Source organism: Stegostoma tigrinum, chromosome 10 (genome assembly GCF_030684315.1).
Source record: "Stegostoma tigrinum isolate sSteTig4 chromosome 10, sSteTig4.hap1, whole genome shotgun sequence".
In the NCBI taxonomy this organism is placed as follows: domain Eukaryota; kingdom Metazoa; phylum Chordata; class Chondrichthyes; order Orectolobiformes; family Stegostomatidae; genus Stegostoma; species Stegostoma tigrinum.
This window is the reverse complement of record NC_081363.1, coordinates 44,907,728-44,979,816: the sequence shown is the minus strand read 5'-3', so window position 1 is coordinate 44,979,816 and position 72,089 is coordinate 44,907,728. Positions and strand designations below refer to the sequence as shown.

General features: G+C 40.6%; 1 protein-coding gene across 1 annotated transcript; it reads right to left on the bottom strand.

The window, feature by feature from the left end:
• Positions 1–33,308: 33,308 nt before the first annotated feature.
• On the bottom strand, positions 33,309–48,833 carry tmx1 (thioredoxin-related transmembrane protein 1). The gene is made up of 8 exons (XM_048538102.2): positions 48,649–48,833; positions 48,188–48,303; positions 46,983–47,028; positions 44,178–44,306; positions 41,372–41,417; positions 40,439–40,540; positions 37,962–38,031; positions 33,309–36,166 (listed from the first exon to the last, which is right to left on the bottom strand). Exons 1-8 carry the CDS (start codon positions 48,813–48,815, stop codon positions 35,958–35,960), a joined length of 885 nt encoding a protein of 294 aa, XP_048394059.1. The 5' UTR covers positions 48,816–48,833; the 3' UTR covers positions 33,309–35,957.
• Positions 48,834–72,089: the final 23,256 nt, after the last annotated feature.

Sequence of the window (72,089 nt, the reverse complement as noted above, 5' to 3'; positions counted from 1 at the left end):
TCTCCAGGGTTGCAGGTTTTAAGGTACTTTCGAAGGAGCTTGGGTGTGTTGCCATAGTGCATCTTGCAGAAATAACATACTGTAACAATGGGATGACAAAAGTGTGGAAAGTAATTGTTTAACACAGTGGATGCAATGTCAAAACAAGCAGGAATCATTTGTTATGCATGGTGTGAGACTTCATGAACATGTAAGAAGATGCGCTCAGCCAGGAGAGTGGACAGTATTTTATCATCTTCTGACATGTACTGTGTAAATGTTGGAAAGAATTTAGGGAGTGACGAAGTGAACTATCTTCCACAAAATACCAAGCCTGGTTTTGTGATCACTGTATTTACACGGCTGGTTCCATAACATTTCTGGTCAATGGTAACCTCCCACGATCCTGATAGAGGCAGCATCATTGAGTGTCAAGGGGCTTATAGTTCAACTTTCTTTGCTGAAGATGATCATTGCCTGGCAATTGTATGGTGTGAATGTTATTTGCCAGTAATCAGCCCAAATCTGAAAGTTGCTGCATGCTTGTTGGACTGCTTCATTATCTGAGAAACTGTTGGTTGCAACATTAACAGATATCCTTCTCTGCCTATACATTGGATAAGTAGAAGTTCAGAATCTGGCAAACACTTTGAGCACCCACTTGCTCACCTGAATCAACTTCTTCCTCTCTTGACAATACTAGGTACTTGTAGAACTGGGGGCAAACATGCATCTCAATGGAAAACTGGCTGGCTGTGATTCTATTCCCAAGTTTCTGCATCAAAATCATGGAAACTATGGGAAACAATGACTGTGCTTAATGTCTCTCTATCCCAACTAACATCTAACTGACCTGTGCCTAATAGGAGAACAGTTTCCGGCAGGACATAACTTTACCCGGTTTACACTTTCTCCAGTGAGAATATACACCTGGGAATCATGGAAAAACCCAACACCCTCCAGAGAGGAGAAAATGAAGAATTAAAATTCCATTAAAACTACAAGACCCAGAAGTTCAGAGGTTATCACCGCTGCCTTGCCCCACCAGGAACATGGGTTCAATTCCAGCCCTTTGTCACTGTCTGTGAGGAGTTTGTATGTTCTTCCTGTGTCTGTGTGGAGACACCAGATGTCCCACAGTGTAAAGATGTGCACGCTAGGTGGGTTGGCTATGGTAAATTGCCCTGCCACGTCCAGGGATGCATAGGCTAGGTGGGTTAGCCATGGTAAATCCAGGGTTAGGGGGATAGGATGGTGGCATTGAGTCTGGGAGGGATGCTGTGTGGAGGGTTGATGCAGAGTTGATGGACCAAATGGCGTCTATCGGCACTATATGGATACTATAATTCTATACAAGGAAGGCAAGGTACTGTGAATGTTAGAAATCAGACATAAAAACAGAAAATTCAGGAAAATGTCAAGTGGCACCTGTGGAATGAAGCAGAATCTCTTTTTCTTTATTCATTCATGGAATGATGGCGTAGCGGGGCAGGCAGCATTTATTGCCTATCTGTAATTGCCCAGAGGGTAGTTCATAGTCAACCACATCGCTGTGGGTCTGGTGTCACATGTAGTCCAGACCAGGTAAGGATGGCAGTTTCCTTCCCTAAAGGACATTAATGAACCAGATGGGTTTTTCCAACAATCAAAAATGGATTCACGGTCATCATTAGATTCATATTTCCAGATATTTATTGAATTCAAATTCCACCGTCTGCTTTGGCGGGATTTGACCCCAGATCTCCAGAACGTTATCTGGGTCCCTAGATTAACAGTCCGGGTCTCTGGATTAAGATTCCAGCAATAATATCACCAGGCCATGGCCTCCCCATGGGGTGGAAAATCTTCACTGACACTGAATGACAGGGGCATTGACACTAAAATTAGGATGATTCTCAATGTCAGGAGCAAAAATTCCCATTAAACTACCAAGTTATATTTGAACTTGAACAGTAAAAAATATTGCTTGCTAGTGAGCAGTGAGAGGCCTATTTGCATATATTTTCATGCATGAATTTGCAGCATTAACATTTAATTATTACCTAATCTACCTCAGTGATATGCAGTTTCACATTCTCACACACACCATATGAAAATAGACAGCGATAATTCCTGACATGCTAGTCAGAGTGGTTATTTGGTGCCTCCGGCTTACTATTTGCTCCTCAGCCCTCCATTCCTGACACCAGTCATCAATGTCTCACACAATGTTCCATCGACAGTGACCACCCTCAACCCCATCGACAAACATTGTGTTGGACATGCACCAGCCTCACTACATCCTCATGACTTATCTCCAATACATGTACAGTATGGGTCTGTAGTTCAATGCTACACATTGGATCATACCTTTCATTGTAACGCTGCTGCAAGGACACATTGTGCTCAGGGATATGCACCCAACTCATGGATTTGACCATGGTATCCTTCATGGCTCCTTGGTTGGCCTCTTTGCACTCACTGACTTTGCACTTACTTGGATGCTCACTATATGTCTGTATTGCACTACTTTGCTTGCTCTGCCATACCATGCCTTGATTTGCATTTTTACACTTTGTCCCCTAATCTCAAGTTTAAAGTGTCACAGTAGTTTTGTTTTGACTTGCCTTTTAGTGCATACACTAAGCCAGGTGCTTTCTCATACTTGTCAGCAGTGATGAGTCAAGAAAGCGGAACATGTTGCTGCCTGTCATCATGTTATATCAATCTCACATTTGAAACATATACCAGCAGCGTACATGGCAACCTCATTGCATGTGCTTCACCAAATGGGCATCTCTCAATTCTGAGAGGATCATCCTTGGTCAAATCTAGGGAGAAAGCCTTCAGGCATTTCCTCTCCACATAGAGGCTGACGAGCCAAATGTTAGACACCTAACAAATCCATCTTGGCTCTTTCTGCACTAATGGGAGCCATTTTCTCCTGGAATAAGAGAAAAAGTGGGGTCAAATGAGATGAAAGTTGTTGGCACATCCATTAAAGCTGTTACAGTGAGAGGAAGTGGGTTGAGAGATCCCGAAAGAGTGAATAGGCAGTACAAGAGGTCATGCACTATTATGTTGGGTGTGGTTGAGGGGGTTGAGACTAAGGGAGGGAAGATATTGAATGCAGTAGTGAAAGTAATAGATCATGATTTTTGGTGGGAGCTGAGAAAAGATAGAGTGAGTGTGGGACAGCAGAGAAGATCATTGAACTTTCAGATTTATGACCTTTCATCATTACTTTTCCATGAGTTCTAGAGTTGTTTTTTCATATTTTGGTTATACGAGGAAAAAAATCAACTGAATTAGTAAATGAGGCAAAACCAGCTCTGAGAAGAGATACCTACTAAGAACGTCTGGGGACATACGACACTGAATAAAGTATGAATAAAACAATTGAAAAATATTTGCTAAACCAACAAGGTAGTAGATACACCATACATGGAACTGGAGAAAGACCAGCGGGGATGGGTTTCCTTAACATAAAGACAACATAACCCTTGTTTTCCCAACTCCTGACAAAAGGCCCAGGATAGTTTAATAGATATCCTAACTTGCCTGTACCTTTGCTAATGTCATAGAAATTACAGTACAAATCTAATGCCTCATCCTCTTTCCATATGAGTATTACTCTCCTTGCCCAGTCCATGCAGTCCACACCTCCCATCAAAGGTAAGTTGCAGATAGTCCTCAATATAGAGTTAAGTTTGAAATATGAAACTCATCTGTAATCTAACCCAAAGTATGCAAAGATATGTGCTACACTGTCATGTTCAACTTCAAAAAACTTTAAATACTGAAGCTAAATGACAACTGACATTATAAAAGCAACATGTAAATTGACAAGTACCTTTCTAACAACAGCAGAGTTTTGGGGCAGTTAATTGTTTCAGTTGAAAGGTTGAGTTCAACAAGTAGCAAGATGCTTCTGAATAATATAAACATAAAGGAGCAGGAATTTGACTGAATGAAGGATACTTGCCACACAGCTAGTCACACACAATCCCAGCTCTACCTCACCATACCACTCTCAGACCTAAGTAGACAGCCTACTTACACTCCTATTTCCTGGAACCCAAAACCCATCCCACCCACCATCACCCTTCAGACCCACCCCTTCACCTTCTCCATTGCACCCAACCCAAATCCCCCATTCCTCACACTGGCCCCAATCCTCCTATCCTTGCTAGACCCAATCCAATCACTTTTCCCAAATCCCCTAGACTTGAATCCCTCAGACCTGACACTCACACTTGCAAACAGATATGATTTGTCCCACCCACCTTGACTTACCCTACTAAATACTGCAACACTGACAACTTACATGCTGCTATCCTACCCATTTGGCACCTACACCTTTCCCACTTGGCATCCTATCCAGCTAGAGGCCTATCCCTTACTCATTTGGCATCCTACTTACTTGGTACCCTGGCACCCCACTCAGTTGGCACACTCCTAAGGTGTATCCTATTCCCCTCACATTTATCATCCTATCCTATGTGTCCTACTCTTACCCAGATGGCACCCTCTGTATCTGGCACTCTCACACCCAACCTAGTTGGCACCCTGTAGGAATGTGCACTGAAAATGCTGAAGATCACAGGGTCAGGTGGCATCCATGGGGACAAAGCAACAAGCAAGAACACAACATCATTCAGGTCAAAGCTACAAACAAGCCAAATCAGACAGGTACACAAAAAAATATGGCCCCACTTTCCTGGGGATAAATGGTTACAATTACTTGCTGGTCACAGGTATTTCTGCTATAATGCCCATTTCGTTAATACAACTTGGCTATAATACAAATGATGAATAGCGGGTGCTGTTTGGATAACGTGAACTTTCTGCTCTACAGGTATAGTGATTTCTCAGTCACATGATTTTCTATGGCGATTTTCTACAGCACGAGGTCACACAAGTACACAACTATTACATTATAGGACAGCTACCTGTATCTCCTTAAATGATGAGATGAAGGAGGTGACACTGAGGGTGGAGATAGCACACTCACTGAAAAGTGACTTCTGATTTGAAGCCAGGAAGATCCGATCAAAATATTCCCAACCTGTTACGATGAGACTGTCAGATGCTTTGAAGATTTTGGCTCTTTGATAAGATCAATGATTTACCCTCATGTAAAATAGCCATAGAATTAAAAGAAAAGCTTGAAAAAAACTCCAGGAGTTGGAAGAAAAGGACACAGAATCTATGCTTAGGGTAAATTCCATTGAGAAGCGAAACAAACTGCTGAGAAATTGATTGAATCCTGGAGATCTTCCTTTTCTTCTCTCCCTGAAGGTATGCCTAACCCACACTGCCACAACTTCCACTGTGGGTAGGCTGGCATGTTCCAAATGTATTCCAGCTGGAATAAGGATCAAATCCCATGATATTAACTCTAAGCTGATCTTCATTGACTATGTGGCCATCATATGCCAACCAAAGAGTCTGAATTACTATGACAACATGTCATATGACAATATGATAGTCTAGAGCTATGATTCTGATGGTAAAGAGTCCCCAGTTTTCTTTCCACCACATAGCTGACTGGGAATTGCTCTCTTTTTTACTGCCTGTACATTGATTTTTTAAAAAATTCATTCATGGGATAAGTGCGTTGCTGGCTAGGTTAGCTTTTATTGCCCATCCCAAAGACATTTTGAGAGTCAACCACATTGCTGTGGGTCTGGAGCCACATGTAGGTCAGACCAGGTAAGGATGACAGTTTCCTTCTCTCAAGGACATTCGTGAACCAGATGAGTTTTTCCCAACAATCAACAATGGATTCATGGTCATCATTAGACTCTTAATGTCGTTAGATTATTAGATACTTGGGTATCTGGATTAATAGTTTAGTGATAACACCACTAGGCCATCACCTCCCCATCATGTGTGTTGGAATCATTCACAAGTTACTACCTGACCTGCTTAGTTATGTTCTGAAAGCACCTCCCTTGGCCATGAATTTCTGGACTAGGACTTGAAACCAACTTCTAGCTCAGAGACAGGGATCAACCTTATGACAAGCTCACTTTAAAGATCTTGATCAAACGATAAAGTGGAATCACTATTCTGTTCTAATAATGTAACAGATCATACCTAAACCTGCAGGAGCAAATGTTTTTAGTGCCCTTGTTGCCAGAAGTGGCTACTACAACATGATGCACGGCAAGCAATCTTCACTTTGACTGTACTCAAGACTCCCTCTGGCTGCCACAAACTCCTGTGGATGCCTTTTAGCCTTAATCGTAATGTGTTCAGCAGAAGGCAGACAAGGTATACAAAGAATATTGCAAAAGAGCAATTAGGAAAGGTGATGATATCCACACCTGTGGTGTCGATGAAAAGGACCCTGACCACTCTTACAACAAACTGTGGAGAGCTCAAGTGACTTTCTTCTTCCCTCTCTCTTTGTTTGACCATAACAAATAGAATAACATAAACATAGTGAGTAATTAACTACATATGTGTTCTGATCATATAGTAACCAGATAGGTTTTCTTCACACTTACAAAACACAGTTAACTTTGAAACATGTAAATTGGTTAATGTAAACAAATAAAATACATTCTAACTTCCACATGGGCATGCACCAACTCATACACATGAATATCAATTACAGAGTGGGAAAGTACCAATTGGCCAACTTAAAGTCCAGAGAAGTAAGGACAGTATACAATTTGTAGCCTAGTGACTCAGCTTGCTTTGGCTAAATCTGCAGCATTTCTCTGGTGTTTCCGAGGCTTCTGCTTTTTAAATATGCGGACAGATGATTTGGATGTTCTTTTGGAGACAGTCGGGCTGAGTTAAATTCAGAAGTCTCTGCCTGCAACAGGTGTGTTTCTGGATTGTCACAGGCAGCAAGCAGGGCTTGCAACTTATCAGGTTGGGTGGGGAAAGAGAGAGAGAGAGAAAGAGTGGGGAAACAGGAATGACCCCCATCCCTGTGCCCTCTCTCAGTTCCTCAGGTCTTTGTCCTCAGTAATACAAAGAAAACAGATGCCTAAGTTCTTATGCAACATTCTCGTTCCAAATATTCAGTAGATATGAACCATTTCATTGTGTGTTTGTTCCAAGGTTAACATGATTAGACCATGTCTTGGAATTTGTCTGAACCAAGGTCCCATTGTCCAAGTGATTAGCCTTTACAGATCTTCTCTGTCAGTTGAATCACTTTAGGTAGTTGCCTCAAAGCCTTGTTAATGGGACAGGAGACATGGGTCTTTCACATTCCCAGGGAAGACATTTTCTCTGGGGGTTTTGCAGACATAGTCTCACCAGTCCCGTGGACCGGAATAGGGAACGTAGAGTGATCCAAATTAGGGGAGTCATCTCAGACTTCAGCCTCTATTAAAAAAAATTTAAGAGTTCCATTTACGTTTCCAGCTGGAGAATTAAATACCATTATCTCACATAAGGGTGGCACAGTGGCTCAGTGATTGGCACCGCTGCCTCACAGCTCCAGGAACCTGGGTTTGATTCCAGTCGCAGGAGGCTGTCTGTGTGGAGTTTGCACATTCTCCCCGTGTCTGTGTGGGTTTCCTCTGGGTGCTCTGGTTTCCTTCCACAGTCCAAAGATGCACAGGTTAGGTGGATTGGCCATGCTAAACTGCCCAGAGTATTCAGGGATGTGTAGATTAGGGGCATGGTTCTGGGTGGGATACTCTGAGGTTCAGTGCAGCCTTGTTGGGCCGTAGAGCCTGTTTTCACACTGTAGGGGTTCTACCTTCTATCTTCAATCTTCTTCCAGCCTCGGGTGACTGACTGTGTGGAGTTTACGCATTCTCTCCTTGTCTGTGTGGGTTTCCTCTGGGTGCTCCGGTTTCCTCCCACAGTCCAAGAATGCGCAGGCTAGGTGGATTGACCATGCTAAACTGCCCAGAGTGTTCAGGGATGTGTAGGACAGGGGAATGGGTCTGGGTGGGATGCTCTGAGTGTCGGTGTGGACTTGTTGGGCCAAAGGCCTGTTTCTACACTGTAGGGCTTCTATATACATAAAAAAAATGTTTTCATGGCCTCTACATGAAAGCATGAAGATATTTAGGGAAGCTGGGATCACGGTAAACACATATAAATGCATTGTGAGGTTGCCAGAATTCCAGTTCTTAGGGATGGTGTACATATCTAACAGCGTCAGGCTGAGTCCAGAAAACATCACAGCCATCCTGAGTCAGAGGATCAAGAGTTGAGATTTTTCCTTGACATGATCCGGTACATAGACTCTTTAAAATTTCACATGTATCAATACGTAGAGAGACGATGAGATCTTATTAAAGCAGATGTTGTACACCAGTGGTCACAAGCTTACAAAAAGTGTTTTGCTTATAAAACTCAAGGAAGTAAAATGCTGGGAGGTAAGTCTGTCATACTACAACCAAAAAGAATCTGTCATTGTCCAAAAGAATGCTTCTACAAAAGGACTGGAAATACCTTCGTACAAGAGGGAATATCAATATCATTCACACCCAAAGCTCTAAAATCAGCTGAGACCAGATATGACAGCAAAGAAGGGGAGTTTTTGACGGTCTTATATAGTTCTGAGAAATTCCATACATATTTTTATAGGAGAAAGTTCATAGTGAAGAGTGATCATAGCCACTGGAGCAAATCTACAAGGAGAATCTGAATGGAGACACCAGCTGGAGTACACAAATTACTCTTGAGACTTCAGATTATGATTTCATTCTGAAGCACAAGTCAAGAACATAAAATAGTGTTAGCACATGCCCTATCTTAGTTTCAACACCTAGTGAATGTAATTCCACCATATCTGTGTCAAACTAAAGACGAAATCAACAAAAAAATGTTACAGGTGCTTATTCAGCAAACAATCCCCAAATGATCTGGCAGGATACAACAGACACAGCCAGTAATAGAACAGTACTGGTTTTTAGAAGTGAAATCTCACTGAAAGATGGAGCTCTGGTGCCTGCAGAACAGTCAGGCCCAAAAATATGCAGTAAAGATTTCTCCGGAAGAATAATAAAAGCCACATGGGAATGAAATATGTGAACTCAGACACACATCAACTGTGTAGAACATAATTATCGACAAAGATACCAACAGAATGGTGCTACAGTTGTTACACCTCACTGGGTGCTCTCTAAAAGTTAAAGACTTCATAAAGCATACAGAGTTCCCCAATTTACTGAGGCCCAGACACAGATTGATAAAAAGCATGGGCCAGATTTCTGAGCTGAACAATTATTACTGTTTATTACAAGTAATTAGACTTTAACTACAGGTAAACAGTTATAAACTATTAGAATAAAATATTATTAATTAAAATTCTAATTCTCTTATAAACTCTCCCCTACACATACAGACAAACAGGCTGCGTAAATGGGAAAAATCTGGAAAGACAGCTCAGTAATCTTTGTTCCCAGGCTGTGTTGTTAAAATAATCCTAAAGACTCTTCTGCTGATCAGCACATTGCTTCAGTCATCATTCTCCACATGCTTCCACTGATTGGTGAGAGACACAGGGTAGCTTGTTTGCTTCTAAAAATGTTCTGATTTATCAGTCGAAATTTACAATGTACAATAATTGCTGCAAGAAACATAAATTGTTTTTCTTCAGGTTTACTGTGAAGTTTGACTGCAGAGGCTAAAGAGACCACCCCTGATCTGGGTGAAAACGAGTACACTTCTCTCTCTTTGTCTCTCTTGAAACTGCTCCTAGCTTCAAATCATTCAGTTGCCTAAGAGCCAATCACGCAGTTGTTGTCGGGCAGAAAGGTCTCTGTTATCAATAACTGGTCTAGGCCTTGCACCAAACAATTTCTTTTTGCCAGCAAAACTGCATCTGAACTCTTACACAGCTCCAAATCATCACCAACAACTTTAATTGCTGCTTGTTGAGTTAGTTCATTCACCCACAATCGAGAATGGTATTTCATTGTTGTAGGCTACTACTCAAAATTCCCTTTTATCCCAAAGTGAAAGATTTGACAGCTATAACAATCATCTCAGCAGTAGTAGTTTTTTTTCCTGAGCAAGGAATTCCTGAAACAGTAATATGTAGGAATGTTAGACCAATTTATTTTGAAAGAATTCAGAGATTTGCCAAGCAATATAGAGTTCAACATTATCATTCTATCACCACATGTCCAGACAGTGAAAGCAACACATGCAGAGAGTCACAGGAAGGTACAAACTGTGCCCTATTGTCATTACAATATACACCTCTCCAGGCTGACACAAAATAGCCTGCAAAGTTGTTGAATTGAAGAAGGTATGGGACAATGCTGCCAAGCAAGATACCTCCAAGTGACCAGATGGAAGTAAGATTCACTGAAGCACACCAATGTTCCAACAAGTATGTTAAATCCCTGGTTAAGCTGTTAATACTATACATGTGTAGGATCCAATCATGAATCCTTGAAACCCAGCAAACCCAGATTGTTGTTGAAGTTGAGACCCCAAGATCTTACACCATTGAGACCAAACCCAGTACACAAATGAGGAGGAGCAGAGTTCTTATTCTACCATCATTCTGAGGTGGAGACGTGTCAAAGATCTTCAAACTACGTCACTGTAACAAGCAAGTCATTATCAACAGAATCATCACCATGAAGTGCAACATTCACAATGTTCACCAGCAAGTGACTCAATATCAGCAACATCAAGTATGACTCCTACCGCACATACACATCACTCTTGCTGTGTTCAAACAGCAATGAATGTCAAATCTACAAGACTGAGGCCCACATCCCAGCACTTAAGCAATACCACGAATAATACTTCGAGAAAAGAAAACATGCTGTAAATGACTTTTAAAATGACCGATAATATTTACAAGCTGAAAATTAATGATTGGAACAGTAATATTGGTAAAGAAATATTTTTAAAGGAAAAAAGAGAAATTTATGTTGTCATGTTATTTGTGATCAGCTAGGTTTTGTTAAGTGAATATACATGGTGGGTCCCATATTCACTGTTGCAATGTGGTCATGTGGTGAGTAATAATGCATCAGTCCATCAGTCACACAGAAAACAGCAAGATATATACTCGATAACAGTCCAGAAAACATGACATATTCCCTACCAATCTCGTTCATTGTTGTTACCATATCAGTGGGCAACTAAAACACAACGAAATGAACAAATTGAGAAAGGAAGTCTGTGACAGTAACAGCAAAATGAATCTGTTAGAAGTAAAATGGATTGAGGCAAGGTCTCTCATTTATCGCACATGTACTGGAGGATGTCTGCTGAGAGAAATCAAGTTCTGAGTAGGTGTCCAGTCACAGCTGTCCTAATTGCTGAGAAAGTTATAGAGTCATAGAATCATACAGTACAGAAACAGACTCTTTGGTCCAACCAGCCCATGCTGAACATAATCCCAAACTAAACTAATCACACCTGCGTGCTCCTGGCCCGTATCCCTCCAAACCTTTCCTGTTCATATATCCATCCAAATGTCTTTTAAACGTTGTAATTGTACCTACATCCACCACCTCTTGGCATGGACTCAATCAAAGCTGATTTGTAACAGATAAATGTTCAGTACCTGTTTCATGTCATCCTGGAAAGATGCTTCAACATGATCTGACTTTTATCAGAGTTGTTGAAATGCCTGTTCTTGATGTTTGACCTTTTGATACAATGTGCTTGTACAAAGGCATTGATGTAACAGCTATAATGCCATAACATCATAAATCACAAGAATAAAGCAAAAAAAAAGTTTATCAAGTTAGTTGGGCTGCAGCATCTGTTGAATCACTATCATTTTTAGTTATGTAGTTTTGTTTCATTTACACTTATAGACATTCTAGATTTTCTGTGATGTTAGGTATTTCACCTCTTTTTAATCCTTGTGTGTGATTAAAATTATTAATCCACAAAAGTATAATCAGGTATGAGTTATGCAAATTACTGATGTTTATAAGTCTTTGTGCATTAACATGACTGACGTTAATGGCTAATATACAATTTGATATAAAATTGTACTATTTGTATAGATTTTGTTTTTATTCTTTCATAGGGTGTGGATGTCTAGGCTGACATTTATTAACCATCAATAATTGTCCAGAGGGTACTTAAGAGTCAACAGTTGCTGTCAGTCTGGAATCACACGTAGGCCAGACCAAGTAAGCAAAATAGATTTCCTTTCCAAAAGAACATTAGTGAGCTAGGTGGATTTTTTTTATAACAATTGACGGGGTCCACTTTTGTTTGTCATTGATATAAAAAATTTGGATGAGAATTTAGGAGTGGTTGTTAGCAAATTTATAGATGACACCAAAATTGGTGGTATAGTTGATAGTGAAGAAGGTTATGTAAGATTACAAAGGGATCTTGATCAATTGGGCCAAAAGGCTAAGGACTGGCAAATAGAGTTTAATGCTGGGTATTGCATCTTGGTAAAATAAACATAGACAGAACTTATACAGTTCATGGTAGAGCCTTGAGTAGTGTTGTCGAACAGAAAAACCTAAGGCTTTAAGTACAAATTCTTTGAAAGTTGCACCACAGGTAATCAGCGTGGTTAAGAAGTCATTTAGTATGCTTGCCATCATTGCTTAGATCATTGAGTATAAGAGTTGCGACATCATGTTAAGATTGTACAGGATATCGATGAGGCCACTTTTGGTGTATGTTGTACAGTTCTGGTCACCCTGCTGTAGGAAGGTTACGATTAAATTACATCAAGTTCAGAATGATTTACCAGGGTGTTGCTGGAGCTGGAGGTTTGAGTTAAAAGGGAAAACTGGATCGGCTGGGTCCTTTTTCAGTGGAGCGTAGGAGGTTAAGGGCTGACCTTTATAGAGGTTAATAAAATCATGAGGGGTATAGATAAGGTGAATAGCAAAAGGATTTTCCTTAGGATGGGGGAGTTCAAAACTAGGAGGCATATTTTTAAGATGAGAGGAAGAAAATTTGAAAGGGACTTGAGGAGCACCTATTTCAACAGAGGGTGGTTCATTGGGATGAACTGCCTGAGGAAATTGTAGATACAGATACAATTACAACATTGAAAAGACATTTGGATAGGTACATGAATAGGAAAGATTTGGAGGGATATAAGTAAATGCAGGCAGGTGGGTTTTTTTTGGGAAACTTGGTCAAACAGATGTGTTGGACCGAAGGGTTTGTTTCCATGCTGTATGATTATATGACTCTCTGATTGTAATATACAACCAATTTATTATTGAATTTAAATTTTGCCTTCTGCCAAGGAGGGATACTAACCCTTGAACCAGAATATTACGCTGAGGTTCTGAATTACAAGTCCAGTGATAATACCACTACATCACTTGCCCCCAAATTTTTTTTTATAAAAGCTAAGGACACAAATAGACAATGGACTACTCCACAATGTACACGGTTTTGTAATACCAAAATGTTACATTGGTAAGATAACTAGAATTTATGTTTTGTAGTGAGATCTTCCTACCTTCAACCTCCTACTTTGAACAACACAGCTCACTTAGCGGATACATTTACTTACAAATGGTGCAGTGTAATGTGCCCCAGTAACCATTTTCTTACAGCAACATGGCCAAAAACAGCAACTTAACAATTTGAGGAAGTACGATATGCAGTCTTTCCTGCTGTAATATGATAACTTTGCATTTTTTTCCTATTTAAGATTGGTTTCTCTGTTTATTTATTAGACCATGTGCTCATCACACACATACCCACTCACACAAGGACGTTTATATACATATCCACACATACACATGCACCCACACGTACACATATATACACATCCATGCATGCATACATGCACACACGCACACACATCTCTCTATCTCTCATACACACACACACACACATTTTCCCTCCTCCACCTCATGCAGCTGCAGAAAACTAGATCCAGATGTTGTTTCCAATTTCAGACTGATGCAAAAGTTAAGTCCCAAGCCCATGGCGAGTGTCATCCAGGAAGTGCATTAGAGATCAAATTCCCAAAATCATTTAAGAAAAGGTTAAATCCTGATGGAGGAGATGAGGGGCATCATGCACAATGGTTATGTGCTCTCATCCACCTTATCTAACTGATCCTAGTTGCTTGTTTGTTTTCTTGAGGTTTCTGAAATCATTTGAAATTACGCAGGTCATTTGGGCTCTGGTTTTTATCTGCTTTATCATTTCCCAATTATTCAGGTTTAAAGTAAAAATTCAAACATGTCTGAGATTTTAAACTGACAAAAGTTCTTGCGATGTATGTCACATTACACAATACTCAGATTAACAGGAAACATCAAACGCTGTGATTCACCATGACCAATGTCACAGAAGTGACACCTACTTTGCTTTTGAACTGTCACATTGCTCTGTCACTCTGTGCAACTTATGTAAACACCCGTGTCACACTGCTGGAAATGTTGCATGTGTAAAGCAGTGACAGAACTTCACTACGACAAGTATAGAATGCAGCTGTCACCACAAAGGAAGCCAGAATAAAATTTACAACTATAAATCATTACTACTCACGACAAGAAACAGATGCTGAATCATTAAAACTGGTTCAAATCCTTCATAAAAATCTTTTGTTGCAAATCTTGATTTCTCAGACAAATAATGCACAAACTATGATAAACATGCATTGAAAAAGGAAAATGTAAAATTCTTAACTTACCTGTAGAATTGATTTTTGTTATAACTGATTCCTAACTAAAGTTTGCGTTTGCCTGTAGCTGACCTGGTACAGCACCGACCAGAACCATGCAAGATTCTTTAGTTGTCTTTAAGAGAAAGCTGCCCTGTTGCCCAGGAGGCACATTCCACATGCCAAACAAATAGAGAAAAATAAAATGTCACTAGCTGACCAGCTCTGCAGGCTTTTCCAACCACCAGTGTGCCACCTGACAGCTATCAACAGTCCACTCGAGCCAGTTGTCTTAGATTCCTGCCAGCTGCTTGGGTTGAGTTTGTTGCTGCTTCTTGCCATGATAAGTTCACTTGTGAACCTTAAATCTAAGTGTTTCACTGACTGCCTGTTCCGATTGTTTCTTGCTGTTTTTCATGCATGTGACAATAATAAACCAAATCAAATGCTTCCCTGTTTGAACTGCTGCATCAGCCTGTGACCTGTTACCCACGTTGTTCCTTCCTAATTGTTTATCCATTATTCCCCAATATTTAGGGGAAACAGAGCTCACATGTAAAGCTGCAAAAGTGAAGCGTGAACAATAATGGAAGGAAAAAGGGAAGAAAATGTATTGAGTATAGGAGCTGGGAGGTCATGTTGCAGCTGTACAAGATATTGGTTAATAAAATGTGAGGCTGGATGAACACAGCAGGCCAAGCAGCATCTCAGGAGCACAAAAGCTGACGTTTCGGGCCTAGACCCTTCATCAGAGGCTCATCCAGCCTCACATTTTATTATCTTGGATTCTCCAGCATCTGCAGTTCCTATTATCCAAGATATTGGTTAGGCCACTTTTAGAATACTGTGTTCAATTCTGGTGTCCCTGCTATAGGAAAGTTGTTGTGAAATTTAAGAGTTCAGAAAAAATTTACAAGCATGTTGCCAGGTTTGGAGGGTTTAAGCTATAAGGAGGGGCTGAATAGGCTGGAACTATTTTGTCTGGTGCTTGGAGGTTGAGGTTTATAAAATCATGAAGGACATAGCTAGGGTGATTAGTCAAGGTCTTTTCCCTAGGGTAGGGGAGTCCAAAATTTGAGGGCATGGGTTTAAAGTGAGAGGGAAAAGATTTAAAAGGGATCTAAGTGGCATGCACCCTTTTCATGCAGAGGGTGGTCTTTGTATGGAATGAGCTGCTAGAGAAGATGGCGAAGGCTTGTACAGTTACAACATTTAAAAGGCATCTGGATGGGTACAAGACTAGGAAGGATTTAGAGGGGTATGGGCCAAATGTTGGCAAATGGGCCTAAATTAATGTACAATATCTGGTTGGCATGGATGAGTTGGATCAAAGAGTCTGGTTCCTTGCTGTACAACTCTATGGGTGCAATTCTTTTAAGGATAACTGAAAAAAAAATGTAAGATATAAAGAAGCAGCTAAAAGCAGGAAACAAAACAATCAAAATAATGAACGAAAAGCAGAGAAGTGAAGATAATATAGTGGAAAATTTACTACTCTCTTCAGAAAAATGAATGAAAATGAGGCAGAAGGAAAAATCCCAGAATGCATTCTGAGCATCCATTCTAGAAACACTATTGATTTTGGTTTCACCCTTTTCCCATCTCAAGCTCCAAGTATTCCCAGTCCCTATTGCCAAATAATTTAAAATGTGCCTCACTCTATTCTTGGTTACCTTCAGGCCTTTCAGCATGGATATGGGTATTGACATTGCCGTCAATCCAATGTTTTGGATGAAAAAGTTAACATCCTTATAATCATAAGATAAAGATAAAGAAAAATGGAGCAGGTTAGAAACAGACATGAAGATCCATATTCGGGAACCAGGAGTCAATCATAAACACAAAATTCAATGAGTACCAAAAATCCTTTGGGAAGTTGCCAGCCAGTTCTTTCATTCACTGTTGTCCTTCGTCTCAGCAACAACATAACTTGTCCTGGGCTTTCGGATGGCCCGAAAAACTTTAAAAATGACCAAAGATAATCAACCCTATTGCTGTCAATGAAGTTCAGCCCAAACTGAGCTCTTGGTCCTCCTTCTTTGGCACAGTGCATACCGTAGCTTATCACATTGCACTTCTGCTGGAATCTCTCATATTTGATGCATGTAGAACTCCATCTTGTTTTTTATTCTGAGCTTTACAAATGCTGAGTAATTTCAAACTAAATTCTAGGTGAACAATATTTTAACACACTAACTCATTTACATTCTCATAAAATAATGGACAAAATTGAGCTCAATGTCAAAAATCCTAATTAGTAAAAATTGAATTTGACAGTGACCTTGATCAGAGTGCCCAGCTGTTGTCCTGTTCTTCATCTAAGGTCTAAGGGCAGGGAGACCGAGAGACTACGATACATTACCAGATGTCCCTTCCACACAGAGTGCCAGGGCAAAGCCATGAGGCATTCAATCACAGGTAGAACCATACATAGCCCCCTCAAAAGAAAGGAGGGAGTAAAACATTAGGATGGCCCGGTAATGGGGACCTCACTGCTCTGTGACTGTGTGAAATTATATTTCCCTTTAAAAGACCTAACACTGGGGGTCCTGGGTTCTCCCTCCTTCACTTCACATTTTTGATTTCCAGTATGATGGAAAGTAACGATGAGTGATCCTCGACTAGTATCTTGCAGCTTCTGCCTGTACATGGCAGTGAGTCCACAAACGTCCAAATCCCTTCCTGGTAGCCCTTCCTGTGAACTATACACCTCTCCAGGTCCCCTCCCAAACTGTACATCAGACTGTCCCTGTCCACCTTTTCCCCTGGCATACGGAACCACTGTACCATGTGTAGTCACTCACTGCACAACCCCTCCCCAAGACCTCTTTGAAGCCAGGATGCACCTAACCATGAATGAACGCTCTGCCCCGCCCTCACTGCCTGAACCCCTTCTCAGATATGCTTTACCTACCAAACCCACTTGCAGCTATTATTGCCCACCTTTCACAATTGTCTTACCCACTTCCCCCAATACCTGAGACCCCAGTCCTGTGGAATAACTTTCCAAGTCTCATTCTCATTGCAGTGGTCACCCTTGTCCTAACCCTCTTTTCCCTCGCTTTCGCCAGTCAGAGCCAACATCCCGGGATCTCCCACTCCCCTCATTGACACTTCTATACAGCCCTGGACAAAATATACACAGGACCCTAACTGGTGGCTGCACAATTTCCTCACTACAGGAGGCACTAAATGTTATGGAGTTACAGGACCGACTGTGATCCACTTCCTCAATGACAGAGGTACAGACCCCCTGAACAGGAACATCCTGATCATTATTTGATTCTGACCAATTCTACAGAGTTGTATGAGAGCCTGCCTTTGATTTCCTGCACCGGGACCACCTGACTGATGGGTGCCTCCGTCGACCTCTATGAGGGCTACTCTCCTAAATCATTGATACATGCCTACTTACTGTACATGCTGTGTGTTTGTTACGTAAGCTCCTGCCATACAGAGCACATGTGAGATTGACAGAGCTCACTGTCATACTGCAAGATGCCCACCCTCTTCCCTGGGGTTAGGTGCATCCTGGCTTCAAAGAGGTCTTGTGCAGTGAGTCACTACACATGGTACAGTGGTTTCAGATGCCAGGGGAAAAGCCAGGCTGCCTGGTTGTGTGACTGTGCAGATTGGCACAGCAGGGCAAGATGGCAATGCTCTGACAATTTCAGTAAGCAGGAAATAAGCAAGAAAGCTAATGAGAAACGCTGAGCCCCGTCCAATCCTTAAGATGACACTGTGCTCCTGAGTTCCCTGTGTCCCTGTTCATGATGGGCACATGTAACTGGTGCCAGTGGATTATGCTCACTTTGGTTGTGTATAACATGGAGTTTGTTTGAAGCAAGAACGAGGTGACTCTGTCAGGTGCACCTTTCCACATCACACGTTCTCAATGTCTAGCTTGTTTAGTGAGTTTGATAAGATAGAAGGTTGAATATTAATGGGGTGAGATGGTCCAGATAAACCATTTAGTAAGTAATAGTCTCCTTTAAATGGCAACTCACTGCTGCCTCCCCAGAATCTCACCGCACCACCAGTCAAAAAGCGTAACAGATAGGACAAGATATTCCTGATGTGGAAGTGAACCTCCAAATGTCTCTTAAATGTTGGAACTGTACCTACATCCACCACCTTCTTTGGCAGTTTATTCTACTCACAAACCTCTCTCTGTGTAAAAAAAAAGTTGCCCCTCATGTCCTTCTGATTTTGCTATAGCCCGCATTGATTAGATCTCCATAAAATTTCACGCATTGTCTTTTTAATGCCTGTGCAGTGATCACTCTATTGATGCTATCACAGAAAAACCTATCTGCAAACAGAAAGTTAATAAGGAAGAGGTCAATATAATTCTTTGAAATTTTGCGTCACAGGTAGACAGGGTGGTTCAGAGGGCAGTTAGCATGCTTGCCTTCATTAGGCCTTTGAGTATAGGAGTTGGGGTATCCTGTTGAAATCGTACAGGGCTTTGGTGAGGCCTGTTCCGGGGTACTGTGTGTGGTTCTGGTTGTCCTGTTGCAGAAAGGTCACGGTTAAACTACAGAAATTTCAGAAAATGTTCACTAGGACGTTGCTGGGAATGGAGGATTTGAATATAAGAATAGACTGAAAAGGCTGGGACCTTTTTCGTTGGAGCATAGGAGGTTGAGGGGTGGCCTTATTGAGGTTTAAAAAATCATAAGGGGAATAGACAAGGTGAATAAATGGGGTTTTTTCCCCTTGGGTGGGGAGATCTCAAAACTAGATGGCATATTTTTAAGGTGAGGGGTGAAAGATTTATAAAGCACATTAGGCACAACATTTTTCACACAGACTGTGGCTCGTATGTAGAATAAGCTGCCAAAGAAAGTGGTGGATTGAGATACAGGTGCAATTACAACATTTAAAAGACTTTTGGATAAGTTTATGAATAGGAAAGGTTTGTAAGGATATGGGCTAAACGTAGACGGGTGGGACTAATTTAGTTTGGGGAAATGGTCAGCATGGACAGGTTGGACCGAAGGGTCTGTTTCCATGCTGCATGATTCTAACCTAAATACCACATCACGTTGTTTGAGCCATCCCACCTTGATGTGGGATTGGTGTCACACATTGTCCAGACATGGAAAGGGCAACACTTCCAATTCACAAAATGACTGTCATGAGCCAGCACAAAAACAAAGTTGCTGGAAAAGCTCAGCAGGTCTGGCAGCATCTGTGATGGAAAATATAGAGTTAACATTTCGGGTTTGGTGACCCTTCCTCAGAACTATAGTACTGTGAAAAGGGTCTGAGGAAGGGTCACCGGACCCGAAACGTTAACTCTGTTTTAAGCTTCATAGATGCTGCCAGACCTGCTGAGCTTTTCCAGCAACTTCTGCTTTTGTTCCTGATTTACAGCATCCACAGTTCTTTCCATTTTTAAAATGTCATGAACCAGCAGTTTGTTTATGCTCGTGTGACAGACTCTGGCCACATTTACTGACGTAGTTTTTTTAATAATTCATGATTTTTTTGGTTAAGCGACTCAAATTTCAAAATTCCCCTGCTGGTTTAGATCTCACATTGTCCAGACTATTAGTTCAGTAATTTAACCATGACACAATCTTTAATTTCCGAATTCCTTTCTTCTTTTAGCCACTATCTTATGATGGTTTGTGTGATGTTGTAAGCCCTTCAAATGAAGCTAAGACACCATTAAATTCACTAATGAGAAAGTCAGTTTTATTAAGTATGAGCTGAGACCATTCAGCTTCTCATCTACCACCATTTGCTTGTCTGATCCTAACTTCTTAATGTCTGGAGAAAGTGATGCTTCTATTTTCTGTAGTCCCTGACAAAGTACATGCTTGAGCTTAACCATGCAACTCAGATAACCTCAACAGCTGATAACAGTGATTTAAATCAACCATAAAGAAAATCACTCAGGGGGACCATGTCATTGGTGTGTTCAAATATCATTTAGCATCTATCAACGAATCATTTCACTTGCATTGACACAAAGTGTCTTTTTAAACTGTTGCGAGGTTATGCTACCCACCATTTGTGTTTACTACAAATCTGTTACATCATTTATATTTCTAAATTATTGTGCTGCGTAACATTTTCTTTTTCAAGAACATCAGGATCAATTTTTCAGTCCAAGTCATTTGAATGTTCACAAGGTAATTAGGAAGTTGTGGTCTACTGAGTGAATTGCAATTTATAAATAGCTCATCGTAATAGTTTGAAAATTTGCTGTGCTGATTAGTGCATATAAAGGAAACAAGGCTGTAGGTATGTGGAAGTGATAATGGGAGCTGCAGATGCTGGAGAATCCAAGATAATAAAATGTGAGGCTGGATGAACACAGCAGGCCCAGCAGCATCTCAGGAGCACAAAAGCTGATGTTTCAGGCCTAGATCCTTCATCAGAGAGGGGGATGGGGTGAGGGTTCTGGAATAAATAGGGAGAGAGGGGGAGGCGGACCGAAGATGGAGAGTAAAGAAGATAGGTGGAGAGAGTGTAGGTGGGGAGGTAGGGAGGGGATAGGTCAGTCCAGGGAAGACAGACAGGTCAAGGAGGTGGGATGAGGTTAGTAGGTAGCTGGGGGTGCGGCTTGGGGTGGGAGGAAGGGATGGGTGAGAGGAAGAACCGGTTAGGGAGGCAGAGACAGGTTGGACTGGTTTTGGGATGCAGTGGGGGGAGGGGACGAGCTGGGCTGGTTTTGTGATGCAGTGGGGGGAGGGGAAGAACTGGGCTGGTTTTGGGATGCGGTGGGGGAAGGGGAGATTTTGAAGCTGGTGAAGTCCACATTGATACCATATGGCTGCAGGGTTCCCAGGCGGAATATGAGTTGCTGTTCCTGCAACCTTCGGGTGGCATCATTGTGGCACTGCAGGAGGCCCATGATGGACATGTCGTCTGAGGAATGGGAGGGGGAGTTCAAATGGTGCACGACTGGGAGGTGCAGTTGTTTATTGCGAACCGAGCGGAGGTGTTCTGCAAAGCGGTCCCCAAGCCTCCGCTTGGTTTCCCCAATGTAGAGGAAGCCACACCGGGTACAATGGGTACAGTATACCACGTTGGCAGATGTGCAGGTGAACCTCTGCTTAATATGGAAGGTCATCTTGGGGCCTGGGATGGGGGTGAGGGAGGAGGTGTGGGGACAAGTGTAGCATTTCCTGCGGTTGCAGGGGAAGGTGCCGGGTGTGGTGGGATTGGAGGGGAGTGTGGAGCGGACAAGGGAGTCAAGGAAAGAGTGGTCTCTCCGGAAGGCAGACAAGGGTGGGGATGGAAAAATGTCTTGGGTGGTGGGGTCGGATTGTAATGACAAATATATGACGTATGTTGAATGATATTTGAATGTATCAGTGGGCGATCTGAAACCCTTGAATGAGTCATCTTGGTTCTGACAGAAATTACTGTCCCAGCACTGTTCCTCCTCTCACCTATCCCTTCCTCCCACCTCAAGCCGCACCTCCATTTCCTACCTACTAACCTCATCTCGCCTCCTTGACCTGTCCGTCTTCCCTGGACTGACATATCCCCTTCCCACCTTCCCACCTATACTCTCCTCTCCACCTATCTTCTTTTCTCTCCATCTTCGGTCCGCCTCCCCTTCTCTCCCTATTTATTCCAGAATCCTCACCCCATCCCCCTCTCTGATGAAGGGTCTAGGCCCGAAACGTCAGCTTTTGTGCTCCTGAGATGCTGCTTCGCCTGCTGTGTTCATCCAGCTCCACACTTTGTTATCTTATGTAGGTATGTGGAAGTTGCTTTTCATTTTCACACAATTTAAACAATGGAAAAGTCTCACCCTGTAATAAATGCTCTTTACTGCAACAAAGAAAGCACTGGAAGGAGGAAAGGTAATTTCTGATATTAGACCTACCTCAATACAGGTTGCCTGGACTGGCTTTCTGCAACTCTTCCAATATTTAGTTATTTTTATTGTATCCTAAGTCTAAACTGTGCTGGGACAGTAATTTATGTCAGAACCAAGATGACTCATTCTGGGGTTTCAGATCTCCCGCTGTTACATTCAAATATCATTCAACATACATCATATATTTGTCATGACATAAAAATATTATTACTAATGTACTGCTATATTTTACTTCAGATTTATTTAATAAAGAAACAAAAGGCTTTGTATCAGCAATGTAAGTAAAAAGGGTCTCCTTTAGAAAATACAATTGACCTGAGGACCTTGGCTGCCACATATTCCTTATAATTTCATGAGCAGTGAATATTGACTAGAAAAGACATTGCTACATTGCAAAGAGTCAAGCTTGACATCATGACATTTTGATTCAATGTCAAAATGCTTTAAAGGGAACACTTGTCACTTCAAATTAAATGCAATATGACTCTATTGAGATCAACTCTGTGGGTGTCAAAAAAATACTCAAGATTAAATGTTTGCCAAGTACAACAATAAGCTATATTTTGTGGAGTACCTTTAGGGTAGTGAAATGGCCTAAGGCTCTCTACAGAAGCATTTTATAAAACAAAATATGACTCTGAGTCACATGATTAGTTCAAATGGCTGGAAGGTTTTTCAAAGAGGTAGGTCTGAGGAAATGTCTTAAAAGAAGAAAGTGAATGAAACAGGCAGAAAAGTGTGGACAGGGAATTCCAGAGCATGGGAGAGGGCCAGCTACCAAGGGTAGAGTGATTTAAAACAGAGATGCTCAAAGGGGTTAGAATTAAATGAGCACATATTTTTGGAGTATGGTGGGATGAAAGATTACAGAAGTAAAGAGGACCAAAGCTGCAGTGAAGTTTTTAAAAAGGATGGAATTCTCAAATCAAGATGTTTCTTGGCTGAAAGTCAACACAGGTCACTGACCCACAGATGTGATAGGTGAATGAGACTTAGTGCAAGTTAACATACAGCAACAGAGTTTTACACAAGGTGGAATTTGGAAGATCCCCAGGAGTGTATTGGAATAAATCTAGAGATAACAAAGGAATGGAAGATGGTTTTGTTAACAGATGAGCTGAGTTAGGAGCAAAGGTGGGTGACATTACGGCAACTAAGATGCAAGATTCGAGTCATAATGTGAATATATTGTTGGAAGTACTTCTCAGGGTCAAATATGACACTAAATTTGTGAGATAACAAAGTGTGGAGCTGGATGAACACAGCAGGCCAAGCAGCATCTTAGGAGCAGAAAGGCTGACATTTTGGGCCTAGACCCTTCATCAGAAAAGGGAGACAGGGAGAGGGTTCTGAAATAAATAAGGAGAGACAGGGAGGCGGATTGAAGATGGATAGAGGAGAAGATAGGCCGATGTTTTTGCATATAAACCAACATTTTCCCATCTACCATCGGTTCTGAGGAAGGGTCACTGGACCCAAACATTAACTCTGATATTTTCTTCACAGATGCTGCCAGACCTACTGAGCTTTTCCAGCAACTTCAGCTTTTGTAGGTATTGCCTTCAATAACTTCATAATTTGGTTAAATGTTTCCATTTCATGAATGTCTCCCAGGTGGGATCTGACAGTCATGTAATGAATTTTCTGGTTTTAAATTGTAATTGAAAGTAAGATTATTCCAGTTAAGATAGAATGCAATGACGTACTAAAGATAGTGAGTTATTGATTTCCATTTGACTACGGAGGTGTATGGAGGATTACTGTTGTGTAGCTACTTGTGTAGCTATTAAATTTAGGTGAACTGTGTGTTCATGTTCAAGAAAGAAGCAGTAGCACCAGAATGTTGTCTCAACCACCATCCTTAGATTGTGAGAGGTTTTTCAGTATTGGTCAAGTAGTTCTGGAATAAGAGGGAGGAAACATTACTACCTCTCTCCAAATAGCATGGAAAAGTATTCCTATAGTTTTCACAAGAAGGGCACATGGCTACCTTTCTCCCTTTGTGGCTTCTCTGTCAAAACCTTCTCTATTCTTTCATGTGATATGAGCACTACTGATTCAACCAGCATTGCCAACTGAGCACTTAAGAGTCAACCACACTGTTTTGGGTCTGGAGTCACGTGTGGCTAGACCAGATAAGGGTGGCAAATCTCCTTCCCTGAAGGACATTAGTGCACCAGGTAGGTTTCATACAAAAATGGTTGCAAGGTTATTACTGGAAAAGCTTTTTCAAATCCAAAACTTATTTTTATTGAATTTTAAAAATCCATCAGATGCCACAAACCCATGTCCCTAGAATATTAGCCTGGAGTTCTGAATTACCTGTCCAGCCCGTTACCATTAAGCCACTGCTTTTCCTCGACCAATTTTCCACCCCCTACCTTGGGAGCCTTAGTCTGTTCCTCTGTTCGAAGGCATTCTTTACAAAAATACCACAAAAGCTTATAATCCACGAATTGTAGTTACTGGTATTCAACCAAATATGCCTCAGCTGTTGTTTTGCCAAATCTAATCTTCAACCATTCTTGATCTTCTAAATGTTTGCAATCGTAATTTCCACACCCGCTTCTCCAACAAACTATTTCAACGTTACACAGGAGTTCTGTTCTAAAATGCCAATAAATAAATGAATATACAGATAGACTAATCTACAACAAAATCAGCACTTAAACAGCAGCGATTGGAAATAGCCCCAGCTCAGCAGTACAATAACAGAGCAAATGGCCCTGTGTTAGGGTTAGAACTCATTTGATCTGAATAAATATAATTACTTTACTTACTTTCAAAGCTATATGTCTTGTGGTATAAGGCAAAATACATCCTTCATAACTGATCACTGGTCAAAGAAATAGAAGCTTTATGGCTGTTGTTGCTGTTATGGTCTGCTAAATATGTAAAGGGCAGCAACAGGTTTTTAAGCAATCTGCAATAGTAGTGTTTCATCTTATTGTTCTTCATATCATTTGTAGCTGAGTAATGCACTTACAACAATTGAGTAACTCTCTCAATTTACTCGACAATTAAGTAGTTAGATGTACATAGATCTTGAAAGCAAGCTAGCTTAATAATTGAAGGTACATTGGCCTATAGGAAACATTTTTTTAGCTCAGATTGCTAAACTCCATGAGTATAAAATGAAGCGTATTGCGCTCAGCTAGAAAATAATTTATTACTTCATCTGTTGAACAAACTGCCTAAAACATGGTGAAAATGGGCATTGACAACTGCCAACTCCTCAAACACGTGAGGTTAGAAAAGAATTTCTTTGCTTCTCTTTGAAGTTATCACAGATGCCTTTGTTTTGATTACCTCTGTGGAAGACAGAATAGTTAGCAGCAGTTGAAGATAAGAAGGTTCACCATTAATTTAATGGCATTGTAGAGTTCCTTTATCATTTGAAATATATCCACATATTTTATTAAGGACCATAGCACTGCCATTTACTTAAATAAGAAACATTTTATAATACATTTGTTTCACAATAATGTTAAGTGGCTCAGAGAATAATTAAACATTAAAAATGATTGAACTGAAACAATAATCATACCATTTCGTGCCAATAATTTCATTTGTAGAATTCAAACAGAATGGAAAACAAATTCCCATGGATCAATCTCCAGCTGTGGATTTTCCAATTTTACCCAGAACTCTTATCAATTCCCTTGAACTGTATTAAACCAACCAATGGGAACTTTTTTTTGCCAGTCTTTTGTATGATTGCTGACATAGTTCATTCCAGGCATGAGTGATTTAGGGATACATAACCAATGTGTCACCAAGTAACAACCAAGCTGTTATGAGAATTTGATGATCCCAGCTCTCCAACTGCAGAAGTAGGCAGTGTGTGTCTTCAGCATTACATAAAAACTAAATGGATCTGGAATTCAAAGTAACCAAATAATTTATACCAGTGCAAATGGCATCAACAGTTGCACTCTCACAACAAAATAGGATCTTGAAGAGAACAAAAAACAGGAAGCTGTAGTTTATAAAATAACTTGGTTTGAAAGAAACCAACATCAGCAGTATTACAACTCAAATCCATACAATGCCTTTGCCATGGTAAAATGTTCCACGGACTTTCACAGAAGTACAAACAAATATTAACACTGAGCCACAAAATAAACAGCGGAAAATGTGACTGATAAATAGGTACCCCTTTGCACAAGGTAAAAAGTTTTATTGGAGAAGAGATAGAAATATTCAGTGAAGGAATTTCAACGGAAAAGGGATAGACTGCTGAAGGTATGACTGCCAACTGTGTAGTGAAGACCATTTGCAAGAGTTGGAGGATTGCAGAGTTCTTAGTAGGTTCTTGGGTTGACCAGGTCACACTACTAGGGAATGTAAGGCGATGGAGATTTAAAAGGACAGGATGCAAATTTTAAAAATTAAGGCCTTGATGGAACCAATCAAGATCAACGAGCACAGCATAATGAGTGAATAGGACTTGGAAAGAGTTGGGATACAGGAACAGAGTTTTGCATGAGCTCAAATTTATGGAGGGTGGAAACAAGAGGCTGGTGAAGGAGTACTGGACTTGAGAGTGAAGGTAACAAAAGCATGGTTGAGGTTTTCAGCAGGAGATGGACTGAGGCGGAGGTGAATTGAGCTACGTTAATTATGAAAATGTGGAATCTTCATTATGGCTAGAATGTGGAGTTTTAAATTCAGAAACAGTACAACCAGTTCGCAAACAGGCAAGTTCAACCTGAGACAATGGCTGGGGAAGTGATAGCATTGGTAGTAAGGGAGGGGAGTTTCTGTCAAGGGCTGAAGACAAGTGGAATAAATACTGAGAATTGCTTCATCTAGTTTTCGGTCTTTCTTTCCTGAAGGCAAATGACTTTGACACAGAGCATTCCCAAAAGTTGACAGAAAATGCTGTTGGGCTGTTCGTTCCCAGTTGAAGTAAATCCTGTCTGGATCCAGTGGCCATGTAATAAGCATTTCCAACAAAGGTCACTGAATGGCAGTGAAGAGCAGTAATGTCAGCTTACTGGAGGTAGATAGGCCAGTTGTAGCATTCCTCGACCACTTTGCTACAGACTTCCTAATTCAGTTAAGCCCAGGAGTCGAATCAGAAATCATCCAGATCTGCACAGTCCAGCTGTTTATTGGGTAAACTCACCACATCCTCAGAAGAACCTGTAAACAGGTTTTAAAATATGAAAAGCTTTAACAATGATAAATTATGACCATCATAATTATCTGGATAACAGTCTCAAACAACATCTTAATAGTTTTCAGAACAGAAGATGCTCAGCAATATTTATACAATTCACTACAATAATTAGTATTGGATAGTATATTAAAAATGTTCAGTTCTGCATCCACTCTACAAATCTAGCTGACAATGAAAACAGCAGAAATCAAAGTGAGTCATAACAGACATGTACACACCATGATGTTAATAGCATTTATTACAGATCATGTATTTTTATTTAGTAATGCTGTGAGATATTACTTAGACCCTGTACCCAGTTATTACCAGGTTTTACCAGATATACTGAGAATTCCTTAAATTGTAACTTTAGATGAGAAAAAAATCTTTGTACAGTGCAACACACCAGTGCCCTCTACAGGATCATTACTCATATTGCTTCAACACATGACACAGCAGTGTTTCCAAAGAAAACTGCTTGGCCGGCTGTGTTCATCCAGCGCCACACTTTGTTATCTTGGATTCTCCAGCATCTGCAGTTCCCATTATCACGAAAACTGGAAAGGAACGGGTTGACATTAAAAGAGATGTTTTCTTAATGATGTTATTAAATGCAATCACAAACAAGTCAGCAAAGAGTGAGACAGTGATTTTATTTGTCCTTTCTCTAATTATGTACATTGCGCTTGAAATTAATGGCTAAGTCTAGCACTTCAAGACCAAGAGCCGCTCTTCTACACCACCTTTCTGTCTGTATTTCAGAAAATAAACCTTTTCAAATCTAAATTCTCTGTGCTCAGCCTCCTGCATCGCTGCATTCAAGCTTAATCAAATAGGACAAACACATCTTATCTTTCTATTAGGAACTTTGCGGTCCTCTGACCTTACTACTGACACTAAAAAAGGGATAGACGATCTTAAATCGTTAAAGTGTTGTAATACTGAGCAAGTCAGATTCCAAAGTAAAACCAGGCATGTTAGACCCTAAGTTTTATTTTTATAACTCTGTAACTGTGGTGGTCAGTCACTGATCATATTCATAGTGGCTACCAATGTACTTATAACAAAAGGACGTAAGGTTATTACACAAATGAACAGGAAACAAAACAAAGCTATATATAATGTGGAAAGATCTCATCATAAATGGTAAAAAGAAACCTTTATGTCCTTTACAAACACCCAACCCCAGTGAAACATTACTCCTAGCTTCACTCTAAAATTTCGAAATCACTTAAGTAATTTGCAAGCTTTTTCTTTTGGTTACTTTGTGCACCTTCACTAAATGTGATTCCCTGTTATTTTCTCTGAGAAATCTGAGATGTTCCGCAGTGGAATGCCTCATCCTGGGAGCAGAAGTGGAATGCCTCATCCTGGGAGCAGAATAAAACATTCCACTCCTGTACATCTCAGATGTCCTCGGTTTTCAAGGACCACAGCTTCCCCCACTCAGTGGTCGAGAGCGCCCTTGACCATGCCTCCCGCAGTTCCCGCAACTCATCCCTCACACCCCCTTCCCCAATAATAACTAAAACAGAATCCCCCTTTTTGTCATGTACCACCCCATCAACCTTGGGATCCGACGCATCATCATCTGACACTTCCACCATCTGCAATCCAACACCACTAACAAAGACATCTTTCCCTCCCCACCCTTACCTGTTCTCTGGAGCGACCACTCGCTCCAGGACTCCCTTGTCTGCTCCACAATCCCCTCCAGCCCCACCACACCCGACACTTTTCCTTGCAAATGCAAGAAGTGCTACACCTGCCCCTGCACCTCACCCCCATCCCAGGCCCCAAGAAGACATTCCATATCAAGCAGATGTTCACCTGCACATCTGCTAACGTGATATACTGTATCTGCTGTTCCCGTAGTGGCCTCCTCTACGTCAGGGAAACCAAGCGGAGGCTTGGGGACCGCTTTGCGGAACACCTACTCATGGTTCGCACTAAACACCTCCCAGTCACGAACCATTTCAACTCCCCCTCCCATTCCTTAGACAACATGTCCATCCTGGGCCTCCTGCAGTGCCACAACAATGCCACCTGAAGGTGGCAGGAACAGCACCTCATATTCTGCTTGGAAACCCTGTAGTGCAATGGTATCAATGTGGATTTCACAAGCTTGAAAATCTCCCATCCCACTACCACATCCCAAAACCATCCCAGCTTGTCCCCATCTTCCTAATCTGTCCTTCCTCCCACCTATCCTTTCCTCCCAACTCAAGCCCACCCCAATCTCCTTCATACTAGCTTCATCCCACCCCCTTGACATGTCCATCCTCCCTGGATTCATTTAACTCCCCACCTACACTCCCCTTTACTGACTCCATCCCTGTCTCTTTGACCTGTCTGTCTCCTCTCTACCTATCTTCTCCTATATCCATCTTCGATTCACCTCCCCCTCTCTCCCTATTTATTTCAAAACCCACTTCCCTTCCCCCATTTCTGAAGGGTCTAGGCCCAAAACATCAGTTTTCCTGCTCCTCTGATGCTGCTTGGCCTGCTGTGTTCATCCAATCTACACCTTGTTAGCACAGTAGCTCAATGGCTAGCATTGCTGCCTTACAGTGCCAGGGACCTGGGTTCAATTCCAGCCCCAGGCAACTTTGTGGAGCTTGCATATCGTCCCCTTTTCTGTATAGGTTTCCTCCAGGTGACCTTGTTCCTCCCACAGTCCAAAAGATGTGCAGATTAGGTAAATTACCCATAGTTTCTAGGGTAGGAAATGCAGGAACAGGGTAGGGAGTGGGTCTTTGTGGGATGCTTCTCTGAAAGTCGGTGTGGACTCGATGGGCTAAATAGCCTGTGTCCACACTATAGGGATTCTATATGGAACTTGGGCATCAGTTTCTGCTTGGCAATTCTGCATTGTTGTGTATTTTGAAAGCAGCCTTGGAAAACGCTGCGATTCTGCATTGCTCTATATCTTGAAAGCTGTCTTGGAGAACAAGTACCTGAAGATTGGATGTTAAATGTCCTTGACTGCTGAAGTGTTCCCTGACTGGGAAGCAATATTCCTGTCTGGCGATTGTTACGTGCTGCCCATTCATCTGTTGGCATAGCATCTGCATGGTCTCACCAATATACCATGCCTTGGGGCATCCTTGCACGCAGAGTAGAACATAGGCAACATTAGCTAAGTCACATCAGTAACTGCCATGTATGTGGTGGGTGATGTTTCCATGAGTGATGCTGGTATCCATGTTGACGATCTGACATGTCTTGCAGAGGTTGCTGTAGTGGGGTTGTGTGCTGTTGTGGTTAATGTTCTCCTGTAGGCAGGGTAGTTTGCTGCAAACAAAAGTCTGTTTAAGGTTTGGTGGTTATGTGAAGATGAGGTGGCGGTGCAGGGATGATCTTCGTGAGATGCTTGTCATCATTGATGACACATTGAAGGCTGCAAAGAATATGGCATAATCACTCTGCTCAGTGAAAGTACTGGACAATGAAGGATACTCTTTTAGTCGAATCCTGTGTCTGCCTTCTGAGGAGGTCATTATGGTTTCGCCATTATGTGGCATGTCTGGCAAAAATTCAGATCTTCATGTAATCCTGGCTAATAAAACTGACAACTAAAACCAACCTTGTTTGTTAAGTATCTCAGTAGGTTGCATGACACAACTCTCTAAATTCAGAGATAATGGGAACTGCAGATGCTGGAGAATTCCAAGATAATAAAATGTGAGGCTGGATGAACACAGCAGGCCAAGCAGCATCTCAGGAGCACAAAAGCTGACGTTTCGGGCCTAGACCCTTCATCATTCTGATGAAGGGTCTAGGCCCGAAACGTCAGCTTTTGTGCTCCTGAGATGCTGCTTGGCCTGCTGTGTTCATCCAGCCTCACATTTTATTATCTCTAAATTCAGGATCTACCTGCAGTATTTCTTCCACAGTGGTTTGTTGTATTTCTTTGACTAGAACTTGTCCATTTATTAAATCACTCTATAATCCAAGTCTATATAATGGGATTGATTTATAGTCTCTGTGCTTGCCTCCAGTTAATATTTTTCTCCATCATTAACCCCTCTGGAAAACAAATTGTAAAACATTAATCAGCATCAATGACTAACTTACTCCAGTGTCTTGCACTATCTCTTTGATTATCTCCTTGAATTGCAGAAAAAAAATAAGTAATTAACTCTAGCATACCCAGTTTTATTACAACAGTAGCATATCATTTTCTTCAAATCACTTTTAGCTGCTGGTAACTGCCTTATTATTTTGACATCCTTCTGCTTGCTCCCTAAAACTAGTACTTTTTCCATGTCTGGCTTTTCTATTCCTACAATGTTGGTTCAAACATCACTATTTCCCCACCAGTAATTGTCTGTGTGAGATATCATAGCTAGCTGCCAGAACTGCTGCTTCTTAGATTTTTGATACCTTACCATTAATCGAAATATGTCTATAAGAGCTGCCAGGATACAATTCTGGTGTTGTTCTGGAGTCATACTTGCCCTCACGTTCTCAAAATTGGTCTTTAGATTCGGTGATTGAAACCACTGATCCCACAGGATTTCTTTTTTCTCCTGCAAATTCAACAAATTGCTTATTATCACTTATTCAGCTTTACTTCTGTCCAAGCCTACAATCCATAATCTGCTTGTTTACTTACCCCTTTCATACTTCTCTGTCAGCTCCACCTCCACCTATCTACTCACCTCTCCGTTTCCCCACCTCCGCTTCAGCATGCATTTTTCCCCAGCTACTCATGGGTGTAATGAAGAATCACTGAACTCAAAACGTTAACACTGCTTTTCTCCCCCCACAGCCATTGCCAGACCTGCTGAGTTTCTCCAGCAATTCTGGTTTTTGTTTTGACAAATTTGCAACTGTATTTCTTTCCGAGATTCTAAATTTTAAATGTTAACATTTAAGGCCAAGCTAGATCTCCCAGTGGGTTACTCTACATTAAATCTGATTATAATCCTGGTGGCCTACCGTTGCCCTTTTCTCAAGGCAGTGCCATGAACAGAATCAACCTAGCTGATTTAAAATATTTTCGAACTAGCCTGTTCAGAGATGTTATTACACATGTCTAGAGCAGATGGTGCTTGAACACAGGAATCCTGGCTCAGGATTAGACACCACCACTGCATGTCAAGGGCCCTACTCTGAATTAAAATACAAATAAAACCTAGCAGTTAACTGATAACCAGAATTAATGTGTGGATTCTTCATAGCAATGGCTCTACCAATCAGATCCCACTTGCCAACCCAATAGTAGTCTCATTTCATGCAACATAAGTCTTCATTTTTCCTCTGATTGGTGATCTTGCAAATTGTCCTGAAGAGTACAAAACGAAAGCTCCAACAAAATGTGTCTTTATCAGCAAAAGTGTAGAAAAGCAGTCTCAGCTCTGCAGAGACTGCAAGTTTTGCGGTGCCTGTGGAGTAAATGGTAACTCATGGTTTTCAGACTTTTGTTTTGAAAACGTCTGGATAATGCATCAAAAGATTGGAATAGAGCCAGAAATTGGAAGTGAACAGTGTACAGTCTCCAGTATTCACAACTGCAGCTGGACTAATCTACTCAACCACTGAAGGCTACATAGGAAGGAATATCAACAAAGTCACTGACCAGATAGAACACCCCTGTGCAAGGTTAGCTGGAGACTTAGTGATTTACAAACCAAGTGGATATATACCAAGAAGTGGTGTACAATTTTGGGGAGCTGTCAAGTACAATTTGCGGTTACTTATGCCATAATAAAATTGTCTTTTTTTCATTCTTTTATTTATATATAGACACACACAAACTGCTTTCTTCTCATTTATTTTAAATGTTTATAATTTTCAATAACTATTTAATGAAATTGTTGTTTCAACATATTTTTGGTATTGAGTCACTCATTCCTTCTAGATCCAAAATACAATCCAAAGCATATTCAGAAGACAGTCCAAACCGAAGTGAAACTTCACAAGGGACTCTTCCAGTACACACATCACTAATATTTTGCAAATACAATTAGACTGCAAACGATCCAATTTGAGTTGGTAGAAGTTTTCATCTCAATATTATCTGCAATCTGCTTGCAGTTACTAAATGTAAAATCATTTAATGCTTTTTGATTTTGTTTTACAAACTTGTGAGAATTTAAAGGAAGAAGGAAAAACAAACAAAACTCATTGGAAAAAATAGCTTTATAAGAATTAAAGACAAAAAAACCTTATAATCTCAGCATAGACAGCTTAAGGAAAAGATACATCAACCTAACATAACCAAATGATTGCCAGGCACTTCCTATAGATGTACCACAATATTGTTAGAAAAAAAACTATTTACAAAATGTTTTTCTTTAATTTTAAACTCAGTCCCTTTTAAACGTAAGCTCACCAGCAAAAATAAATCTGCTTGAGAACATGGAACCTGTATCTAGATATACTCTCAAAGTTGTAAATAATAAATGGACTTTGCAATTAGTCTGTTATCCCACTATGTCCAATAATTAATTCACAAGTATAATACATAACTCTGACAGCTAAATACATCTGACGTAGTTAAAGAAAGTCATATCACAGCAAACAAAAGTTACAGTAAATCCAGTGTATTTATTCCATTCATACAGATGTTTATTGTCTGCACAGAGTTTATTTTAGGTAACAAGATTTTACTTTCTGGCATTCAAAACAGCAGTTCTGACTAATGCACCAGAATTTAATGGCACTGTTAGAAGAGTTTTAACTCGAAACCAAAAATATAAAAAGTCATTTTTCACCTATTCTACAGGGAAGTAACATTTTAAGAGCAAATTTTATGCCCACTGAAAATATTTATGTAACAAATAAAACACTGTAAACTAGTTGCTAATTAGTTAACTAGTTAGCTAATAAACTTCAAGTCCTTAGTTGAAATCATGAGCCCTCCTCAACAATGATTTGCCAAATGAGAAGCTAAACATATTTGAGGTACTATTCAGATACACTCAATGGGAGTGCAAATATCTGAAATATCTTTTGGTCGTTATGCATCCCATCTCTTTTATTAAATAGTAGATTACAATGCAGCACCTTTTACCTGATCCAAAGGTTCTCTAATTATGATTCCCAGTGACAAGCTCAATATATTTCTACTGGGCCCAGAATTCTACTAAAATTTTACTTTTGGCCATTAATCACATCTGAGTCTGAACCCTGAGTGGCAACGGGGTACGTGATTGTGTAGGCCATTAGAGTAAAAGACCACACCGTACTAGATGTATTGGAATCACTGGTAGCAATCATGAGAGAAAGCTGGGCTAATTTTTCCCCTCCCTAACTAAGGAACACTGAAGCTTAAGACAGTGCTCAATCAAATCAAAACTTCAAATCCCACACAGGTCACTCACCAAAGACCAAGGTCCTTCTTGATTTATACAGCTCAAAGCAGTGCAATATAGGCTATTTGCTAATTGAGCCATGGGGTTACTATTCGTATTAAATAAAAATTTTAAAACTCCTGTCCATTATAACCAGCACTTGAAGAATTCATTGAAATTTAGGCCACCAATGATTATTTTCACATATTTTCTAAAAAGTCACATTTGCAATCAGGTAGTATGAAGAACCAGCTAATCTTTTCATGTCCAATGTGCTTCTAGATTTGAATGTTCATAAACAAATAGGCTGGTTTGTTTACCAATTGTTTATATTATGGCAATGACTTGAATAAAATACTCAATAGAAAAAAAATTAATACAGTTGAGGGCTAATGAACAGGAACTTTGAATCTAGGATACCAAATTTAAATAAATGTGAGGCAGTGACAGATTAAGGGTTTAGACCCAACTGAAATACAAGATTATAGGATTCTTGAATCTAATTATTGGCTCATAAGCTGAAATTCCGAAAAGCTGTCAATAACTACTTTTGAGTTTTTCAAAATCATCTTAGTTTACCATTTGAAATAAAAGGAAGCAAAACTGGCAGAGTAAAGACACAGCATTATTCTAGAACATGTTGCATAGCTGCTTTTTGTAATTCTGCAGAAATTAGTTGTTACATGAGCAAGTATAATTAGCGATCAGGCCACATTTTTAAACTGCCATTTTGGAAAACAAAAACCTTCAGCAAGCAGCTTGAGAGATATACGTTTTTAGATTTAGATCAAGGGCACTGCCATAATAGTAATTTTATAATCGCTCCACTTCAAACCTTCCCACACAACATACAAAGGACTCAATACCGTATTGGTTGTATTATCAAGAAAGTGTGGAAGACTCAAAAGAGCATGCACAACTCGTTTTCACAATTCAAGCTTCTCAATTTTGTGGTAAAGCCTGCAGCAATAAAAGCAAGCTTAGCACAATATTGCGACCCATCACAGCTGATCTGAAGTTTTTAAATATAGTTACCTTGGCCCATAAATCCACAGCTTAAACAAAAGTGGTGAATGCCTTACAAAAGCATTGCAGCTTCAGTCAGTCACCTTACATTTTAGTTTGGTGTTAAAATGAGGAGTCATCAGCTCTTTCAGTGTGCTCTTTAGTACGTTTTCTGACACAATCCTTTAGGTAATCGCCACAATCATTCACCACAGCCTTCTCAAATGTTTTACTACTGCTTTCTTTTGCTTGTGAGCACAGATCTTCTTCAGTTTCGTTATCCTCTTCCTGAAACTGCCAATCCTTTGGCTTCAATAGCTTGGTTGGTGGCACTTTTTTAAAAAAAACCACAGTTGTAAAATTTCCACTCAAAAAAATTGAAGACATAAAATCACGGTATTGAGGAATAACAAAAGTTGTATTGTATTATAATACAATACAACCACAGGTTTCATGCAATGTGTTGTTCCAAACTCTGAAATTTCTTATACCCAAATATCACTGCTTTCGTGCAATAGTCCCACATGATTCCATTGTCTTTGACCTATCCTTAGTTTCATGTGGAGGTTTCCTTCTCCTTTTCTTCACTTAGCCTCCACACTGAGCAACTCCTCATCTGCTGTGATCGTCATCTCAACTCACCATGGCTTTTATTTCTGTCTGATTTCACTGCCACTTCCTCATCCTTCCATATTTAATTTTCTTGTTTTTCACAGCCATCCCTCTCTCTGCGCTCACATATCCTTATCTGTGATTTTCACCTATTATTACTGCATATTTGTCAACGATGCTTTTGATCTACTCACTCATAAGTACCTTTGATGTCTTATCCAGTACAGAATATTTATTCTCCACCACCCTGTAACATCCATCAGGTTGACTCCTTCAAGTAGAAGGGGTGCAGACATGAACATATCTAGCGCATACTCCATTATTCTGGCTACATGAAGTGCCATGCACGCCTATTTCCCTCTCTCAAACTGCTCATCACTCTGGGATCACCCTCGAGAGCAAAAACAAATCAAGCTTCTTTCCTTCACCGTCATCTCATTATTTAACCCCTTCTCTTCTGCATTCTCCATAAATGCAAAGAGTGTGACTTAAGATTAAGATTGAGGCTACCCAATAAAATCAAAACACTGCAGATGCCGGAAAATTGAAACAAACACAGAAAATGCTGAAGAAACTCTGGTCTCATAGAATCTGAGGATAAAGAAATACAATTAATGATTTGAGTCCAATATGACTCTTCATCAATACTGAGTTCTAAAGAAGAGTCATACTGAACTTGAAACATTAACTCTATTTCACTCTCCACAGACGCTGCCAGACATGCTGAGGTCACCCAAAAATTGACTTCATAGCGTATCATACAGTCATAGTAGAATGTAACATAGATGCTACGTTCTCACTTTCCTCTGCCCACCAAACTACATCTACCCCAAGGTTCACTGCAATTATGTCCCTGATTCTGCATTTCCTACAACTATCTTTGCGAAGTCTATTCTTTAAGCTGCAAGTGGTTTTAAGACCAGAACAGGTGGTTGTTAAAAAAGATTCTGTTATGGCTGCTGCTGGAGATGAAAATGTCACATTCAGTTAATCTAACCAATTGGCAAGTTGGAAAGTGCAAGAAGGATGAGGAGGCAGATATCAACCTATTGAACCATGTCACAAGTACACCTGCTACAGTCAAGATATCAAGAGGTGAAACCAGACCCTGAGGGTTCTGGTTTAGAGGCCAGAATGCTACCAAAGATCCACAATGCCTGCACTGGTGTAAGGACTGGGAACAAAGTGCTTGAGGGGGAATTCAAATGAAGGGTGCAATGAGTGAGTAACAACTAGTGGAGTTGATGGTAATAAAACAATTGCAACAGATTCAAATCTAAAGTGGTAAAATTCAATAATCTTGGCTCCCTAAACCTAAATGGTACAATGAGGTGACACTGAATGATATTCATAATGGAGCCATAAGATAACTAGATCTGAAAGATAATCAATCTTCAAAACCAATTTCGAGTGAACTTACACAAACATTATGAACTTGTGACTATAGCGTACAGTCAGCTACTTCAAAGTCACAAACATTACTGCAATTATTTTAAACAGAAAGGATTAACTCACTTTGGGAACAATGTGGTTGCTGTCTATATCGTCGAGATGGCAACACACAGTCTGCCACAAAGACCAGAATCTAAAATAAAGCAGATTTTTATAAAACTCAATCTAACAAGCCATTATCGTCAAATGTTTACATTGGTGAACCATGAGAAAAGTTAGTCACTTTTTAACTACGTAGTTCACTTTCTCCTCGCCAAGATAGCACTCCGGCTTAGAGTCTATACAAATTTGTTTGACCATTTCCAGACAGGATAATTGGTACGTCACAATTTAACTGCATTCAATGATATTCAAAACTTCATTTGCATTGCTGAGGTGTTGCAATCCAAGACTGGCCTGCTTCTGCCATGTAGCCTGATTTGTTGACTAATATCCGCTGTCCATATTGCAAATTGGAACGATAACATATGACTGACTATGTACGAATGCAAAGGGATACCTGTTTCTTACAGTCAGGCTGGGATCTGCACCATTTTTAGGAAATACACAGACAGCCTATTTTGAGCCTGGCTGAGGCCCACAATTTCAGTCATTTATAGCAAGACTGTGCTGAAGTTTGCAAAATAAACTTTTTTTTCCAGTGAGATGAGCGATTCACATGACAAAGGAAATGCTAAAAACATATTCTCCTCTCAATTCCAGTCACAACCAAAAATCAAACAAATGTAAGTCTGACATCAGTTCATTTGTGACAATTAAATTCTTCAATGTGAAAATGCTTATTTCTGATATGAATGGTAACATCATAATGATATAAGTTGAAAACATGTGAAACCCCAGGAACGAAGCAGAAACACAGTATGTTTATCATCAATACAACACAGCGTGAGACTGAAAGAGCTCAGCAGACCAGGCAGCATCAGAGGAGCAGGAAAATTCACGTTTCGGGTCAGGACCCTTCTTCAGAAATGGGTGAGGGGGAAGGGAGCTGGGAAATAAATAGAGGGAGGAGGGGTGGGGCTGGGGAAAGGTAGGTAGGATGGTGACAGGTGAGTGCAGGTAAGGAGTGGTGGGGACTGGTCAGTGAGCCAGAAGAAAAGATGGGCAGGTTGTGTCAGGAAAAGGAGGCGGGGATGAGAGGGAGGATTGGTTATGGGATCAGGCAGGGGTTAGGGAGATTTTGAAACTGGCGGATGTGCAGGTGAACCTCTGTCTGATGTGAAAGGTTTGATTGGTGCCTTGAATGGAGGTAAGGGGGTGGGGGGGACGTATAGTGGCAGGTGTAGCACTTCCTGCAGTTGCAGGGAAAGATGCCAGGGACGGTGGGGCAAGTGGGGAGTCTAGAGTAGACAAGGGGCTAGAAAGCTGTCTCTACGAAAGGCAGATAGGAGTGCAGATGGAAATATATCTTTGGTTGTGGGTTCGGACTGTAGGTGGTGGAAGTGGCAGAGAATGAGATGTTGGATATGGAGGTTAGTCGGTTGATACGTGAGGACAAGGGGGATTCTGTCTTTGTTTTTGTTGGGGGGAGGGGATATGAGGGCAGAAATGCGGTCGAGAGCATTTTCAATCACTGAAGCTAGGGGATGTTGCGGTCTTTGAAGTGAGAGGACATCTGGGAACGCCCCATCTTGGGAGCGGACGCAGCGGAGTTGGAGGAATTGGGAGATCACATTCTTGCAGAAAGGTGGTGAGAGAAGCTCGAACAGTTCATCAACTTTACTAACACCTTTCACCCTAACCTCAAGTTCACCTGGGCCTTCTCTAATACCTCTCTCTCCTTCCTGGATCTCTCTGTCTCCATATCTAGTGATTACTTCGAAATCGACATTTCAAGCCCACAAACTTTCACAGCTACCTAGACTATTCTCCTCTCACCCATTTCAACTACCACTCCCATTTCTTGGTTGACATGTTCATCCTGGGCCTCCTCCACTGTCACAATGACGCCACCTGCAAACTGGAGGAGCAGCACTTCATTATTCCACCTTGGCAGCCTACAGCACAATGGCCTAAATGTGGACTTTACCAGTTTCAAAATCTCTCCACCCACACCTCATCCTATGACCAACCCTCCCTCACATCCCCGCCTCCTTGGACTGACACAACCTGTCCGTATTCTCTCCCACTTATCTGTTCCTCCCACGTGACCGACTAATCCCCACCACTTCCACCTGCGCTCACTTATCACCAACCCACCTACCTCCCCCAGTCCCACTCCTTCTCTCTATTTATGTCAGAGCCCTCTCCCCGCTCCCCTATTTCTGAAGAAGGATCCTGACCTGAAACATGGACTTTCCAGCTCCTCTGATGCTGCCTAGACTGTTGTGCTCCTCCAGCTCCACACTGTGTTATCTCTGACTCCAGCATTGGCAGTTCTTACTATCTCTGAGAGACAGTTACCATCAACTCTTTCATTTATAACTTAGTTCTGTAGACAATTTATTGACATCAATTTCAGCAATAATTTGAAAACGTTTTGCAAATCTGAATGATGACTTAAAAGAATGATCTGTGAAAAGCAAATTAGTAAATCTTACCAATCCAAGTGTAAGACCAGAAACAAGCGTGATCAAAGCAAAAATGCTATATGATCCCCAAACTGGTATGCCAATAATTTCCGTGAAGTAATTGTGACAATGCTGAAAAATAAACAAACATGCCAATGCAATTCAAAGTTGCAACTATAATCCATCAAAGAACATAGCTAAATCAGTTAGTGGTAATGACAGGTAAGCTGTCAGAATATGATGTAGAAAATAAGGTCCCCAGCACCATGGCACAACACAACTACATCAATATGGGAAACAACAGCAGTAGGATGCCTGGTTCCCAAAACCACGGAGTTATTTTTCAAATCATTTGTATTGCTAAACAGCAGCATATCATAAAAAGGAGACATGCATTTTACACAGAAAATACAGTCATTTCAGTTATAGTCTTGATCATTCCTGTTAACGAGTTAACAACAAAATAGGGAGGCCAATTGTTTTTAAATATCAACTACAGTTCACCAAAATATTTCTTGCAATTCACATAATTACCATTTTGTAGCCTTCAACTGAAATATTTTATACTAATAATGATATAAATTGGCAGATGGTCGGGAGAAGAATGGTGAGGCTCAATAAAGGGGAATATTCTCTGATTGATGGGATGTGACAGGAGCTGTTCCTCAAATCTGCACTCAGGCCTCAGCATTACCCTATGTTTTATAACAATGGGCAACATAATATGAGCAGATTGTGCTATTAGTGTGGAAGCATGAAATTATTGACTTCACATCCTTTAATGACAAATCAGGTATATTTTAAATGTCAAGATACTAGGAGGAGAAGAGATCTGAGGTGTCCATGCACACAAATCATTAAAATATAGTGCACAGGGACAAAAAAATCCAGATTGTAATAACTACGATTCGGCATTAAATAGCACAACTCCTAACTGTGCAATCGAAATTTTTAAGAACTTACACGAATCCACATTGACAGCTGAAATAATGCTGACATGCTAGTCATCCTGCAATGAAAATTAAAACAAGGATATGAGTAATTGTCATTCTGGATTAAAACATTTCAGAAAGAAAATGTTTATAGTTAGTTATCCAACTTGAACATACTTAGAAAAAACACAAAAGTTTGAAAGGATAACTTCAAGTTCCAATGGCATTAATGGCTTTTGGACTTGAGATTGTTAAAAGGAATGTAGGCCAATTACCAAACACATCTTTTCTGAAAAAGGTTGAGATTGATAAATTAGTTGGTCAAACTAAATATTCTTTTTTAAAAAAGTGAAAGAACTGCGGATTCTAGAAATCAGGAACAAAAACAGAAATTGCTGGAAAAATCCAGGTCTGGTAACATCTGAGGAGAAAAATCAGAGGCAATGTTTTGGGTCCAGTGACTCTTCTTCACAACTAAATATTCTTAGTCCTTCTACATTGTCATATAATAACAGAAATTCTATTTGGGATAATATTCATTTGAATTCCACTAGTGAAAAGCTATCAATTAGCGAATGCTGAGAATAACAAAGCATTCAATATTATGCATAAGCTCCTAAATTCCATCCAAAAACACCAACTTTTACAAGGAACAGCTTCTGGTGGAAAATATATCTCCTATCAAATTTCATTAAACAATGAATGCTCTTACGTAATTACGGATCAGACACACGGATGTAATGATGGTATACCATTAGAAAACTTTAAAGGAACATTGTATTCACTTCTTTCCAGATGAATTCAAAGGTATATGCCCTTGGAAGCTGACTCACCATTGCACTCAAACATTTATTGCCCTCTATTGTAAGAAAGAATCAAGCACTATGAATTAAGAGTTGCAACAAACAGAATAAGCAAACCCACAGCCATTGGTTCTGCAGTCCTGTCACACTCAGTTGTGAATGATGACGAACAATTAAACTAATAAGCAGTTAAGGGTCATAAATATCCCATTTCTTGACAATGGGAGGATCCAGCACATCAGTGGAAAAGGCCAGACTGAAATATTTTCATCCACCTTCACTCACAATGGGCAACTGGATGATCTAACCTGGTTCCTCCAGAGTTTCTAGTAATACAGATTCTAGTCTTCAACCAATTCAATTCATTTCACATGATCACAAGAAACAGTTGAAGGCACCAGATATTACAAAGACAATGGGCCCTGACAATATTCCAGCAATAGAACTAACAGTGATAATGGGAACTGCAGATGCTGGAGAATCCAAGATAATAAAGTGTGAAGCTGGATGAACACAGCAGGCCAAGCAGCATCTAAGGAGCACAAAAGCTGACGTTTCAGGCCCAGACCCTTCATCAGAGACCCTTCTATAGAACTAACACTTGTGCTTCAGAACTAGCCACAACCGAGAAATGTTTCCAGTAAAGGTGCAAAACTAGTGTCTACCCAACAATGTAGAAAATTGTCCAGGTATGCACACAAAGCAGGAGAAATCTAACCAGCCAATCACCATCTTATCAGTCTACTCTTCTTCATCAATATAGTGATGAAAGGGACCATTGACAGTGCTAAGTTCCGCAAGGACCACTCAATCGCTGACCTCATTACAGCCTTGGTCCAAACATGAAAAGAAGAGGTACACTCCACAGAGCCCTGCCAAAACTGGAGGAATCGGGAGAAAGCCACTTGAGTGGGCGGAATCTTACTCAGCACAAAGGAAGATGACTGTATTTGTTGAAGTCGATCATTAAAGCCCTAATCATCACTGCAGGAGCTTTTCGAGATAGCATGCTAGGCCCAATGATCTTCGGTTCCTTCAACGAACTTCATTCCATCATAAGGGTCAGAACTGGAGACGTTCATTAATGATTGCATAAAACTACAGCATCATTACAAATATCTCAGGTACTAAAGAAGTCCGTGTTCATATGCAGTAATATCAGGACAACATCCAGACATGGGCTAGCAAATGGTAAGTAACATTTGCACGTGTCATTACTGAAAATCCCACTATCAACATCCTGGGGGAGGGTACAAGTTAAAAGAAAATGAATTGGACCAATCAAATAATGTTGGTATTAGATCAAGTCAGAGTCTAGAAACTCAGCATCACTTAATCCATCTGCTGCTTTCTGATACCTGTCCACCATCTACAAGGTGCAAGTTAACAGTATGATACAAAGCTTTCCACTTGCCTTTTTGGATGCACCAGCAATCACAGAGAAGAAACTTGGCAATATCCAAAACAAGCTGGCCTGCTTAACTTTACCTCAGCCACCACTTTGGACATTAATTTCTTCAACAGCCAACAGACAGTAGCAATAGTGTGCATCATCTACAAGATGCAGTAGATTACCGAGGTTTCTCCACCAACACTTAAGGATTAAAAGAGCATGTGTCTGGGAACACTGCCACCTGTCAATTTCCCTTCAAGCCATCCACACCACATTGAAGTAGCATTCTTTCAGTCACTGATTCAAAATTCTCAAACTCACTTGCTAATATTCCAACGACTACACTGGTTCAAGAAGTTAGCTCACCATCTCTTTCTCAACCACAATTAGGGAATGATAATGAATGCTATCAATCACAATGGAACCAGTGATTCTGATCATGTCCAAATATTAAGTGGAACCTGGGAAATAATAGAATAGATCTCAGTAGTTTTAATTAGCAAACAAACGTTTTAATTAGTATTTTGCAAAAGTAACTTACAATACTAAGATATGATAAATAACACTAAAACTAAGAAATATAACTTACTCAGAATTAGAACACTAATAATATACTGGAATCTGCATTATTTAAAACTTACAAAAAGGAAGAAGGCTGTAACCAAGAATACATTGGTTCTATGGATTCCCATTTCTTTCCATCTATAAAGTCAATAAAGTCATTCTTCATTCTAGGGCCTTGATATTTTCTAAATTCTCCATCCTTACAGCTGAAAAAGAAAACAAAAAACAACTATAAAACACAGAAGTAAACAGATTTTTTCACTATTCTATACTTGAACAAAACTAATTCAACAGTTTAAGTAATCTTGTCACGGAGGCAATGGTCTCGTGGTATTATTGCTGGACTGTTAATCCAGAGACCAAGGTAACGTTCTGGGTTTGAATTCTACCACGGCAGCTGGTAGAATTTGGATTCAATAAATATCTGGAATTAAAAATCTAGTGATAACCATGAATCCGTTGCCAACTGTCAGAAAAACCTCTGGTTCACTAATGTCCTTTAGAGAAGGAAACTGCTATCCTTACCTGGTCTGGCCTATATGTGACTCAAGACCCACAGCAATGTGGTTGACTCTCAACTGCCCTCTGGGCAATTAGGGATGGGCAATAAATGCTGCCTAAAAGTGATACCCTCATCCCGTGAATAAAAAAGGAAAAAGTCTAAATTTAGTGCCATTTAAAACAGCTACAACCTAAGCATTTGAAAATTATTTTTAACTCTGTTCTTTGTCCTTAATATAAAACAAGGTTGTATTTTACTTGTCAACATACACATTGGTTTATAATTCCAATTATGTAATGTAAATAATAATGAAAGTGAAATCATTGTAATTAGCCACACCATATTTGTAACATTAAAGACTATTTTCGGTATTATGGTAGCAAAAGCAATTTTCTTTTGCTTTTTATTATAATGTCATGTTGAAGTGTTTGAGAGAGTTAATACCCTTGATCCCGTGATAAGCAACATGCTTTTGTCAGCAAGTTCGTGGGTAGTGGAAACTACTGCTACACAACTCATATTCGACTCCAAATGACTGGTTGTGCATACTTGCAACAATACCGCAGCATCTCAACTCAGCAGTCATGAAAAACAAAGTGAGCAGTCCATCGTTTTTAGCTGTTATGATGTCAGGATGCCATCCCACCACAGTGAATGAAGACTAGGAATGGCAGGCAACACAGATGTTCCTAAAAAGTCAGTTGATCAATGGATCAGAAGACACTGATGAGTGATGTTTGTAACACATTTAGGGCGCAGTTATTATGCTTAGTAAGGCAATGTGGAAAGTCACCTGTGAGGAGGCTGGGACCGCACACAGTATAAACCCCATACTTAGTCATGGCAAAGCAGATTTCCTGGTAGGAATAGCTACAAGCTGAACAGGAAATGAATAAAACATTTAACATTATCAGGCAATGAACATGATCACAGTTCTGTTTAGATACTCAAGCAAACCTTTAGAAGATACTTTGACAGATAGTTTTGTCAAAGCAAATGACATCTATGCATTTCTAACTATCCATTTAGGAGATCTGTTTTATTTTCATTTTGCTTACTGCAGACTAAACATCTGGACAGCAATTAATCCACAGTCCTATTCAGTGGTTGGCATGAGGTAACAAAGACTTTTTGGATTTTCTTACTAGGTGACTATAAACAATAATCTCAACTACTCTGACTATTAAATCTCCACAAGCAGACAGTTGTTTTTCACCAGAAAGATGGCTTCAAATGCCAACGCTATTCTACATGGCAAGGCTATCAGAAGCAGCTACTCAACAGACCGCCAACACATTTGTATCTTTCAAATATTGATCATCATTTCCAAAATGTTTCCTTGATAAGTTGTTAGAGATCTGGGTTTGATTACACCATTGGGTGACTATATGGAGTTGGCACATTCTCCCCGTGTCTGCGTGGATTTCCTCCGGATGCTCCAGTTTCCTGCCACAGTCCAATGCTGTGCAGGTTAGGTGGATTGGCCAAGGTAAATTGCTCCTTGTGTCCAGAATGTAGGCTAGGTGGATTAGTCATGTGACATGCGTGGTTATGGGGAAAGGGTGGATGCTCTTTGAGAGTCAGTGCAGAGTCGCAGGGCCAAACGGCCTCTTTCTACAGAGTAGGGTTTCTACAAGTCTTCTATCTTGTAGATCTGTTGACTCAGAAAGATCTCAAAAAGTCATCTCTGGATATGGGGGTATGCGTCAAAGCACATTCCGGGTTGTGAGACGTAGTTGCATCTTTGGAAAGTTATACACAGTTCACTGAATAAAGAAGGATATTCAAAGCCTTCATGATAGAAAGATTGTGGATTAAACACACTGGTCCAAATCCTGCATTACTGAGAGTTACCAAGATGCTGACAACCTTTTGTGTTGTATTGATTTCTGTCAAATGTTTAACTTTTACTTATAAAAAAAATCTGTTGTTTAGATCAAAGATGTGTATCCGACATCCTTAGACACGGAAAGGATTGTAATTATAGTTTCAGACAACGTTACATTATCACACAGTGTGTACAATAAATCACATTTTTATTTATAAGGAACACAAACTCAATTATGGATGTAATTTTAAATGGTTAAAAAAATGGCAAAAGTCCCAGTTCTGATGATGGGTTCTGTCCCAAAACGTTGATTTTCCTGCTTGACCTGCTGACTTCCACCAGCTCCGCAAGGTGTTGACTCTGACTCCTACATCTGCAGTTCTTGCTATCTCCAGAAGTCTCAAAGACTTCATCTACATGATCAACACAGTGCTTAAAGATTTATGTATTTACGGATACAAACATGATATAAAAAGAACTTAGATGTAAGGAAATATACTGTACATTGTAATTTTCTTCTGTGCTATTAATAGTTAAGCACTACATACTCACTGGTATATCGTAGGAAGAGCAGTAATAATGAAACGGCCACTCAAACCTAGTTTAAAACACAAAATATATTCTTAGTTAAAGCAAAAATAATTAAGAATCCTTTATGTCAATTATAAACAAAACAACTGTTTTATTAAAAAAAACTAAATATCACCTGGGCAGCACAGTGGCTCAGTGGTTAGCCCTGCTGCCTCACAGCGCCAGATACCCCGGGATCATTTCCACCCTCTGGTGACTGTCTGTGTGGAGTTTGTACATTCTCCCCATGTCTGCGTGGGTTTCGTCTGGGTGATCTGGTTTCCTCCCACAGTCCAAAGATGTGCAGGTTGGGTGAACTGGCCATGCTGAATTGTCCCATAGTGTCCAGGGATATATAGGTTAGGTGGATTGGACATGGGAATTGCAGGGCTACAAGGACAGAGTAGAGAGTAGAGTCTGGGTGGGATGCTCTTCAGAGAGTCAGTCTTGCTGGACTAAATGGCATGTTGCCTTGCTGTATGAATTCTATTCTATGGACTCACCTATGAAAGGGGTCTCCTACCGTTGGCAGTCAGCTTCCCCAGGGAACCAACGCTTATAAAATGTCTGTATTTTTCAGCAAATAAACTGAAAGTTGTATTCCAACAGTCTCATATTTATGACTCCATGTTGGATCCAGCAGATGAGTAATATTAAAACTGATATTTCTCAAGTGACAAAAATGTGTAATATTTCAAAGACCACTTGCTGATTTATAATTCAGGCTTCTGACAAAAAAAATTGTTAATGAAACCTAAAGGCACTTCTCCCAGTAAAAATGGAATAAAGACTATACCTCTGTTATTTTATGTTGTAACTACCTCTGTAAAGCAGAAATATTCCTCCTATAGACTGTTACAACTACATCAGTAACAAAACATATGACATGAAATCAGAAGGGTGCAGTTATACAGATTGAAATATTTGTGTGGAAGATCAGCAATAACAAAATGCTCCATGCAGCTGAAATAACAAAACACAAGGCTTTTGCAACCATTGGTTTAACAGTAGCTGAGGAAAAACCTCCCTCAAGTGTGAAAATCTATCACTAAGAATGGAAATAATCAGTCCTTTCAGTTCATTCACACTTCTGAAGGTTCATCCTTTACAGAAGATTTCAGTCAGACTTTGTTCCCCACAACAAAATGCAGTCTGAGTGCAATGACTCCAGCAGTGCTGAAAAGTACCTGGCTGTTCAGTTACATCCACTTTGGCTACATTAACACCCAGATCATCACTCCACTCTGCAAACTCATTCCATTCAGATTGAAGCTGCTGGCAGGCAGGGCACCAGGGGGCATAGCTGGAGATTAAAGTGGACATACAAATTAACACATGCACACAGTTATCAGAAACACTGTACACTAACCACCTTTTTTGTTTTAAATTACTTTTACTTTAAGAAATCTGCGGGTAGCAAAACAGTTGTAAACTATTTTAGGCATCGTAATTCATTAAAGTTTAAAGGCGACAGGGATGTGACTGTTACAAGTCAATGTCCTCCCAGGGTGATGGATGGGCCATTGGCCCTGATGTGGTTCCATCTCGGTGACTTCCTCTCAGAGGCACAAGTTGCTGCAAACGGCCCAGTCCCTGACCCTCAATTCCCGCTCTCCAACCTCCCCACCCCCGTTCCCCGGTTACTCACAACTCCACCATCCACTCCCCCTCCAGGATCTCCCTCCAGTTGTGGTCGGTGATGACTTTGACCAAGCTCCTCTGGGCCTGTACGGCCGGTATTGGCGCCCACACGGCCAGAAGTAACAGCACTGTCACACCGAGCTTTCGCCGCCCCGGAGACCCGACGTCCACCATCTTCCCCAACACCTCCGATGTGCACTGCGCATGTTAGCGGGGCAGCGCGAAGGACATGCGCAGTCGCAACGTGAGGGTCAGGCCGAGCAGCTGATTGCAACACAACCATGCAAATAGGCATACGAAGAGGGTGCAGACATGACAATGGACTGGGCAGAATTAGATCCGACAGATTTGGAAGGTACTGGGAAGGATGCAGGATGATGGACAGAATGTCTGCGTGCTGTAGTCCATAAGGCAGAGGCAGAGACATTCAGAATTATGCAAGATTCAAAGGCCATTACTCCATCTGAATGGATACAATGCATATTTATTATCGTCGTGCGATACAGGTGTTGCTAGCTCCATCAGCATTTATTGCCCGTCGCTGCTTGCCCAGAAGACAGTTCTGGGTCAACCACATTGTTGTGGGCCTGAAATCACAAAAAGACCAGACTAAGTAAGGATGGCAAATTTCCATCCCTAAACAACATTATTAGATCAAACTATTTTTGCACATGCACCAGCCCTTCCACACAATATCCCAGCGTCTTCAGGTATTCTGACTTGACGGTGACAGAGCAAAGCATTAAACAGCCTAGTTTCATTCATCTCGATCTACCTTGGCTCCTATGGGCAGTTCAAACTCTCAGATTCTTAAGAGTGCATCCAACACATCTGAACAGAAGCCAGCATTGCTCTTCCATGTACAGTGAGGCATTTCATGCATGTCTCTGCTAGCTAGGATAGTCACCTCTCTTAACCCCTGATCCTTCCAGATGGACTTGGCAAAAGTATGCAATACACAAATAGGCCGGGGAGAGGGATTTGATTGAGACATTCTTTGATTCTCAACCACTTGTGCGGAGCAGTTGGATCCAATTGTCAATTCCCTCCCCAATCATCCTTTTGGAAAGCACATACATCTGAAATGATTGTTGCAGTTAAGGGAGTGCTACCAACAGGCATACCAATAGGGTATGTTGTCTTTTGGATGAGGTGTTAAATGAAATATTTGCTTGTTTAGGTGAAAGTAGAAGATATGTGGACATTTGCCTTCATTTGTCAGTGCATTGAGTATAAGAGTTGAGACGTCATGTTGCAGCTGTATAGGTCATTTGTGAGACCATTTTTAGAACACTGCATTCAGTTCTGGTCTCCCTGCTATAGGAAGAAAGTTATTAAACTTGAAAGGGTTTGAAAGATTTACAAGGATGTTGCAGAGACTGAGAGTTTACAATATAAGGGGATGTTGACTAGATTGGAGCAATTTTCCCTGGAGTGTCAGAATCTAAGGGATGACCTGACATGATTTTATAAAATCATGAGAGACATGAATAGGGTGAATAGCCAAGGCCTTTTTTCCCAGGGTAGGGAGTCCAATACAAGAAGTCGTAGGTTTAAGGTGAGAGGGGAAAGATTTAAAAGGGACCTAAGGGGCAACTTTTTCACACAGAAGATGGTGCATGTATGGAATGAGCTGCCAGAAGAGCTGATGGAGGCAGGTACAATCACACCGTGTAAAAGTCATCTGTATGGTACATGAAGGTTTTAGATGGATATGTGTCAAATGCTGGCAAATGGGACTACATCAGTTTCAGATATTTGGTTGGCACGAATAAATTGGTCTGAGGGGTCTGTTTCCATGCTGTATAACTGTATGATTCTGTTTCAAGACTTCCTTAGAGATGATCAAAGAACGATCTAAGGTAATATTTGACACTCTGTGATTTAAACAGCTTACGCAAATTGATTATTTATCTCATTGTTATTTTTAACATGTTGCTGTTTGAAAAATGGCTCTTAAATAGCCTACCTTTCAATCATTAAGAAGTGTTTATTGGCTGTGAAAAACTTTTGAGACATCTATGAATCTAAAAAGCAATAAATAAATTAAATTATTTCTTTTCACTAGCACATTGAAAATGACCTTTGTGAAGGCGATGATTATTCTTGTCAGAGTTTGGTGCAATGTTTGAAGTGTTGTGTCCAATTTTGGGCCCCACACCTCAGGAAGGACATACTAGCCCTGGAACGTGTCCAGCGGAGATTCACACGGATGATCCCTGGAATGGTAGATTTAACGTATGATGAACGGCTAAGGATCCTGGGATTGTACTCATTAAGGTTGAGGGGAGATCTCATAGAAACTTACAAGATAATGTATGGTTTAGAAGGGGTGGATGCTGGGAAGTTGTTTCCGTTAGGTGGGGAGACTAGGACCTGTGGGCACAGCCTTAAAATTAGAGGGGGTAAATTTAAAACTGAAATGAGACGACATTTCTTCAGCCAGAGAGTGGTGGGCTTGTGGAATTCATTGCCACGGAGTGCAGTGGAGGCCGGGACGTTGGATGTCTTCAAGGCAGAGATTGACAAATTCTTGATCTCACAAGGAATCAAGGGCTACGGGGAGAGTGCAGGGAAGTGGAGTTGAAATGCCCATCAGCCATGATTTAAATGGTGGAGTGGACTCGATGGGCCGAATGGCCTTACTTCCACTCCTATGTCTTATGGTTGTGGATACATTGCAAGTTATAAAGCAAATCAGTCTTTTCTTCATCATCTGTGTGTAAGCAGGTTATGCTTTTCAACAATGGGCATGTGTTTCATCTGTTACCTGTTTGTGGGCTCTGACTTTGTAAGGATCACAACAACACTGAAACAGTGTCGAACACTTGTAGATACAATGAGGGATATATTTCACAACACAGGCACATTTGCAAATGTGTAAGAGGAGACTAAATCAAAAGGAATTAGCAGATTATTCAATTAGCAACAACTTGAGTACAAATTAACCAACTACTTATCAACACTCTTGCTTGGTGGCCAAAATTCCTTTGTGACAGTGATCAGTTGGTGGTCCGACAGTTTCTTCTATTTAAAATTCCTTGGAACATCTTCGGCCCATCTTCTGAGGAATATTTCTGCAACATAATTGCTTTGCTGTTTTGACCAAAGAAGTTTAATTACTTGCAGAGAGCTCAAATAAAGATCATCGGCTTGCTTTCGACATGCTGCAGACCTTACTTTTTTAGCTCAAAGTAAGTGATTTTGATACTGTCAGTTGATGGACCAGCACTGACCTTTTAACTGACTGCTATTTTGAATGTTTATGGTTAAAAGGCAGTCGGGTTCAGCACTGCGGGAGCCAATTGTCCAAGCATTCTGGTGAACAGTTAACATGGAAACAGAGCTTGCATTGAGGATGGCCCATCTTAGAGGTTAAGTGAAAAGTCATTAACACACCATAAAGAATTTGACTAGCTGCTAATTTTATGGCATAGGAATCTATCTGGGAGACAATTTGTATCTATGACGGCTTATAACGCTATAGTTAGCAGTTCCTTCAGAAAGTACAAGAGGCATCGTTTGTCCAGTTTACTTTATGGCATCTGGGAAGTTACTGCTAAGTCTAGTCACATCATTATAGTGGCCAGTTTCATTAGGCTGTTTAACATGTTTTTAAACAGTCACTGAATATTTCTAGATTGCATTAAAATTGTTTTGTTTTAATCCATGAATGCCTATATGCAATGCACAATGACTTTTTTCCTTTTATTGCTGAGCAGATTTGATAAACAATGGCAGCTACAAACCAGAAGATCTGATTGAAGCTCTCTCAGACATGTGATGAGCAGAATGTGTTATAAGGAATGCATATTATGTGTGAAACTTCATATATGGACAGATGTAATCACGAGGCAGCTAAAATATGAATCCCATGCTTAGTAAATTTGCCGTTTCCCTTTGCCAACTATGTGAAAAATCTTTATTGAATTTTCATCCAGATAGTATTACATCGGCCAGCAACATCAAAACTCTTCATGTTTTATCTAAGATTGTGCATTCTGAGAGCCCAGAAACTAGTGCAGTGTCGGAAGCAGACACATTACACTGATGAGTGATTTGAGGTCAACATTTAATCACATGGCTGAGAAACGATTAAAATCAGATTTGCTGAACCTGAATGTCCTTGGAGTGACTGATGGTGACACTGGGTGTAAATACAGACAAGCATTATCCTTATTCATCTCTTTTAGATCAACTGATGAGGGATAAAAATTGATAATAAAACATGACAATAGGAGGATATTTTAAGGAATAAAAATCTAGTGAAGAAAGTTTTTAGGAAGCTCCACCATATTACAAAGTAAGTCACCTTTATTCATAGACTCAGAAATTTACAGGACAGGCAGTGACCATTTGGCCGATCATGCTTGTAGCCTGTGAAATAGCTCAGTGTAGACTCAAAAGAATTAAAATACATATGGTTTACCAATTCTGTTTTTTTTTGTTGTTGAGAATATTGGCTTGCAGTTCTAACTTACTCCAGTCAGTGAGTCATCTTATAACACAGCGTTAAAGTTAATCATGTCAAATTGAACATAATCAGGTAGAAACAGGTTCTGGCTCATTTTCAGGCCTAAAATAGAAAATAGCTGTAAGTGTATGCCAGGGGCCTGGGGCTCACTTGAAATCAGGCCTCAGGCTTCATTTTAATCACATAGGCAAGCAGCTGATGCCTGTCATAGCCAACTGTTAACCAAATGACTAGGCCTCCTGAGAATCATTCTGGGCCAATATGATATTGGATATTTATCAAATGTCCTTTGAACATATCGCAAATCTGGTTGTTACCCTTGCTTTTCACTTATATAATGGGCTTAGTCAAGATGAATTTCTACATCAACGTACTTCAAATTAAAATGTCAGACTGTCAAAGTAAAGTTCCAGGCATCAATAGTGATTTGTTTAATACATAAAACACTTCCAGCTAACAGCTTTTAGTTATTGTAAGCCTTTTGATCATGTTCAATGTGTTATATTAATATTCGTTCCTCATTGTAGATAGAAAGCTTTCACCACTTCAAATTACATCAGATGTGGTCTGTTGTTGAATAAACTAACAAAGGATACATCTTTGCTAATAACTATTTGGATTCTGCTGGAGTAAAATAAATAATCTTTAAAAAAATGTTTTTTATAGTCAGTAGCAGGAAGCTACCTTCCTGTCTTGGAAAGAAAACATTTAATCATAGAACATAGAACAATACAGCGCAGAACAGGCCCTTCGGCCCTCGCTGTTGCGCTGACCTGTGAACTAATCCAAGCCCCTCCCCTTACACTATCCCATCATCATCCATATGCTTAAACAAGGACTGTTTAAATGCCCCTAATGTGGCTGAGTTAATTACATTGGCAGGCAGGGCGTTCCACGCCCTTACCACTCTCTGAGTAAGGAATCTGCCTCTGACATCTGACTTAAATCTATCACCCCTCAATTTGTAGCTATGCCCCCTTGTACAAGCTGAAGTCATCATCCTTGGAAAAAGACTCTCTCTGTCCACCCTATCTAATCCTCTGATCATCTTGTATGTCTCCATTAAATCCCCTCTTAGCCTCCTTCTCTCCAATGAGAACAGACCCAAGCCCCTCAGCCTTTCTTCATAGGGCCTCCTCTCCAGACCAGGCAACATCCTGGTAAATCTCCTCTGCACCTTTTCCAATGCTTCCACATCCTTCCTGTAATGGGGCAACCAGAACTGCATGCAATATTCCAAATGAGGCCGGACTAGCGTTTTGTACAGTTGCAGCATGACATCACGGCTCCAGAACACAATCCCTCTACCAATAAAACCTAATACACCGTAAGCCGTCTTAATAGCACTATCAACCTGGATGACAACTTTCAGGGATCTATGTACATGGACACCAAGATCCCTCTGCACATCCACACTATCAAGAATCTATCCATTGACCCAATATTCTGCCTTCCTATTATTGTTCCCAACGTGAATCACCTCATATTTATCCGCATTGAACTCGATTTGCCACCTTTCAGCCCAATTCTGCAGTTTATCCAAGTCTCCCTGCAACCTGCAACATTCTTCCACACTGTCCACCACTCCACTGATTTTAGTGTCATCTGCAAACTTACTAACTCATCCACCTATGCCTGTGCCCAAATCATTTATAAAGATGACAAACAGCAGTGGTCCCAAAACAGATCCTTGAGGCACACCACTAGTAACCGGACTCCAGGCTGAATATTTTCCATCAACCACCATTCATTGCCTTCTTACAGAAAGCCAGTTTCTAATCCAAATTGCTAAATCTCCCTCAATCCCATGCCTCTGTATTTTCTCCAATAGCCTACCATGTGGAACCTTATCAAAGGCTTCACTGAAGTCCATGTACACCACGTCAGTTGCCCTTTCCTCATCCACATGCTCAGTCACCTTCCCAAAAAACTCAATGAGGTTTGTGAGACACGACCTGCCCTTGACAAATCCATGCTGACTATCTCCAATCAAGTTGTAGCTTGCTAGATGATTATAAATCCTATCTCTTATATTCCTTTCCAAAACTTTTCCTACAACAGACGTAAGGCTCACTGGTCTATAATTACCTGGGTCATCCCTACTGCCCTTCTTGAACAAGGGCACAACATTTGCAATCCTCTCGTCCTCTGGTACTAAACCCGTAGACATTGAGGACTCAAAGATCAAGGCCAAAGGCTCCGCCACCTCCTCCCTAGCTTCCCAGAGAATCCTTGGAAAAATCCCACCTGGCCCATGGGATTTATCTACCTTCATACCTTCTAGAATTGATAACACCTCCTCCTCACTAACCTTAATCCTCTCAATTCTAGTAGCCCGTAACTCAGTCGTCTCCTCTGCAATATTCTCCTGTTCCTCAGTGAAAACAGATGAGAAATAATGATTTAGCACCTCTCCAATCTCCACAGGGTCCACACACAACTTCCCACTTCTGTCTTTGACTGGCCCTATTCCTACCCTAGTCATCCTCTTATTCCTCACATACCTATAGAAAGCTTTAGGGTTCTCCTTTATTCTACCTGCTAATGTCTGCTCATGTCCCCTCCTTGCTCTTCTTAACTCTCTCTTTAAATCCTTCCTAGCTGATCTGTAACTCTCCATCGCCTCATCTGAGTCATCTCGTCTCATTGTCACATGAGCCTCCCTCTTCCGCTTAACAAGAGATACAATTTCTTTAGTAAACCACGGTTCCCTTACCTTATCGCTTCCTCCCTGCCTGGCAGGGACACACCAATCAAGGACACGCAATATCTGTTCCTTAAACCAGCTCCACATTTCGATTGTCCCCATCCCCTGCGTTTTGCTGACCATTCTATGCCTCCTAAGTCTTGCCTAATCGCATTATAATTGCTTTTCCCCCATCTATAACACTTGCCCTGTGGCATGTTCCTGTCCCTTTCCGTCACTAAACTAAACGTAACCAAATTATGGTCACTCTCTCCGAAGTGCTCATCTACCACTAAATCAAACACCTGGCCTGGTTCATTACCAAGTACCAGATCCAGTGTGGCCTCCTCTCTTGTCAGCCCTTCCACATATTGTCAGGAAACCGTCCTGCACACTTTGGACAAAAACCATGTGTCAAAATGTTTAATTGAGCGGTTGCCACATATTATTGGCAACTTTCAATACTGTACAAAAGTAAAAACCAAAAAAAACTAAAAGTGTAAAAAGAAATTTTCTTAATTTTCTTTCCTATCATTCTTAGCAGCTAGTTGATGCTTCTCAATTGATTACTATTTTTAGTATCACTGTGGGAGAGTGAGAAAGACTTATGTTAGATCTTATTCTATGAAATCATCATTAATGATATAACATGTACATTTCTTCTAACCTGGTACAGCTCAAATGGACTGATGCTTCCTTGCCAAAACAAGAAGTGATCAATTTTACCTATAAATTATGATTTTTGTTTGTTAATAATAGAAGCATTTACTCACCGCAACCTGACATCTTTCCATTTGGAAGCAAGGCTTAAATATGTAATACAAAAGCCAGAACAATGACAAGCAAATTGAAAATAAACGTTACATGCAAGATCCTCAGATAACATTATTAATGAGGGAGGAGACATGCTTTGTTGTTGCCACTGTAGAAGGAATAAAAGCTAATCAAATCAGAATATTCAGCGAAGGTTAATGGTGATCTACTCCCACAGCTATGCTAAAAGGAGTACCCACAATAGACTGGAGAGTCAGTCTATAGCTAACGTCCTTTAGGGAAGGAAACTGCCATCCTTACCTGGTCTGGCCTACATGTGACTCCAGACCCACAGCAGTGTGGTTAACTCTTATCTGCCCTCTGGGCAATTAGGGATCGGGAATAAATGCTGGCTTAACCAGTGATGCCCTCATCCCATGAATAAATAAATCAAACAAAGCAATTTAATATTATAAAGCGAGTTTTGAGAAGATTTGTAGCTCAGGTTCAGGTTCTGGATGTGAGTTTGCTCGCTGAGCTGGAAGGTTAGTTTTCAGACGTTTCGTCACCATTCTAGGTAACATCATCAGTGAGCCTCCGATGAAGCACTGGTGTTATGTTAAATAGAAAGCAGGACATAACACCAGCGCTTCATCGGAGGCTCACTGATGATGTTACCTAGAATGGTGGCGAAACGTCTGAAAACTAACCTTCCAGCTCAGCGAGCAAACTCACATCCACAATATTATAAAGAGATAACAAGGTGGAGAGCTGGATGAACACAGCAGGACAAGCAGCATCAGAGGAGCAGGAAAGATGATGTTTTGGGCCTAGACCCTTCTTTAGAAATCAGCTCCTACTATCTCTAATATTATAAAGCATTGCTTTAAGAGCAGAAGTGCACCAAGTAAAGGATACAGCGCTGCAACTCAAAACAGAAGCTGCATAAATAAGCTCTTTAAGCATTTGCATGCAAGTCATACCTCTGCATAATTAACACTTGTCATAATGCTACTTTCCCAGTTACATCCTTGTAGTTCACTCTCATTTTTTAGTTTTACTGCCAATTTTTACCCTCATCTGAAAGCACTTTGTTTCAGTTCAGCGAGCACTGCAGATATTACACCCAAAAACACACACTCAATCTCATGTACATCATTCTCAGTGGTGACTTGGCTAACTGACTGCAGTAACCTTCACAGCTGAGCTCAATTCTGTGCTAAGCTGCACTTTGAACATCTTTGGGGTTCTTGTGGTGCAGAGGTAGTGTCCCTAACTCTAAGCCTGAGGCCAAGATACTAGCCCCACCTGCTCTAGAGGTATGTAGTAACATCTCTGAATATATTCATTAGAAAATACCTTAAATTGTCAGTTCCCACATGTTTGGCTCTTTAGGTGCAATGGTAGTGTCCCTCTAAACCAGGACGCACAGGTTCAAGTACCACCTCCTGCAGTGGTGTGCACTGGCATCTCTGAATCGGGCTGATACCTAAATTCTACAGGTCCAAGATGTGCACGTAACACTTGAATAAGAATCAGAAAGTGAAAGTTATGGTTACTTTTTCCTCATCCTTATGCTTACTTATGGAAACTAGTAGGAGCATCTTAATTGATGCCTAATATATCAGTAAACCAAGTATCAAACATTATGCCTGGGAATCATGTGGCGCTGTGGTAGAATCCCAACATCTGACCGAGCGAGGGTTCAAATCCTGTAAGCTTCAGAGACATTCATAATTTCTCTGAAAGGTTAATTAAAAACAAAGCCTGAGTTAATGAAAATGCATTAATCATAAACATTTAACTCTTACTGTTTCCTTAGATGCTGCCAAATTTTCTGCCTATTTTGAGCACTTTCCATTTTTATTACAAGTCTGGTATACTTGATTTAGTATTGTACCAGCTTATAACTTTAGCCCCTTGTCCAGATAATCATGGCTGCTAATGAGGTGCACAGTGCGTTTACAACATCATTAAGACATTAAAACAACAATTTAGAGGCAATTTACTAACAATTTAACCAACTAACAATACAGTATGTAATATATTTACTCACATTGACTTGAGGCAAAATTGTGATTTTTAGCTACTGATGTAGAGCTTTGCTAAATCTTGATTGTGCTTAAGCATCACTGTACTTCAATTCTTGTTGTGGAAAAAATTAACCACAATAATTACATTTTGAGGCCAAACAAAAGCAAATTATTATTCACTACTGAGATGGATATACTCAGTTTGACTTGCTGGCAGACCTGCCTCTGTTCAAAGGGACACATTTGATTCAATTGGTGCTGTGTGGAGGAAGGGGTGCGTTGAAGGCCAGTATCGTGGTAAATAAAGTTGTATGTGGTCACGGGAGTAAGTGAGTGTCAAGCCAGGCTGGTAAGAAGGCACATTTCAGTTTTCTGGGACTTCATCCCTATTGTTTTAGAAGCTGATATCCAGTTTGCCCTCAGCCTTCACACCTCAAATCTCATGTCAACATCCAGGTAACCTCATGGCAATTCATGAGTCTCGCTCACTCAAAATACCCCTTCACACCACTACAACACTTCCGTAATCATTCATCCACTGCCCAGCACATCTACACCTCGGAACCATGTGGATGGGAACAAAATTACTCACAGTTTAATACAACTCTCCTACACACTTAACACTGAAAAGAAATTCTCAATCAATAAATCCATGCAAATCTTTTAAATCTCAAGTGATTAATCTATATTCAGACGCCACAAAGACAGCTAATCATCAAATATTCACATTAAACTCTCCACCAAACTACGAACTCAGAATCCATACCTGAGATGATTGTGGCTTTTGAAACTCAGCTAAGTATTCGTAATTAAATAGTAATATCACTGTGGAAATGGCAACAAAAAACTCGATTCAGCCTGGACCACCAGATTTTCTTTAAAGCTACACTAAATAGACAGTCAATTGAACCAGACCAGCAAAGGCTTTGTTTTAACCCTCGGTGACAACTTCATCCTGTTTATCTCACATTTAAAGAGCAGTAGATTTTTAAAAAGCTTCAGATCATGACACTTCATATGTTTTAAGAGTATTTGTATCTACTTCAGCGATTTAAGAATATATTTGTGGCAATGCATTGTCTTCTAGTATTTGCTATAGATATTTTCCTAACCAACTTACTCAGAGATGTTATTGCACACCTCAGGAGCAGATGGGACTTGCACACAAACTTCCTGGCTCAGAGGTAGGGACACTACCACTACATCATAAGAACTCCAACTGCTTGCTATAAATATCTTTGTCTGCATGCAAGATTGGTACCAGCATCAGTCACCAAAAGCTTAGATCTCTGTACAAAGATAATGGGAACTGCAGATGCTGGAGAATTCCAGAGATGAAGGGTCTAGGCCTGAAACGTCAGCTTTTGTGCTCCTGAGATGCTGCTTGGCCTGCTGTGTTCATCCAGCCTCACATTTTATTATCTCTGTACAAATCACAGTTTTGACATTTTCTAATTAGCCTGGTCAGAGATGTTGTTGCATATCTTCGGAGCAGGAGGAACTTGAACCCAGACATCCTGCTATAGATTTTGTTAGCCAATGGGGTCATCAGTTTCTGCTTTCCTTTTAACATTGAGACTTGTTGAGTTTAAACAAGTGATAAACAGTGATTTCAGGATCCAATTTACACAATTTAGGGTGGCAAAATGATTAGCACTACAGCCTCACAGCACTAGGGACTTGGATTCAATTCCAGGCTTGGGTGACTGTGTGGAATTTGCACATTCTCCCCTGCCTGTGTGGCTTTCTGGCGGGTGCTCTGGTTTCCTCCCACAGTCCGATTAGGTGGATTAGCAATGTTAAATGTGGGATTATGGGGACAGGATGAGGGGAGAACTGGGTTTGGGTGGGATGCCCTTCAGAGGGTTGGTGCAGACTCGATGGCCAAATGCTCTCTTTCTGACTTGGAGGGATTCAACAATCATGTGAATTTTCATTGATTATTTGAACAGTGCTGTCCTACAGATGAGAATTGATGACACCATAGTGCGCAGAACATAAGAGTGGCTATGCATGCAACCATTGCTTGTGACCTGATGGACCTCATTGCCTTTCATTGCAGCCACTTTACATCATTATAAGTTTGCCAGCTTTACTTCCAGAGCCTATGACTCCGGATGTTCCAGTTCCATTACACCATACCCGTGCAGTGACTAATCATTATCTGCTTGATTACCCCCAACCCCGCTTTGAGAACTTTCAGCTCCCTATGATACACAATCTCATTCTATCCTGTCTCCAATTAATCCCAATCTCTATCACCATTTCATCAGTGACCCAAGACAACGAAGCCTATACCAAGATCTGAGCTGTTAACTTTCCCCACCAGACTATCGACTCAAACCTGATAAGCCTCCTGGCTATTAACAACCTAATATTCAGAATTGATTGTGGCCCCACCCCAGGACTGATCTCACAACAGCACCCTGACCAACTCACTTGTGATCTTCACACTGTTTATGGACAGCACGGTGACTCAGTGATTAGCATGCTGCCTCACTGTGGTTCCAGATTCGATTCCAGCCTCGGGCAACTGTCTGTGTGGAGTTTGCACATTCTCCCCGTGTCTGCGTGGGTTTCCTCCAGGTGCTGCAGTTTCCTCCTACAGTCCAAAGATGCGCAGGTTAGGTGGATTGGCCATGCTAAATTGCCCGTAGTGTTCAGGGATGTATAGATTAGGTGGGTTATAGGGGGATGGGTCTGGGTGGGATGCTGTGAGGTTCAGTGTGGATCATTGGGCCAAAGGGCCTGTTTCCCCACTGTAGGGATTCTATGATTCACTTGACTTTGAGGACTCACTGGCCAAACTTCCAGCCTAGAATGGAATGAATCCCTGGATTTGTAGGACCATGCGCCAATCCCTGACTGTGGGGATTTCCCCTGACTGACCTGGGTCCACCCTTACCCATTAAACTTACTCCACTATGATCTTTATTTTAATGATGTAAAGTGGCTGCAATGAAAGGCAATGAGGTCCATCAGGTCACTATCATTTTCCTCCAGCACATGCAATATATTGCTATATCAGCTCTTAGCACTTGCTGCAGCTCTGAAATTGATTCAACCCCACACCATACGGTCACATCTCCATTCCTGCTTTAACTGAAACATTTACTCTGTGTTATGCTCTACTGCAACAACATGCCTGCTTCTCCTTCTCTAGCTATCAGGCTAAATCAGCACTAGATAACTTTCTGTGCTAAAATGCGAGCTAAGAAAAAGAAGATGCATGCCTTCATATCAGCACTAAAAGTCATAAAGATGTTCATAAGATGCCTGACTGACGCTCAATGTAAAATAACCTGGCACAAAGATTCGGGTCCCGATTCTTATTCAGCTCCAAAATACATGCTTGAAGCCCTCAAGTCATGCCTAGATTGGCCCCAGGACAAACATGATTGTGAATCCAGAACTAGACAGCATAGGTTTAAAGCTGAGAGGGGAAAGATTTCAAAGGGACCTAAGTGGCAACTTTTTCAATCAGAGGGTGGTGTATGTATGAAATGAACTGGCGGAGGATGTGATGGAGGCTGGTATAATTACAACATTTAAAAGTCATCTGGATGGGTTTACAAATAGGATGGTTTAGAGGGAATGGGCCAAATGCTGGCAATTGAGACTAGATTAATTTAGGATACCTGGTTGGCATGGATGAGTTGGACCGAAGGGTCTGTTTCCATGTTATACATCTCTAAGACTCTATGGTGCTTTGCCAATGCTGAGTTGATGAATGGATGAAGGGTTCAGGAGAAATGTGCCCATTAACTATAGAGGCGGGAACAAAAACAGAAGTTGCTGGAAAAGCTCAGCAGGTCTGGCATTATCTGTGGAGGAAAATCAGAGTTAATGTTTCAGGTCTGGTGACCCTTTCTTAGAACTGATGGTTGCTAGGAAAATGTCAGTTTATATGTAGAAGATAGGGTGAAGGGAGGGGGTAAGGAGTAAACGAAAGGTGAGGATTGAGGCAAAAAAGAGAGAAGAACAGTTAGACAAAGGAGTTAATAAAGATCTGGCTAGGAATGTGAATTCAATGTTGATTTCATTGATTTCCCTTCCAATTTTGCCCCCGCCCTCACTTTCGCCTGGTCTACCTCTGACTCTTCCCTTCCTTGACATCTTTGTTACTATCTCTGAAGATAGACTGGCCACTAATATTGAGCAAAAACCCACTAACTCCCACAGCTATCTGGAATAATCATCCTCACACGCTGCTTCCTGTAAAGACTTCAATCCATTCTCTCACTTCCCCTGTCTCCATAGCAAATATTCTGATGAGGTCAACTTCAATGAGGGAACTTCTGAAATGTCCACCTACTTCCTAAAGCGAGAATTCCCCAACACTATTGTCAACAGATCCCTCAGGTTTGACCCATTTCCCGCACTTCCGCCTTCATCCCCTCTCTTCCCTCCTGCAACAGCAATAGGGTTCCCCTTATTACTTATTACCTACCATCCCTCCAGCATCCACATCCAGAAGACCATCAGGCACCATTTCTGTCACCTCCAGTGAGATGCCGCCACCAGACACTTATTGCCCTCCCTTCCCTTGTCTGCCTTCCGCAGGGATCGTTCCCTCTGAGCCACCCTGGTGCAGTCTTCCTTCACCCCCAACACCCACCCACATTCCCCTCCCCCCAACAGCCCTACAGCACCTAACCCCACAAACGGCAAAGGTGTAACACCTGCCCGTTTACCTCCTCCCTCCCCAGTATCCAGGGGCCCAAACATACCTTCCAGTTAAAGCAACACTTTACCTGCGCTTCCCAGAATCTAATCTTGTGCATTCACTAATCACAGTATGATCTCCAATACACTGGGGAAACAAAGTGTAGACTTGGTGACCGCTTCACAGAACATCAACGTTCAGATTGTAAAAAAAGACTCCTGAGCTTCCAGTTGCATGCCACTTTAACACACCACCCTGTTCCCTGGCCAACTTCTCTGTCTCAGAGATAGTAAGAACTGCCGATGATGAAGTCTGGGATAACACAGTGTGGAGCTGGAGGAACACAGCAAGCCAGGCAGCATCAGAGGAGAAGGGAAGCTGACGTTTCGGCAGCTCTGATGCTGCCTGGCCTGCTGTGTTCCTCCAGCTCCACACTGTGTTAACTCTGCCTCAGGCTTGCTGCAGTGCTCCAGCAAAGCTCAGTGCAAACTGGAAAAACAACTCCTCATTTTCTGCTTGGGATCCTGCCACCCTCCAAACTCAATATCAAGTTCAATAACTTTAGGGCCAGATCTCTCCCATGTCCTTGCCCCTTACCTCACACACCAAACCTTGTTAAAACATAGTCTGCCATTACACACCATCTATTGTTAACCACTAACAGTGTCCATTAACAGCTATTCACCCTCCTGGCCAGATCGTTATCATCTCCTTTGTCTGTCCACCAGTTCTTCTGTCTCTTTGGGCCCTATCGTCACCTATTGTTCACACCTTACCCTCTCCTCTTACCATATCTTCCGCACATAAACCAACATTTTACTAGCAAACATCAGTTCTGAGGAAGGGTCACCAGACCTGAAACATTAACACTGATTTTTCTTCACAGATGCTTTCGGAACTGCTGAGCTTTTCCAGCAACTTCTGTTTTAATTCCTGATTTACAGCATCCACAATTCTTTTAGTCTTTATTAACCATAGAAGCAGCTTCTGCAGATAAAGCTGTTCCTTGTGAAGGGAAAGCTAGATGAATGATGCCGGCATTACTCAAGCTGCCACACGCACTGATACCAGAAGTCAAAAGCTGCAGCTATGTTTTTCTCGTTGACTCTTTGCACTTAACTAAATTTCTGATTGTGGCGATGTCTATAATATTAATACAATGAGTTAAGCTCTAAATCAAATACAAATACTACAAATAGATTTGTCAACTACTGGCAGTGAGATTTTGAATTTGCCATCTAAGGTGTGAAGACTTAATTGCAAGATTTTTATCTCATCAGTGAGAATCTGATGTTTTGAGTCTCAACTCATACATCTCATTAAATTATCTCATTGCCTATTATTCTTACCACTTCAAACAGGGGAAAATTACATTCAAGACCTTTTGTATGGATACATGTTTCAGTCAAAGTTTTCACTGGTTGCAGGACGTGGCACCTTTTTGCTGATGTCTAACACAGGCTATTTATGGTGTTATCATTAGAATAAAAGTATAAATGTTTCAAGGACAGCCTATAGTGAGTTCTCCCTCTGAGCCAAGGGGCCTGACTTCAAGTAAAAATCGAAACACTGCGGATGCTGTGAATCAGGAACAAAAACGAAGTTGCTGGAAAAGCTCAGCAGGTCTAGCAGCATCTATGAAGAAAAAAATGCAACTAACATTTTGGGTCTAGTGACCCTCAGAACAGAGTTCAAGTCCCAACTATTCCAGAAAGGTGTAGTAACATCTCTGAACTGGTTGATTTAAAATAGCCTTAGCGAGTTCTACAAATAAATGACATGCAGTCTGCTTTATTTTCCAGTTTGTGCCATTCAATGCTGTAGCCCCATAATTTTCCTATGACATGTCTTCTCTCTCTCGGCCCTACAACATTAATATATGACTGTGGTGAGCTCAACACAGAACAAAAGCTATTTTTGTAGACTAACTAATGGAATGCTACAGGTTCACATTTTTTTGATCAAGAAATATAGCTTTGTCATGAAGCTTTGTTTTAAAAAATACTCAGCTACTTTGCAAGAATAGTTGATGCCAAAAGCAGTTTGGCAAATTCAGAACAGATGCATCTGCCAAAAAACTTGTCCATCTGCCACAGAACCACAGGAAGTTATTAGGAGCCCACCATCATATCAGGAAATATTTTCATCTTCAGTTTGTCACTATCACAGAAAGTAATCTCTAACTGTTCCAATTCTTTTAAAAGACATCAGAAGGGAAATCATACTTTTAGCAAATTTAACATAAATCTTCCTGCGAGTTTTCTGAAATATGCTTACAATTACTAATTACTTATTTATTTCAATTTAGTATTTGTTATCCAATTTGTGGTTTTTTTTGCAATTATCTTTGAATTGTGCAAATATACATTATATATGTTTTTGAAATGCATATTGAAATTTTTCAAATTACTAACAATATATAAATGCAAATAGATGAAAAATTTGCAACGTGTGATTGTTACATTGTCAGCACTAGATGGCGCTATAGATAACAAACGGGTTGGAAACTATAGCAATGTCTCTGACAATGGAATTTTTAATACTTTTACATAAATGAATGCTCTTCATTGAGAAGTTTCATTTTTTTATCCGAAATGTAAGTGCAAAAGTAGGGAATAAATGCAATTTTTCCCTTCACTGTTTGCAGAATTAGTTCCAGTTATCCGTGTAGCACCTTGCCAAGCAATCGGGCATCCAACGCACTGCTCTTTAATTAGAATCTTCCACATCACAGCTCCCACACTGTCACTGAGTAAATCACACAAATTTATCATATGTCAGTGTGTTAGACGTTTTCCGCCTCCAACAGTCACCCACTCCTTAAACCTACTTCAATGTTAAAATAAACCCCACCGATATTCTGCTTCAACCTAAACCCTCCATGTTCTGGTTAAGTGTAACAACCTACAAAACAGATTTTTCAAAAAAAACATGAAGTAATTTATGCCAATCTTATGCAACAGAATTGGGCAGATCAGTTATGTACAAATCAAATGCACCAGCTTCTCCTGTCACAGTCCAGATCAGCTTCTGTGATCGGATTGGAGCTGTGCAGCAATGCCTGCTTTCAGCAATCCTCACTAGTACAGTGATAAATTTGATGTAGATTACAATTAACCAACACCTCATATTTCTACCATCATGCACAATAACTTAAAAAGGGCTTCACAGAATGAATGCATGCAGTACGCTTAATGAAGAAATCCTACTTGTGCTGTATAATAATTTTCCATATATTAAGTGTTTTACATAACAAATTTAAAATATAAAACATAAGGAGTAGAAGCAGGAGTAAGAGATAGTAGGAATTGTAAATGCTGGAGAATCTTTGATAGCAAGGTGTAGAGCTGGATGGACACAGCAGGCCAAGCAGCATTAGAGGAGCAGGAAAGCTGACGTTTCGGGCCTAGACTCTTCTTCAGATAAGAGATGTTTTTCTGAAGACGGGTCTAGGTCCGAAACGTCAGCTTTCCTGCTCCTCTGATGCCGCTTGGGCTGCTGTGTTCATCCAGCTCTATACCTTGTTACCTCAGAAGCAGGAGTAAACCAGGCAACTCAATGAGTTTGATTTACCATTTAAAAGAATCATGGCCAAGCAAGTACATCAACTCTGCTTTCCTACATTCCTTGATTTCCTTTGGGTCCCAAAATCTACCATCTTGAATAAACTCATCAAATGAGTACCTGCCAAACTCTGGGTAGAGAATTACAAAGATTCACAGCCATTTGAGTTAATTTTCAAGTCTACATCTTGAGATTATGCTCTCTAGATCTAGATAGTCGAGCCGGAGGAATTAATCTCTCTTGTCAAGCCTAAAAATGTTAGGCATTCCAATGCAATCATTTCTCTTTTTTCTAGACTCCACAGAATATAGATTTATTCTGCTCAATTTCTCTTCATAGGACATTGATTTCTAAACTTAAAACAATCTAGTAAACGTCAGTTGAACTGACATTGCTACTGTCTTCAAGAAAGGAACTAAAGTGGATTGTGGAAATTACTGAGGAATCTCCCAATTCTCCATCACCAAGAAGATCATCAGCCAAATCATCACTAAGCATGTTCTCCAGTCTCTCAGATCCTTCCAGAAAGCCAGTGTGGCTTCCAACCAAACTGTGGAACCAGCAACATGATTTTCACTGCTCAGCAACTCCAAACACCAGAGACAATGCCAGCCAATCAATATGGCCTTCATCAATCTGACCATCACTTTCAGCTCAGTCAGTCAAGAGGTGCTGTGGAAGACCCTGGCAAAGACCGGAATTTCAGAGAATTCATCAACTTTCTCTGTGTCCTCCACACCAAGATATCAAAGATGCTCATTGCTAATGATAATATGACAGAATACTTTTGAATTCGAGGCAGGAGTCAAGCAGGGGTCACTTCTACCCTTTTCTCCATCATTACCACCACCAATCTCCATCATGTCAAGAATAAGGTTCCCTGTGGTGTAGACATTAAAAAACTTTTCAATCTCATTCAATTGAAATCCAAGAAGAAAACCATACTGATCTTGCTTGTGGAATTTGAGAATGCAGGTGATGGTGTCATTTCTGCCCTTTCAGAAGAGAATGTTCAAGCCTCATTTAGCACTTACATGGAAGCATACCGAAAAATTGGTCTTAGCCTCAATCGCAAGAAGACTCAAATTCTTTACCAACCTGACCCAAGTCAAGTCCTGATCAATCTCTTCATTAAAATCACTGGAGAAATCTTCTCAAACTTGGAACATTTCTCCTTTCTGGGGAGCCAACTCTCATGAAAGGCCAACATCAGTGCAGAGATCCAATGCCACAACCAATCCATGAGCACCATCTTCAGGCACCTAAGGCTGAGGGTTGTCAATGGCCATAGCATCCACATTGATACCAAGATCCTTGTGTATAAGGCAGTTGTCATTTTGATCCATTCACATGGACCAAAACTTGGACCACACATATATGCCACCTCAAGACCCTTCAGAACTGCCATTAACTCTGTTGAGATGGATTCTCACCATCAGATGAGAGGACAGGAGTACTAGCAGCACATATCCTTGAAGTAGCAAATATGCAGTAGCACTGAGGCCCTGATCATCCGAAACCAACTCCACTGAGCTGGCTACATGCTTGGGATGCCTGAGTCTGGAATATCAAAACAAGTATGTTTCACCCAGTTCAAGGGAGATCCTCAAACAAGAGGAGAATGCAAGAAGCATTTCAAAGATGTCCTGAAGGCTTCCTGCATGAAATGAAACATATTCATCAATGTGTGGGGGAATGAAAGGGGACTCTTCTTTAGAACAAACTGACTTGGAGAAATCTTCTGTATGAAGGGACACAATTTTTTGAGAACACTTGTTGGCAAGCGGAAGTATGGGAAAAAAACAGAGAAAGGAATGCCAATGATATCAAGGCTAACAATCACTTCCGTCTCCAGAAAACACCTGCCAAATGTGTGGGCGGAGACGCAACTCCCAGATAAGGCTCATCAACCACACAGGAGACCACAGAATCCAAAGCCAGAGATGTGAAATTTCCTAGGTGGACAATCTTACTTTGTAAATGACGGATAGCACATTCTTTCAAATCCAGGAATCAATCTAGTAAACTTGCAATACACCCGTTAGTGCTTTTAATGTAGTGAAATGAACATCTTTTAAAATATTAAACTAAATTAAGTGTGATATAAGCTACATGAAAAATATTAAGGCAAATAAGGTATGGTTTAAGGAATGTCTCAAGGCAGAAAGGAGAGAGCTACAAAGGCAGAGGATTTTCTGCAGAAAATCCTACAGCACAAGGCCCAGACAATTGAAAGTATGGCTATTAATGATGTAATGTTTAAAAATCAGGGATGTACAAAAGGCCATACTGCGAATGTGTCAGAGGGTTGTAGGAACAGAGAAAGTTGTTCAGTATATAACACAGACTCAAATCTCAAAGTCAAAATGCAAAAGGTGGACTGATGCAAATTAATTACAAAGTAGTACTTGATATGACATATCAAAACTTAAATAAATTCAATTTCTTTACGTTACCTTGGCCCTATGATTGCATTAAAATCACTCGCATTGTTTTCCAATTCTATCCAGCCTGTGAAAGCATATGTTTTGCAGTTAAAACATTGGTGAATTTACCAGGGTTCACCATTACACATTAAATTAAACAACATCTGGTGATTGTACATACAGAGTTAATTGTGGATATCAGAAGGTTGTTGATCCTCTAAAATACTTTGCTTTGTAACTGCAGTCTTTGTCGTGAAACTGTACCTGCGTTGCTGCTACATAAGGAATTGCAGTGTTCTGTTTCAACAGTGGTGAAGGAAGTTTAATATATATCCAAATCATGGTGTTTGGTGTCTCAAAGGAGAGCTTTGAGGTGCTGACCCTCTAATGCGACATCTGTTCGTGGCCTCTTCGGTAAAGGAGGCTACAAATCTGTCAAGGTAGCTGAGAGGCTTTTAGGAATCAAAGTGACCAGTGTCCATAGAATATCTAGGCACTGACCTTGTTGTTGAAGCACAAAATCAGTGTTGCTTGCCCAACTGAGTTTCTGGTCAGTCGTGATAGTGGAGAAATTTGCTGATAGTAATGTCACTAAATCTCAAGGCAAGATGCTCAGAGGCTTTTGTAAAAGTTATCATTGTCTGGCATTTATGTGGTGCAAATGTTAGTTGGTGTTTATCAGTCCATCATTGTCCAAGTCTTACTCCATGTATACATTGCCAGTTTCATTATCTATTGATGGGAAATATGAACAGAGCTGATCAGTGTGTAATTATCACGTTGATAGACTGTAGGAAGTAATGATTGAGCTGAAAATAATTGACCATAAGACACTGTCCCAAGGAATTGGTGCAGTTATGTTCTAGGGCTCAGTTGACACAACTCTGATATCTGCACCCACTTTACTTTAAGTCAAATAAGACTCCAATCACTGGAGAACTATGTGTTGATTTACAATGGCTTCACTATTAGCATCCTTCCTTGATGCCATAAGCAGCTGAACAATGTAATGGTGTCAAGATCAGTAAGTCTCATTTCTGGTGTCCATGTTTAGACTGAAGCTATAACAAGCTCTGGAACCAAGCCGTTTGAGCAGAACCCAAACTGAGCATCGGTGAGCTGATTATTTGTCAGTTAATGTTTGTAATTGAAGACCTTACTCCCTGGTATCATTCTCTGGTAAATCTGCTGTGAGCCATGCCCAAGTTCATGACGACCTTCTCTAAGTGTGCTACACAATATTCCCACTGAGACCGAGCCAATGATTTGCAAAATGTTTGCAGATACTCCGTATTTTTCTGCTAATTACCTTTATTTGCACAGACCAATATTGCAACTGTTTTCTGAATATTTCTTTCATGAGATGTGGATGTTGCGGTCAAAGTAAATATTTTATTACCCATCCTCAACTGCCCTTGAAAAGGTGGCAGTGAACTGTTGCAGCCAATTTAATACAGATACACCCACAGTGCTGTTAAAAAGGGAATTCTAGGATTTTGATCCAATAACAATAGGTTGATCATTCATTCTGCAACGTCGGTTGCAGGATTACTTAGCTCTGTTACCTATATGCTACTTCTGTTATTTGGCATGCAAGTAATCCTTCACCAGGTTGGCATCTTGTTTTTGCCTATGCCTGGTGCTAGTCTTGGATGCTGCAATGCATTCTGCATGGAATCACTGATTCTTGATATTCAACAGGAAGAAATATTAATTCATCACCTGATGAAGAGTAGTCAGTCATAATCAGCAGGAGATTTCCTTGACCAAGCTTGACCTGCTGCCATGAAATTTTCATGGGGTCCAGAGGGATTGTTGAGGGCTTCTAAGGCAACTCCTTCCTGACCGTGTGCTGTTGTGCTGCTGTGCAGTAGTATTTGTCCTGACAGGGGACTGGATATACCCTGAGGTGGTGATGGTGGTGTTGAGGGCATTAGCGATAAGGTGTGATTCAGTGTTAGTCTGTTGAGTACTAAGACAACTGTCTTAAGTCCCCAAATGTTACTAACAAGGACTTTGCAGGATTTTTCATTACCATTTCCTGTACCTACATCAATGCTAGGTGGTCCATCCAGTTTTATTCCTCTCGGGTTTTTCTGCAGTGGCTTGGTACAATGCTCTTAAGTGCCAACATGTTGCTTATGGGTTATTGGTGAAACAAATTGATTTTTTACAACAATTGATAATAGTTTGCAACTCCAGATGTTTTAAATAAACAAATTAAATTAATTAATTTAAATTCCACAAATTGCCATGGTGGGATTTGGATTCTTGACCTCAAAATGTTAACTGGATTACCTGTCCCAGTGACATTACCATTATGCCACCTTTGCCTTTACTTGTGTTAACTTAACTGGCATCTCCAATTATTCATAAATGTGCATTCTTAAGATACTCAAAATAGCACCATTCAAATTATTGTGCCTCACCATTTTGTTTCTCAGAATGCATTACTTAACACTTGTCATAGTTAAATTGCATCTGCAACATGTCTGCCCATTACATCAGTCAGCGTCCTGCTGATATCCAGCAATCCATTTCTTTATTATGTTGTCAACTTTTATGTCCCTCATAAATTTCAACATTGTACTCTCAATATCCAAGTCCTGAACATTTACATAAAGCAAGATGAGCAATGACCTGAATGCAGACCCCTGGGGATCACCATTACAAAATTCTTTCCAATCAGTAAAATATCCATTCCTCACTATCCCTTAATCAATCATCCACACAAATTATTGGCATTCCTTTAATCATGTGTTTCTGTTTTTTGAATAAAATAGTGCCGCACTGGCCATGCTCATCTACACTTCATATTTAAGGGGGAAGCAATGGCCTAGTTGTAT

Coding starts and splice junctions, on each gene's coding strand:
- tmx1 (XM_048538102.2), bottom strand. CDS start 48,815: ATGGTGGACGTCGGGTCTCCGGGGCGGCGAAAGCTCGGTGTGACAGTG. Junction 41,418..44,177: donor TTACAGCCTTCTTCCTTTTT/GTAAGTTTTAAA, acceptor TTTTCATTGCAG/GATGACTAGCATGTCAGCAT. Junction 40,541..41,371: donor AGCTGTCAATGTGGATTCGT/GTAAGTTCTTAA, acceptor TTTATTTTTCAG/CATTGTCACAATTACTTCAC.